We start from the raw sequence: 72089 nt of genomic DNA, 5'->3' as shown, positions 1-72089 counted from the left end.
GGGACTTTCCTTAGATCCAACTCCAATGACCACACTCTTAACCATGCTACAATATTATTTAAAGCCAGGCACCTACTTAACCAGCTTCCTGTTCTTTTCCATCCCTATGTGCCCTGTGCACAGCACACCAAGTCTTCTCATTCCCTGACTCTGTGTCTGTATATATGTAATAATGCCCTATTTTGACTCTTTCCCTCTACTCTCCCTCTACTCTCTATTGTTTAATACCCAATAAAATACCACTTTCTTCTTTCAGACTTCCATGACTATTCAAAACCTCACTGAGTTCTCCTAATGTTATCTTTTATAAAGGATCATTGCATTTTGCTCTCAATCAATGTTGCCTTGTTGCTAATTGTGCCAGTCTTGACACTGCAACAGAACTGAACCACCAAACATTAATGTATCAACTATGTTTTTAGTCAGGGAAACATAAACACTTGAATGTTATGGGGAAAATTATTACAGAGACGTGGCCTTATGCAAATATAGGAAGAGCTCAGGAAGTGAAGGACTAAAAGAGTTGGGGAGGGGGGAGGAGGGCACAGAGTTAGGAAAACTGACAAGTCGTCAACTCGTCCTTCTGAAGCACTGGCTGGGGTGAAAAGACTGGGACATGATGGAAGCCAACTACATAGAGCTGTCAAAGTCAGACTGCAAAACGGGAGCTTGTGCAGTCTTGAATGGGAATATGTTGCTTCTGTACAGTCTGCCGATGGACGTGGGGCTGCTGTTGTACAGCAGAGATGACCTACAACCAGAAGAAAAGCTGGACGTGGAGCAGAAAAGCAAAAGGACAGGCTAGAGCCCATCCCCCTACCTGTCATTGCTATCTGACCGCAACAGAGATTTAAGGTCACTATTTTAGTTCACCTTCCAAATCTCATACAAATTATTTTCTGGCCATCTTTACTCTAGTATAATACAGGAAAGGAGATTCCTGGATTTACTAAATTGACAATAGAATTTAGCACAACAAATTAAATAGTTATATCTCTGAGTCCCCACTCCACCTAAGAGTAATAGACATTTGCATTCACTATTTATACCCTTATTGATTGCCCACATACTTATTTGTCCTATGAAATGGAACTAAGCAATATTTTGGAAAACATATTGTTGTGCAGCCTGTAATGTAAGTATACAGAAAAAAACAGTCCTTGATGCTTAACATATATAAGCTTAGGCAATGTGTATTTTTATGTCAAATATTCATAGAAAACTAAGTATCTAATAATAGTCTCCATTTAGTAGAAACAATGTTTTATTTATTTTCCTTTCTTTTTAAAATTAAGTCTGAGCACTAAAATAGTCATTTAAAACTGTGATGCAAATGTCAGTTGTGTTTCAGTACACGAACTGTCCCAAACAAATTGTTTATATAGGAAATAATTCTATTGTATTGAATCATCTCTCAATATTATGCTGTTGTCAAAAAGTGATGAAAAATATAAGCAATCAGACATGGTAAATTTGTTTTCATTAGAAAGGTTTTCAATTGTAATTCTGTTTTGCTTCCTAATCTTCTTACATGTAAGCTCTAGGAACTACGAGAAGATGAGAGACACACAGATTGCCTCTCTGCTTCTTATTTCCTTCCCCTGAGATTTTTCTGCTGCTTCCAAAGGCTTAAAATAATCTCTATGTAAACAAATCTATTCTTTTGTCTTTCTTAGCCTTATCTGTCAAGTCCATTTCAAGAGTATAGGTATGAAAAAATAATGATATGCCTTGAAAACTTCACTAAAACTTATACCAGACTTGAATATTAATGCAGTAAGTGCTCGGCTTTATAGAGACAAATCACAGGAGAGGGTCATACTGATATTTCTTATACATAAGATAATAGATCTATATTGGTTTCAGGAAAACAAACACATGAGACAAAACAGATTTTATGTAACATCTAATAAATTTATTCAGTGGTATAAAGTGCCTAATGGAATTTTTCTATATCTATTATGTTAAAAAGCTTAGCAATATATATTTCATGCCCACAAATTATACTGGGACAAAAGTAAGCAAGACATTCAGAAATACCTTGACAGTATACTCATCATATCATCAGAGTATATAAGGCCTGGAAACCTGAATTGGGCACTATCCAGAACATTCAACTAGATAAAAGAATAATCTTGCAGGTATAATTAACAGTTTCTAAAGTTTGTATACACACACACACACACACACATATATCTTATATACAGACATACAGACATACACACACTGCGCACACATACACACACATATATACATATACATAGATATAAAACATTAAAATTGAGAAGAAAAATGAGACCACAAAAATTAAATACCCTGTACATATAGGTGTTTACCAAAAAAAAAAAAAAGCTCCTAAATGTAAATACATGCATTTTTATTATAACATTAGGTGATGAATTCAGAGAAGGAAATTTAGATATTTAATCCATACAGATTCATAAACTCCTATTTTCTCCTTTGTTCTTTAGATTTTTTTTTGAATTTTGTTGTTTTTTTTATAGAGCAAGTTCTTATTAGTTATCTATTTTATGCATATTAGTGTATATATGTCAATCCCAGTCTCCCAAATCATCTCACCACCACCACCCCACTCCTGGCTTTCCCCCCTTGGTGTCCATATGTTTGTTCCTTACATCTGTGTCTCTATTTCTTCCTTGTAAACTGGTTGATCTGCACCATTTTTCTAGATTCCACCTATATGCGTTAATATACTATATTTGTTTTTCTCTTTCTGACTTACTTCACTCTGTATGACAGTCTGTAGGTCCATCCATGTCTCTACAAACGACCCAATTTCATTCCTTTTATGGCTGAGTAATATTCCGTTGCATATAAGTACCAGATATTCTTTATCCATTTGTCTGTCGATGAGCATTTAGGTTGCTTCCATGACCTGGCTATTGTAAATATTGTTGCAATGAATATTGGGGTGCATGTGTCTTTTTGAATTACGGCTTTCTCTGGGTATATGCCCAGTAGTGGGATTGCTGGATCATATGGTAGTTCTATTTTTAGTTTTTTAAGGAACCTCCATACTGTTCTCCATAGTGGCTGTATCAATTTACATTCCCACCAACAGTGCAAGAGGGGTCCCTTTTCTCTACTCCTTCTCCAGCATTTAGTGTTTGTAGATTTTTTTTTGATGGCCATTCTGACTGGTGTGAGGTGATACCTCACTGAAGTTTTGATTTTCATTTCTCTAATAGTTAGTGATGTGGAGCAGATTTTCATGTGCCTCTTGGCCATCTGTATATCTTCTTTGGAGAAATGTCTATTTTGGTTCTTCTGCCCATTTTTTTAAATTGGGTGGTTTGCTTTTTCAATATTGAGCTGAATAAGCTGTTAATATATTTTGGAGATTAATCCTTTGTCTGTTGATTCGTTTGCAAATATTTTATCCCATGCAAATATTTTATCCCATTCTGAGGGTTGTCTTTTCCTCTTGTTCATAGTTTCCTTTGCTGTGCAAAAGCTTTTAAGTTTCATTAGGTCCCATTTGTTTATTTTTGTTTTTATTTCCATTACTCTAGGAGTTGGGTCAAAAAAGATCTTGCTGTGATTTATGTCAAAAAGTGTTCGTCCTATGTTTTCCTCTAAGAGTTTTAGAGTGTCCAGTCTTACATTTAGGTCTCTAATCCATTTCAAGTTTATTTTTGTGTTTGGTGTTAGGGAATGTTCTAATTTCATTCTTTTACATGTAGCTGTCCAGTTTTCCCGGAACAACTTATTGAAGAGACTGTCTTTTCTCCAGTGTATATCCTTGCCTCCTTTGTCATGGATTAGTTGACCATAGACACGTGGGTTTATCTTTGGGCTTTCTATCCTGTTATATTGATCTATATTTCTGTTTTTGTGCCAGTACCATATTGTCTTGATTACTGTAGCTTTGTAGTGTAGTCTGAAGTCAGGGAGTCTGATTCCTCCAGCTCCGTTTTACTCCCTCAAGACTGCTTTGGCTATTCAGGGTCTCTTGTGTCTCCATACAAATTTTAAGACTTTTTGTTCTAGTTCTGTAAAAAATGCCACTGGTAATTTGATAGGGATTGCATTGAATCTGTAGATTGCTTTGGATAGTATAGTCATTTTCACAATATTGATTCTTCCCATCCAAGAACATGGTATATGTCTCCATCTTTTTGTGTCATCTTTGATTTCTTTCATCAGTGTCTTAGAGTTTTCTGAATACAGGTCTCACCTCCTTAGGTAGGTTTATTCCTAGGTATTTTATTCTTTTAGTTGCAATGCTGAATGGGATTGTTTCCTTAACTTCTCTTTCTGATCTTTCGTTGTTAGTGTATAGGGATGCAAGAGGTTTCCGTGTGTTGATATTGTATCCTGGTACTCTACCAAATTCACTGATTAGCTCTAGTAGTTTTCTGATAGCATCTTTAGGATTCTCTATGTATAGTATCATGTCATCTGCAAACAGTGACAGTTTTACTTCTTCTTTTCCAATTTTTATTCCTTTTACTTCTTTTTCTCCTCTGACTGCTGTGGCTAGGATTTCCAAAACTGTGTTGAATAGTAGTGGCGAGAGTGGACATCCTGTCTTATTCCTGATCTCAGAAGAAATGCTTTCAGTTTTCACCATTGAGAATGATGTTTGTTGTATATGGCCTTTATTATGTTGAGGTAGGTTGCCTCTATGCCTACTTTCTGAAGAGTTTTTATAATAAATGGGTGTTGAATTTTGTCAAAAGCTTTTTCTGCATCTACTGAAATGATCTTATGGTTTTTATTCTTCAATTCATTAATATGGTGTATCACATTGATTGATTTGTGTATATTGAAGAATCTTCGCATGCCTAGGATAAATACCACTTGATCATGGTGTATGATCCTTTTAATGTGTTGTTGGATTCTGTTTGCTAGTATTCTGTTGAGGATTTTTGCATTTATATTCTTCAGTGATATTGGTCTGTAATTTTCTTTTTTGGTAGTAGCTTTGTCTGGTTTTGGTATCAGGGTGATGGTGGCCTCGTAGAATGAGTTTGGGAGTGTTCACCCCTCTGCAATTTTTTGGAAGAATTTGGGAAGGATGGGTGTTAGCTCTTCTCTAAGTGTTTGATGGAATTCACCTGTGAAGCCATCTGCTCCTGGACTTTTGTTTGTTGGAAGATTTTTAATCATAGTTTCAATTTCATTACTTGTGATTGGTGTGTTCATATTTTTTGTTTCTTCCTGGTTCAGTCTTGGAAGGTTATACCTTTCTAAGAATTTGTCCATTTTTTCCAGGTTGTCCATTTTATTGGCATAGAGTTGCTTGTAGTAGTCTCTTAGGATGCTTTGTATTTCTGTGGTGTCCATTGTAACTTCTTTTTCATTTCTGATTTTGTTGATTTGAGTCCTCTCCCTCTTTTTCTTGATGAGTCTGGTTAATGGTTTATCAATTTTGTTTATGTTCTCAAAGAACCAGCTTTTAGTTTTGTTGATCTTTGCTATTGTTTTCTTTGTTTCTATTTCATTTATTTCTGCTCTGATCTTTATGATTTCTTTCCTTCTGCTAACTTTGGGTTTTGTTTGTTCTTTCTCTAGTTCCTTTAGGTGTAAGGTTAAGTTTTTTATTTGAGATGTTTCTTGTTTCTTGAGGTAGGATTGTATTGCTATAAACTTCCCTCTTAGAACTGCTTTTGCTGCATCCCATAGGTTTTGGATCATCTTGTTTTCATTGTCATTTGTCTCTAGGCATTTTTTGATTTCCTCTTTGATTTCTTCAGTGATCTCTTGGTTATTTAGTAATGTATTGTTTAGCCTCCAGTGTTTGTGTTTTTTATGCTTTTTTCCCTGTAATTTATTTCTAATCTCATAGTGCTGTAGTTGGATAAGATGCTTGGTATGATTTCAATTTTCTTAAATTTACTGAGGCTTGATTTGTGATCCAAGATGTGATCTATCCTGGAGAATGTTACATGTAATCTGCTGTTTTGGGATGGAATTTCCTATAAATATCAATTAAATCTATCTGGTCTACTGTGTCATTTAAACCTTGTGTTTCCTTGTTAATTTTCTGTCTGTATGATCTGCCCATTTGTGTAAGCGAGGTTTTAAAGTCCTCCACTATTATTGTGTTACTGTCGATTTCCTCTTTTATAACTGTTAGCATTTGCCTTATGTACTGATGTGCTCCTATGTTGGGTGCATATATATTTATAATTGTTATGTCTTCTTCCTGGATTGATCTGTTGATCATTATATAGTGTCCTTCCTTGTCTCTTGTAACATTCTTTATTTTAAAGTCTGTTTTATCTGATACGTGTATTGCTACTCCAGCTTTCTTTTGATTTCCATTTGCATGGAATATCTTTTTCCATCCCTTCACTTTCAGTCTGTATGTGTCCCTAGGTCTGAAGCAGACCTCTTACAGACAGCATATATATGTGTCTTGCTTTTGTATCCATTCAGTGAGCCTGTGTCTTTTGGTTGGAGCATTTAATCCATTCACACTTAAGGTAATTATTGATATGTATGTTCCTATTGCCATTTTCTTAATTGTTTGGGGTTTGTTTTTGTAGGTCCTTTTCTTCTCTTGTTTTTTTCTGCTTAGAGAAGTTTTTTTTAGCATTGGTTGTAAAGCTGGTTTGGTGGTGCTGAATTCTTTTAACTTTTGCTTGTCTGTAAAGCTTTTGATTTCTCCATCAAATCTAAATGAGATCCTTGCTGGGTAGAGTAATCTTGGTTGTAGGTTCTTCCCTTTCATCACTTTAAATATATCATGCTACTCCATTCTGGCATGTAGAGTTTCTGCTGCAAAATTAGCTGTTAACCTTATGGGAGTTCCCTTGTATGTTATTTGTCGTTTTTCCCTTGTTGCTTTTAATAATTTTTCTTTGCCTTTAATTTTTGTCAAGTCGATTACTATGTATCTCAGCATGTTTCTCCTTGGGTTTATCCTGCCTGCGACTCTCTGCACTTCCTGGATTTTGGTGGCTATTTCCTTTCCCTTGTCAGGGAAGTTTTTGACTATAATCTCTTCAAATATTTTCTCGGGTCCTTTCTCTCTCTCTTCTCCTTCTTGGAACCCTATAATGCAAATGTTGGTGCATTTAATGTTGTCCCAGAGGTGTCTTAGGCTGTCTTCATTTCTTTTCACTCTTTTTTCTTTATTCTGTTCCACACAGTGAATTCCACCATTCTGTCTTCCAGGTCACTTATCCGTTCGTCTGCCTCAGTTATTCTGCTATTGATTCCTTCTAGTGTATTTTTCATTTCACTTATTGCACTGTTCATCTCTGTTTGTTTGTCCTTTAATTCTTCTACGTCTTTGTGAAACATTTCTTGCATCTTCTTGATCTTTGCCTCCATTCTCTTTCTGAGGTCCTGGATCACCTTCACTATCATTATTCTGAATTCTTTTTCTAGAAGATTGCCTATCTCCACTTCATTTAATTGTTTTTCTGGGGTTTTATCTTGTTCCCTCATCTGGTACATAGCCCTCTGCCTTTTCATGTTGTTTATCTTTCTGTGAATGTGGTTTTCATTTCACAGGCTGCAGGATTGTAGTTCTTCATGCTTCTGCTATCTGCCCTCTGGTGGATGAGGCTATCTAAGAGGCTTGTGCAAGCTTCCTGATGGGAGGGACTGGTGGTGGGTAGAGCCAGGTGTTGTTCTGCTGGGCAGAGCTCAGTAAAATTTTAATCTGCATGTCTACTGATGGGTGGGGCTGAGTTCCCTCTATGTTGGTTATTTGGCCTGAGATGACCCATCACTGGAGGCTACAGGCTCTTTGGTGCGGTTAATGGCAGACTCCGGGAGGGCTCATGCCAAGGAGTACTTCCCAGAACTTCTTCTGCCAGTGTCGTCCTTGTCCCCGCAGTGAGCCATAGCCACCCCTGCTTCTACAGGAGACCCTCCAACAGTAGCAGATAGGTCTGGCTCAGTCTCCTATGGGGTCACTGTTCCTTCCGCTGGGTCCTGATGCACACACTACTTTGTGTGTGCCCCCCAAGAGTGGAGTCCCTGTTTCCCCCAATCCTGCTAAAGTTCTGCCATCAAATCCTGCTAGCCTTCAAAGTCTGATTCTCTAGGAATTCCTCCTCCCATTGCTGGACCCCCAGGTTGGGAAGCCTATTGTGGGGCTCAGAACCTTCACTGAAGTGGATGGACTTCTGTGGTATAATTGTTCTCCAGTTTGTAAGTCACCCACCCAGCAGTTATGGGATTTGATTTTATTGTGATTGCGCCCCTACTACTGTCTCATTGCAGCTTCTCCTTTGTCTTTGGATGTAGGGTATCTTTTTTGGTGAGTTCCAGTGTCTTCCTGTCAATGACTGTTCAGCAGTTAGTTGTGATTATGGTGCTCTCCCTAGAGGGAGTATTGAAGGACATCTTATTTGCTTCCAAGTTTTGGTGATAGTGTTCTTAAGATTTTATACATTGCTATAGTATTCTAAGGGAATTTCTAACCAAGAATTTCAGAAATTTATAACTGCAATCAATGCAGGTGTAATTACAATTATGAATGTAAATGATTAGTCATTTAATGAGTGGAAAATAGTCCAATTTTTTCCTTCATTTCTTTAAACTTAGGAGTGAATATATAGATTTTAGAATGAATGAATGAATGAACAGAAAAAGCCTGGATATAACTAACATTCTATGTGAGAAATCTATTTCCAAGTTCCATGCTAAAGGAAGCAAACAGAAATATGAAAAATGTGAATACCTCTTCTCTTTAATTATTCCTATATTTTATTTATAAAATCAGCAGATTTTTATTTGTGAGCATGTTTTTCTTCATGAGTATACAGCAAATGAATCCATGTAAAAAATTCACAGTGTTTGGGTGATAGAAATAATCATACTTTTAGTATTATATAAATAAAACACTCATGTGGCTTTTCTTTTTTTTTTTTTAGTATTTATAGTGCAACCTGAGTTTCTCTATAGTCAACTATTCTTCCCCTCTTTAAATAAAGAATGGTTATATAGATATACATGTATATGTACATATGTGTGTGTGTATACACACATACATATATATATATATATATATATATATATATATAAAGCATATTTTATCCATTCACCTGTCAGTGGATATTTAGGCTGCTTGCTGAAATGGAACATTATTTACCCTTAAAACCAGAAGAGAATTCTGCCATTTGTGACAATATGAATGAACCTGAAGTGAAACAAGCCAGACTAAGAAAGATAAATATTACATGATCTCACATATATGTCGAATCTAAAAAACAAAACACACACACAAAAACACTAAACTCATAGTAACAGAAATGGCGGTTACCAGGGGCTGGGTCATGGGAGGATTAAAAAAAGAAAGAAAGAATAAAAGTAAAAAGATGGTTGCCAGGTCCTAGGGATAGGGAGTCATGGGGAGTTATTGTTCCATGGATACAGAGCTTCAGTTTTGCAAGATGAAAAGAGTTCTGGAGATGAATGGTAGTGATGTTTGCACAATTTAACTACACTTAATACCACTGATTTGTACACCTAAAAATGGTTAATATAGTACATTTTATGTTATGTACATTTTACCACAATAAAAAAAAAGGAATGGATGTTCTCCTGCCATCTATGAAATGTTCCCAAACTACAAGGAATCATTAATCTTAAAAAATTTATACCTTCATGTTTGTCTCACTATCATTATGCATTTTAATTGTTTTTGCCTCCACGAGGCCAAAGGAAAAGAATTGAAAAAAATATTGAATATTCTTTATAACTGCAGACATTTTTGTAGTATTTATTTGTGTTTGTGTTTAATAAAAAGAAATCCAAATTACAGGGATCAAATATAAGAAACACAAATTTTGTGTTAATATTTCAGTTTTCCCAAAATAAACTTAATGGAGTCCATATCAAAATCTTTTGATATTTTAGTTCAACTTATTAAAATACATGAATTATATAATTAAGTCTTATATAGTTAGATAGTCATATTTATTTCTCTCTCAACTTAACTCCAGGAGACTTTAGTGATTAAGAAAGAAATTGCCTGGCCTTCCTAGGTATAGGCAGAGGGCTTTCTACAAATAGTATCTTTACACATGTCAGTGCACTGCAGTTAGGGTTTCCAGATGTAGAAGACAAAAATATAGGGCATCCGGCTAAATTTTAATCTCATATAAAGTATAAATATTTTTTAGTATAGGTATGTTCCAAATATATGAATGGGGCATATTTATTTTAAAAAAATCATTGTTTAATTGAAAGTAACATTTAATTGGGCATCCTACATTTAATCTGGCAACACTGGCCCCAGTCCTAACTTAAAACACTCTATTTTAATAGCTATTACTTTCATGGTCAGGCAGAATTGTAAGTGGTTCTCAGATGTGGAAAACTACTGAAAGCTTCAAATAAGACCACCAGGCTGCTTTTGTTTTCCATTTAAAATATGCCAAGCAAAATACCTTTATAGGTGGCAATATATTACAGGAGCTCACAAATCTTCAAATATAATGTTTGAAATATGAGCACATCCTTTTATTGCACATTCTGATTTATTTGGCAAGTTTACTGATTACTAAATACAATTATGCACATCTGCTGGAAATTCAGCTAGTAAAAAGAGTTAAAACAAAACAAAGCACAGAAATTAATTTGTCCCTTTGTATTCTGGAAAGAATCAAATTGGACCCACTCCTGCTTTTTCTCCTCAAACAAGTTAATTAAGTTCAATGTCTTTGTCTCCCAAGATATAAAATGGGAACGTCTTATGCATTTCTATTCCTAGGTATTTGGAAGTGAAATTATGATGATAAATGTGGGAGCTAAATTTGAATTAAAAACAGTGTCATGCGTATAAGAAAAAATATCCAAATATGTCATGGATTTTGGTCACTGAAATGAAATAGTCTGAATATTAATTGTTTAGTAAAGGAAAAATATCTTACTCCTCACTGTACATGTGAGGAATCTTTTCTCAAAGGTAAAGCACAGTGAGACATATAATTTGATTATTCCAGTTTTGCCTAACATTGTTTTTCTTGGAGGAATTTAAAAATGTTTATGGACATAATGATAATGTCACCATAACTGAGTTTGTGCTTCACATTAAACATTTAAAACAATATTATGGTAAGATTTTTTTTCCTGCTAAAATATGATACACAGACATTAATGTGAATCAACAATTATCATATTGATACAATTTACATTTTTATAGATATAACTAGCTTAGTTTTAAAATGATACATATGACATTATGACAATAATTTTTGAAGCAATTTAAAATCTCATTTTGAGTTCACTGAAGTTATTGCATTCTCAGTCATTCACTGTTAATAGCTGTTAATAGTGTTTTACATTTATTTGGTTTTATATGCAGAGAAACAGAATGTGTGTATAAGACTGTGTCAAAGAGAAAGAGAGAGAATAAGAGTGATATTTTTAAGGAGTTAATAGAAATAAATAAAACCAGAAGAAAATGACTATGGTAATGAACTTGAATCAGTAAAACTCTGAATAAAGATAATTTAGTGGCCTCTTAAGGAACAATGGTGATAGAAATTAAAATTTAGCTGGTCCCACTAAAACATTATAGTTATACCAGATTATCAGTCATAATCAGCAGATGCCAACTACATTCTAGAGTAAACAGGACTAGTGTTATCATGAGACGAAACCAGATAACATAAAGGTCAAAGAGGTAGAGCTTCTTGAAAAATAAAGAGAAAAAAGTGACAACACCAGAGGAAAGACAGTGTTAGAATGTGCAGAATCTTTTTATTTTTCCAATTTTGGTTACAGCCTCTCACATAGGAATAAGTAGAATTTTTTAAATGACAGACGACAGATAGATGGTAGAGATAGATAGATCGATAGATAGATATGTGTGTGAGTGTGTAGTGAAGTCAATAAATATAGACCACAAGTAAATGATAATTACTACACACTAGAAAAATAACATTTTAGTCACTTTAAGAAAGCCATTTTTATTATAAAAAATCAAAGTATTCAGTTTAACTATTCCTCTTTCCATTGTTTAAGGTGAAAACTGATGTGTTCATTATTATTATTACTTATTTTATTTATTTATTTTTTTTGCGGTATGCAGGCCTGCTCCCGTTGCAGAGCACAGGCTCCGGATGTGCAGGCTCAGCGGCCATGGCTCACGGGCCCAGCCGCTCTGCGGCATGTGGGATCCTCCTGGACTGGGGCACGAACCCATGTCCCCTGAATCGGCAGGTGGACTCTCAACCACTGCGCCACCATGGAAGCCCCTTTTTAAAAAATTTTTTTTGATACTAAAACTACCTATGTATGGATCATACAAATTTTCCAATGTTTTAATAAATTTCTATGTAATTAATAGGAGCATCATTTCTCATGACAGTAGGAATCAGTAAGACTCTGTTACTTTCAAATAAACTATTTTAAGTCACATAAGTATTTTTTCCCATAAGAAATTTGAACAATCTGGAACTGTTACACTGTTGAATTCTTAAGCAATACTTTGATGTAGACTGAAGAAAGGCAAACTTCTGCTCTTGAACTACCACCAACTCCTAATTTATGGGTTTTAGCATGGAATTATGGTAGATGCTTCTACCTCTCTGATTTTGGGTGTTCTTAATATATTATAAATTTTTTTTTTAAATGGTTTATACATTTTACTCCCTTATTTTAGTTTTTATTTTTGCTTATCTGTCTCTTCCTGGGGATAAGTAAAAATATATGAAAAACTGCACCAAATTTACTATAATGATTGATTTTCTAATTTCCTGATGTGATCTTTTGACAGATATAGAGAACACTCTAATAATTTGGTTTTAACAGAACATATACATAAGAGGTGTTATTTTTTTTACGTAAAGTGGGCTCTAGAGAGTAAGGAAGAACACTATTAATTTTCTGTCTCTTTAGAAGCTTTCCTCTATGACTCACATTGAAATATCCTCTAATGTGTATAGAAAACTGTTTTACAATTTACAACATGTTCAGAAATTCCGCTAAATATGAATAGCTAACAGCCACTGGGCCATGATCAATTTGAAGCCAAAAAAGGAGATGATGAAAACTATATAAAACCTTAACTTTTTGCCTCACTTCTACCTCTGGAGGTGGTAGAATAAGAACATCAACTGTTGCATAAAGTATATAAACCAACTGCTTGAAGACACTGAGAACAACCATGACCAATGACATCAAGACCTTTGACGTCCAGAGAGAAGGGTGGCACACTGAGGTGAGGCCTAAATAAACTTCTAATTTTCCACCAGTTTATGTGAATAAAGGATTTCAAGATCTCTTTCTCCTTCTCTGTAGGAGACTGAGTTTTGGTTAAACTTCTACATTTTACTACAAATTTGACAAAAATGGAATATCACCTTGTTACTAGGCAAACTGCTTACGGTAAAAATGACTTCCAATTGGAAATTGCATCTTGACTTGGGATAGTCGAACCAATTATAAATAACTACTGGGAAGTCACACATTTGGGCTTCCAAAAGTGGAGTGTAACTTATAACTAGGTTTTCCCCTTGCTGGGTGCATAAAGCTTTGCCCATGGAACTATTATAAGAGAGAATAGTCCCTAAAAGGGTGTCTCATGTAGTACCCACTCAAGAGGTCTCATTCTCTCACACCTGAGTCTTTATTTGGAATCCACCTTAAAAGGTATGTTTGATGCAACTTCCCTGGTATTCTGGGTCTCCTGCACTGTATATAAAATAAAACCAGTACCAGGAGTGGTCTATTATAATGGTTTGAGTTTAATTGTCCACTTTAGCCTAGGACCACTCAAACTAAGTGACAATTGCAGGACATTTGCCAATACCCACATCTGCTGATAGAGATCAAGTATAAAGTAGCACTGTGGGACATCTGAAAGTATCACTGGGTAGGGGAGACAGAGGTTGGATTTTGGAAATGGCGAAAGAGGCTTGAATTGAAGAACCAAGGAGAAATGAAACCTCAGAGAAGTGAGCCAAAATTTCTGTCTACAGTTTCCTCCCAATAATGTGTCGGCTCTTAAGCCTCCTGTACACTGGTAGAGAGACAAAGAAACTAAGCAGAAAACAAATGGGGTGGTCTCATGTCACCTGAATTATTAAGTTGGAGAAGACTGAATCAAATCTTCTATAATATATCTTGCTGCCAGAAAGAAAACACTCACTGGAGAAAAATATCATCTAGAGCTTTCACAGATTTTTCATATGCATTGTCTGTAATTCAATAAAAAATCAGCAAGTATGCCAACAATTGGTATTCCATGACTTAAAACTAGGGAAAGAAATAAAGAGCAAATAACGAAACACAAAAAAAGTGTGGCTACACACATTTTCCAGAAATTGCAGTTATGAACAGACACTTAAAATAACTATGATTGGGCTTCCCTGGTGGTGCAGTGGTTGGGAGTCCGCCTGCCGATGCAGGGGATGCGGGTTCGTGTCCCGGTCCGGGAGGATCCCACGTGCCGCGGAGTGGCTGGGCCCGTGAGCCGTGGCCGCTGAGCCTGCGCGTCCGGAGCCTGTGCTCCGCAACGGGAGAGGCCACAGCGGTGAGAGGCCCGCGTACCGCAAAACAAACAAACAAACAAACAAAAAAGCTATGATTAATAATGTCTATAAATTACAGTATGGGAAATTGAAGATTAATAATTTTACTTAATCTACCAAGACACAGATTACCCCCTGAATCTTTTCAAGGGAGAATTAAATAGAAATTCTAAAACTACAAGTATTTAAAACTTAATTACATATTCAGCAGACAGGTTTGCAGCAAATTAATAACAGAAGAGAAGACTTAGACAACTGTCATATCCATCAGTTTAAAAATATCCAAATTGAAGGACACAAATAAAGAAAAATATGAAAAAGCAAAAGTGAAATATTGTCACAATGAAATATTTACATATTTTTGTGATCTCAGAAGCAAAAGGCACAGAGGTGATATGTGAAGAAATACTGACTTAGATTTCTCTGCATCTGATGAGAGACACCAGGTCCTGGATTCAAGTTCGGTGGACCCCCAAAGCAGCATAAAATGAAAGAAAACTACAAAATAGTCATACTATAATAAAATTCTTGAAACTTGAAAACAAAGTGAAAACCTTAAAAGCAGTGATTAAACACACACACATACAGTATTTCTAATGAAATAATCTTGTGACTGATGGTAGATTTTTCAACAGAAACAGTGTTAGAAATATAAAAGTCAAATTAGATCTTTGAAAGAAATAACTGCTGACTTGGAATTCTATACCCAGTGAAAAATGCCTTAAAAATAGGAGAGAAAAATGGAATTTCAACCAAAAAAAAATGAGAGAATATAAATTATCACCAGACCAGAAAAACTATAGTAAAAGGAACACTAATGGATGCTCTCCAGACAAAGAGAAAATTAATCCATGTGCAAGGAAGGAAATGTAGGAATAAATGAAAACTATTGGAAAATGTAGCTATGTGTGAAAATCTAAATGTATACTGCTAAAAAACAATAATAAGAAGGCTACATTGTGGTTTTAAATCTATGTAGAATTAAAATATTTGAAAATAATAACAGAAAGGGTAAAAGGGAGGAAAATAAAAATGATTTTAGCCCTCACCTTGTTAATCTAGCTGTACACTTAAAATGTCTGAACTTTATTTTATACTTACCTTTTAAATATGTAAAACACGAATTTCCAAATAGATTTTGAATATCAACTATTTTAAGTGTGTCACATTCTCAGAGAGATGACATGAAAGTTCCTGTCATAAATGGAGCTCATATTTGGGAGAGGGAGTCAGATTTTTTTTTTAAAATACATAAACAACAAACTATTAGTTCCATATATACAGAAGCAAGGACTTTTATTGAAATAAAAAATAACATTTTATGGGAATACAGAGGAAAGATCAATTAATTCCAAAGGAGGATCAAGAAAAGTTCCAAGGGATATAATTTAAAGTTGTAAATGAAAGGATGGTTAGAATTTCAGTAAGTAGAAGGCATTGGTATGATTTGCTTAACAGAACATATTAAACTTAACAAATCATGTTAAACTATAAAACTGTTGGCTGCTTAAGCGAAGCAAAGTATGCCTAATTCTGTAACAAATACTGTTATCGTATAATCAATAACATTTCATTCAACAGTGGCAACTCTGACATTTCTAAAAGTGGAATTTTTTGTTTTCCAACTAAAATATAACCAGTTCTTGGATAACCTTTCCAACCCACAGCAGAACTTGGAGAAAAGAAAATCATTAGAGCAGTGCCACAGAGAATACAGAGGGAAAAGTTATTTCTGAAATAATAGGGGCAGGCATTTTTGAAAATCATTAGAAAGATAGCAGCTTTGCTCACGTACTGCATAGGGATTCAGTCTCTGTTAGCAAAAATAGTTTTATGTATAAAAATACCTTGAAAGAGAAGATAGTGGAAGTGCGAATACTGAGTATTTGCAGCTATAGAAGCTGAGAAGTCTCTGCAATCATTACAGAATCTCTGATATGTGTAAAGTGACAATTCTGCCACACAGCAGGGTGTGATACAGACAGCATTAGGCCTAAACACAGGTGGTAATGCAGCACCATGACTGAGGGGACAGAGCCATTTTTCCTAACCATGTTTGTTAAGCGTCTTATTATGAGGATAGCATAATATTTTAATTAGATTTTTTAATGCAAGAAAATTGCAGTTTATTCCAATGTGTAGGTTAAGAAAGTCTCAACAAATATTTGGCACAGTAAAAATTATTGATCTTGAAAAAAGGAGAAAGGTCCATGTGTGAGATGATAAAGCTGGATGGAGACTGCAGTCAATGAGACCCAAGACCGGGTCCCATCCACAGGAAAACACTGTCCTGAATGCTTACAACAAGAAACCAGAAGCAACAGTGCAGCCAAGATACAACCAGATGCCTAAAGCTCAGTATTTAGTCGAGGGATAGCCAGTTACCAAAGGCGGGCTGATCCTATCTGTGGATCCTATGTAGTCTGGATAAAACACACTGGAGTTTAGTTATCATAGGATTGCACCGACACAGAAAGTGATAAATCATTAGCCATCATGGAGGGATAAAAGGACGCCGCTCTTTGGGTGTTGTGCAAAATAAACGAAAAAGAGAAGATGACTGTCCTTGAATAACTGCTGGCTCTAGAGCAAGACTTTTGCTGAAAGAAAACTCCTATGGAGGGATATTCTAGGTTATTGAATGCCTGATAATAAGAGGATTAAGGTAAGTCCATTTTTGTTTTAGGACTAGAATGTTTACATGGAGAGAGACTGAGAATCAAGTGTTGAGAGTTGAGGCTTGGGCAGAGCTCCTGCCTCTGAGGAATGGAATAAGACCAATGAAGTTAGGAACAAGATGGAATTCATTCTTTTTGAGGCTTGACTGCAGCAATTGTAGGTCTTGGGGGTGGTGTAATAATTAAAATAAATACAGAAAACTACCAACAGTCAATATATACACATATTTCAATAGAATAAACAACTTAATATTTATTTCCAGTCTATCTTTACCATACATACATTTTAAATGTTCTAATATATGCATACTTTCTCCTTTACAGTTGTATAGAACAGATATAGCGAGTCCCCTTGGAACATTTCCCTCACAGCTGACAAGTACCCTTTCACTTCTTCAGCTTCAGAAGAAATCACTGTCACATGCTTAGAGTCTATCTTGCCAGATAGTTCTTTTTCCTCAATAATACCAGTTGTTCTCCAAATTGACTATACTAATTCACTCTGCCATCAGGTTGCTACAGAAATTATTTCTCCATATACTTACAACATTTGATATTGTCAAATTTTAAATATTTTTCCAAATAGAAGAAATGCAAATAAAAATGTAATCCCAATCATTTTATATGTGGATTGCTTTGGTGCTTCTGATAAAACTCAAACAACTATGTAAATGCTGATCTATTTATGGCCTCTCTAATTTATTCCATTGATACATTTGTCATTCCTTATGCCAAAATCATGTTTTGTTGACTATAGCTTTATGGTAAGTGTTGAAATCAGGCAGTAAACTCATCCAACTTTGTTTCTTTTAAAATACTGTTTATCCCTTCTATTTCCTTTACATTCCACATAAAATTTAGGTTTAGCATATCAGTTCCTTAAAAAAGCCCCTTGAAATTTTGATTCAGAATACAATGAATCTGTAAACCAATTTCAGGAAAACTGACATCTTAACAATATTGAGCCTTCTGGTCTGTGATCATGATATTTCTTTCCATTTATTTATTTAGATTTTATCCAGCTTTTCTCAGCAAAAATGTTTTGTACCTTTCAGTGTAGAAACTGCGAACATCCCGCTAAATTTATTTTTGGGTTAGATGGTATTATAATATAATAATTCTACGTTCAATTGTTTATGAGAGTAAATATAAATTTATAGCTTTAAATGTTTCCCTCCATCATAAAATATTGCTAAATTTACATATTAATTCTAATAATTATATAGGTTATTTAGGATTTTTGATATATATCATCATGTTACCTCTAAAACTAAGATAGTTTTTCTTCTTCACTTTCAATCTTTAACCAAAGCCCTATTTTCCTCCACAGAACGCAACGTCCATATATGAAATAACTTGTGACCAACAATAAGAAGCTAGGAATAAATGAGAAATGGGATACTCCATGATCTCCACATTTGGAGGAAGATCCCAATGTAACACAGGACATTGCCATGGTCAGAGAGAGCTGTGCCAGCTAGACTGTGCAATGGCAGTTGAACAGAAAAAAAATTGCCAAAGAAATATTAAGGCTCCACTTCGAGAAGAAAAAGATATCAAATAAAAAATGACGCCTCCCTTAAAAAGGGAACCAGCACTAATTAATACAAATTTCATGAAACAAAACACTTGAAAATCAAATGCTTTGTTTATTTAAGTGATATGCTGAAAATTGCCATACATATGCTGATAAGGGCATTGTATTTAAAACCTAGTTAACCAAATGAGGTTATAGTTAATCTTGACAGGGAGGTTTTACATTAGAGGAAATGTAAATAAAGTCTGTTTTATATCATAAGTAATACACTTTTTGTGCAGTTTCCTCCTATTCAAAGTAAAAAGATGTGTTCTTTTATTATAACATTGTACTGCAAGGCTGGGTCCCAGGAACAAATGAAAAGGTGTTCAGAGCTAGGGTCCAAAAGGCAGAGAGAGAACTGCAGTGAAACTGAGGTTCATGAAGAAGATGTAATAACAAGTATCTGGTTTGAGAAAAGCAAGACTGAAGGGGTACAGTAATTTGAATACAACTCAATGTCTGTATGGGTTCCAGGTATCAATGCCTTCAGTAGTACAGAGTTCAAGGATCAGTCAAGGAGTTTGGCCAAAGGTCAACATTTGACATAGCTCTATATTTTTAACTATGAGATCAAATCATTGATGACATGACAGCAGAAAAGTGGACACTCTGGTCTCCACAAAATATATCAGTATCTGTATTTATATGTAGCTGCCATAGTTTCACTAGGATTCAGGCACAGTATTCAGGAAATATCTACACATAATCAGCATCAAGCTCATCATTATTCCTCACCCTCTTAACAAAACTGTAGCAGAAGCAAGGCCTTTATCCTGGTGTGTTCCTGTTCTGCCAGGCTTGCAATGGAGCTTTCACATTTACTCAGCTATAATTCAGGATATTGATGACCTGACATGGAATGTTCTTATCTGTCATGTTGAAACACTTGCTGATTTGATGTATCAGTCAACATCAAGTTTGCAAAATGACTGTCCACAACTGATCACATGGAAAGCCAGAATCTCAATGCGTTCTTCACAGCTGGAATCAATAAACACACAGGTGTTCTGAAGTATAGTGTGTGGTTCTATGTCAAAGCTTTGACAATATATATGCCTGATAGAAAGTAGACCTGGGTTATTACACATTGTATTCAGCTACACTTCTTCAAAGATACATTGCTGAACTCTGGAAGCATATGAAAAGTTTGTAGAAATACTTTGGAGAGTCTATCAGTCAGGATCCAACTATTAAAACATAAACCACCTTGAGAGTTTATAATAGAGGGAATTTAATATAGGAAATGGTTACACAGGTGATGGGAAAGACTAAGAAACCAATCAGGAATAGGTAGCTGGAAAGGAAACACAAAGGTATGTTTACACAAACCACTTTACAGTAGAAAAGAGCTATTATAGATCATATCCTTCCCAAGGTCACTTACTAACATTGACCTAGGGTAACCTAACAGCTTTGCTCCTCCCATGAATCCACGTAAACACAGTCATCCCCCACATACATACACAAGTGCATTCATTCAATCACATAAGCAAACCTATGTATTAAGACCTGGAGTAACAGCTGAAGACATAAAGATTCCATCTCTTACTAGTCCTTCCTATGTAAACTTTAAGGCCTTGGAACTTGGTTGACTATTCCTTTCCTGGCCTGGATCTCCCTGACCCCATTCAATGTGTACAGCTCATTCATTTGCTTCCACAAATACAGAGAATTGCACTGACTACACAGAATGCAACTGTTAGTTCACTTTTCTTTTCTACTGATGGACTGTCCCCAGTACAGTGTTTGAGTCAGGTTGGACACTCAGTAAAACTTTGTTAAAGAAAAATGATTAAATGAATGACTAAAATGTCCTATATCCTTGGGGGCATTTCTAAGATATATAGAGAGCTTTCAGCAGGGATTTATTAGGAGGCTGCAAGCTTCACAGAGGAAGAGAAGCTCAAGAATATTTCAAAAGATGTTTAGGAATTTTTAGATAGTAAAATAATGACAAAGGCATAATTCCTTGGATACATCTGAATATGCAAAAAAATGCAATTTTTCATGCAGAAAAGTAATCACTTGCCCTTTTTCTAGATCCAATAAGGAGGAATTGTCTTAACATGTTTGCCAGATTCTCACAGGCCTGGTCTTTATTTAAGAGCCTTGTGCATAGCCAAGCATCATTATTTTTACTATAATACCCCATAATATGTATTATCCACCAATATATCATCGATATCCATCTATATCTATATAATTTAAATTGACTCAACTTCCATTCCTCTCTTTTCAGCAGGAGAAGTTGTAAAGCTAAAACATTACACTTACAGAGTTCTTTGCTGCTGGGATTATCAATATCATTTAGGTTAAGTCAGTTAATTTCACTCACAAGAGATTTGATGAGCAGAAGAGAGGCAGAGGTGATTCTCCATGAGCTACTGGCTGATAACTGCAGTAAGCAAGGTTATAGTTTTGCTTCAACAGAATTCACTGGCCATTGTACAGCTTCATGATGGGAGCGTATGCATTGCAACCAAAAATACAAAACTGGAGCAAACATGCTAAGATATAAGAAAAAAAGTCATGCAGAAAGAAGAGGACATACAAGTGCTATTAAATAAGGGCAGACAGAGGCCAAAGTTGATGTGCTTCGTGAACAGGGAAGAAGATGGAAGATGGGACGGGATCCATTTCATGTACAGCCTTGCAGTCCATGGTAACAAGAAAAATTGCTACTTAATTTGTAATGAAAAGCCATTGATAAATTCAAAGAAAGAAAGAATGTGATTTGATGTACATATTACAAAACTGGCTGCTGAGGAAAGACTATCTGTAGGGGGCCGAGATGGGATACAAGATAGACAGTAAAGCCATGGAAATGAACAAGGATGATGATTCACATTAAGGTTGTAGTGAGGGAAATGCCAAGATATCACTAAGTCAGAATGCACTTTTATTTATATCTTTACATTTTCTAGTTTGGGGCATGATTGCTGTCTGCATCTCAGTTTCTTCAAACTTTGGTCGTAAATATCTTAGGACTTCCTCATAGTTGCATCCATTTAACTAAGAGATAAATAATTTAAAGTAGTTTGATTTATAACACATTTCTCTAATGGAAATCCAAAACCCGTTACCTGTGGTCAACCCAGACTTAGAAGCAATAGAATTTAGGCTCCGTTTCAACTTTGCATCATCACACACTCACAGTCAAACAGAAACAGCCCCAGAACACACTATAATCAGTGTAAATTTTTACACACCAACTCACCCTTCAGAAATACTTTGGATTATTTTTACCCACTGACTATTTTGGATCATTGATTTTACATTGATTTGTGACATCACTTGGGCGAAAAGGAAAAAAAAAATGATATTAAGCCTAGGTTTAAATTTGTATTTACATTAGAAAGAAAGTTAACTGAAAAGATAGGAAAAATTGGTAAAAATTAAGAAGTGGTAGTTTTCTCACTGTCGGGGCAGGATTAGACCCACTGATTTCTTCTTGGGCTGTCTTCTAAAGATACATAAATTAAAAGGAGGAGGGTTTTATAAACCCGTGTTGTTTTCTTCTGCTATCAAAATCCTGGGAAAAAAAAAAGGTTTATCTGGTTTTTAAAATATGGACTTTCGTATGTTGAGTGCTGAGATCAGGGTTAGAGTTGGAGCAAACAAAGCAAAATGGTACAACAACTCACCCACTGCAGTATAACAATATGTGAAAGATGAAAAGGGTTTTTCCTAACAACACTATGACTTGAATGAAGGTTGAAAATAATAAATATTATGACCTCATATTTGGCAATTATGGGCAGATACTTTTTGGACTCTGGGAATTATTAATTATGTTGAAAATGTGTAATATCCTCCCTCCCTCTTTTAAAGTAGAAAGGAAAACACATCTTAAAATCTTAAATAGGTTACACGGTATTAGGATGACATATTGTAACAAGATTTACAGGCTCTCAAAAAAACAAAAGTATCAAAAGGAAATAGGAAGCTAATTAGGAAGCACTGTTCTGTGGCATTTTCTGCACTGTGTCATATGAAAAAAGCTTGGAAGATGAAGTTAAATGATGTAGTGTGGCAAAGCAAGCAGTTAAATATCCTCACTCTCTCTCTGGGAGTTGCCCGCCAGTCAAGTTATTGACTGCAAATGAGAATAATGCATATTGCTAGCAAACATGACAGAAACATCCTGGTATATCATTCAGTAATGAGTATCATGAACTTGTCAAAACAGGAAAATGTTTTCTAGAGTCCAATAGGTCTTAATGACTGTAATCTATACAGTGAATTTCATACAATGTGGCTTTTGAAAATATAACATACTTGAATGATCTTTCTCCAGCTGTGTGGTATAAGGGTATGGATTAAATCAGTGTTGTAAAATCTTTAATAATATAATTATTCATGTCATCAGGATATATGTAGGAGTATAATTGTTATATAAGTACACTTTTCAAATAAGGATGTCTTCTTTGTTGTTTCAGTGTTTTTTTTTTTTTGAGGTGTTTTTCAACATCTGATGATTCTCAGTGATTGTTTTCTCGTAAATTAGGCATTAAAGGTGACAGAAAGTTCAGATGTGTGAAAAATTTATAAACGGATGGACCTTTAAGTCCACTGTGCAGCATGAGACCAGGATGCTTTATGTGGAGCGCCCATCCCCAAATCCATCTTCACCAAAATCTGTATCTGTGGACTTTTTCTCTTGGACTGTTCAGTTTCCTAAAAAGGACTCTAAGTTTGGCCAGGTACGGTTAGAGGGTTTCAGGTATAGATTAGAAGGTTCATGAAGTAAGGCACTGCTTCTCACCTTCACCAGTGTTCAGTGGGCCCAGGGCAGATTTCCTCTTATTCATTTTTCCAAAGAAGTAAATTTCCTTTTTCAACAGGAGTGGAGGAAGGCAGTCCTTTAGCTAGCTAGTGACAGGGTTGTCAATTCTTTTCATACATTTTCACACAGCCCTCCTCTCAGCATCTCTGCCTTGCGCACATACTTTCAGAGAGATGTGTTGGTCCAAAATCACTGAGCATTTGGGGGGAATTTTGTGGTAAGAGTCTATAGGATTCCTGGAGTATTCTTCACCCTCTCCTGGCCACTCATTTAGGTGCTTCAGACGGAGATATAGGTAAACCCTATAGGTAAACCCTCATTATTTGTACATCTACTTTCTTTTGCAAACTTGGTTGGCATTTCTCATCTGTGGTCATCTCTGTTTCTTATATCTATCTTTATGGGTTTATTCTTTTTTATGTATATTCACTTTGTTATATTCGAATTGTGAAAGAAGAAAGAGTAGAGATAAACATATGTATCCTATCAAAAAGTTTACTAAAATTCTCAGTTATAATATTTATTTTATTAAAAAATCCTCTAGACACTTTTTCTTTTTTTATAACTTATTATGTTAAAATATCAACTAACCATTTACATTTTCACACATATTAGTGCACAAAAGTTCATCCAAAATGTATATGTTCGGTTTCTTCCTGAAATTTTGAAATATTTCTTCAGTGTGATGTTTTGAACTTGAATGTTCACAACTCTAATATCTTTATTGAGATTTTATCTTATAACAACACAAATTGTCTAATGACTTCTAACCAATATTCACGTGAATTTTATTACTTCATTCTGCCCAGCAATTATGCCTTTTTTACCAGTTGATTTTACTGCAAGTTTATCTTTTATAAGTATTCTGTGGTAGTATGTGTTATTAAGAAAAATTGAAGGTATTTCACTTTTAATTCATAAGTTTAAATCTTTTATATATATTTTTATAACAGATATACTTATTTCTAAGTTCAATGTCTAATGTTTCTTATTTTTTATATTTCCTTGATATTTTTTTCTATTCTCATCTCTTCTGTTTTGTTGGTTTTCATGTCTTAAATGATCTGGTGGGTAAATATCCTTCTTTAAAAATTCTAGATAAAGTGCATTTATCAAGGAAATGACTATATTACAGTGATTAAATAATTACATTAGGAGTCAGGTGAATGTTCCAGTATTTATATATTATTATCTCTGCAATCTTAATTAAGTCACTTGTCTTTTTCTGATCCTTATTTCCCACTTCTATAAAGTGAATATACTAACAGTTGGCTTAGGAGTGTCAAAGGATGAGACTACCACTTAACGTCTGAAATAAGAAGACAAAACTAAATTTATTGCTTATTAAGTGAGAGCTATGCCATTTAGGTATAATCTCTCTGAATCTAAGCAGAACAGAATACTTTTTAAATATAAATTTTAGGAACTGTAGGGTTTAGGGACTGATGGGCTGTCACAGATATGGGTGAGAAGATATCATCTGTAGAAGCATGATCAAGTAAGACTACTGTTAATTGGTTGGCACTCAGAGGTGAATCTGTGATTGGCTAACTGTGATAAGCAAGGAGCTGTAATTCAATCCCTTAGTGTGCAAAATCATGCTCAGTGAGGAAAGCTTTTGCTTATTAGATAAACAGGCTTAAAACTGGTTTGGATTGCTACTTACATCATGGTTACAAGGCAATCAATCTTTTTCTATAATCATAGGAAATTTTCTTTTTCAGGAATATGTGAACAAACTAAATCAAAGACTGAATTATAGAGGATTAAGTACAATGTACAGTTCATTTTAGTATTGAATACACTGTAGTTACTATTATCATTAATGTTATGGTTACTTTTCAATAAAAATATAGAAACTTAGCACAGCTTTCCCTATTATGTCTCTATATTGTGAAATTATCCTATCAAAGAAGTATTCAACTACAATGAACCTCCTCAAAACTCCAAAGTTTATATCTGTGTTATCCGCTACTAATAGAAAACATAAAGTATTAACATTCCTGTACTTTCTGTCTATAGTGAGTGCTCTTTATTTTTAGTTTATCCACTCAACAGACATTTATTAAGTGCCAACAATATGACCATGTCTCTCTCTCTCTCTCTCTCTCACACACACACACACACACACACACACACACACACACACACAGAAGGGTCGGGAGGGAGAGGGACAGAGAGAGAATGTGGGGCCCAAAATGGAAAACATATTTTAAGTGAAAATATTGCACAAGTAACTCATTTTTAATATTGTGATAAGTGCTAAAATGGAATATATGGTATTGTGAGTTTGGGGGAACAGGGTCATTGAGAAATGCCATTACGACTTGGACATAAAGTATGAGTAGGAGTTAACCAAGGAAGGGGTAGATTATTGGGAGAGAAGCAATCATTTCAGTAAGGGGAATGATGTGTGCAAAGTCAAGTTGCTGAAAGCCAGCCACTGTGAGTACACAGTGAGAGGGAGAAAAACTGATAGAAAACAATTCTGGAATAAAAAAAGTCTTGGATTATACCCTAAGAACATTGGTCTGACACTAAAATTAGCAGTGTGAGAAATGACTCAATGAAACTTAGACTCTTCAAACATGAGTAGGCACACACTTTTTCTGGTGGTTTCATGGAGATGGTGAGGTGCATAGCATTTAAGATCTATTCTGAAAGCAGATTTATAGGATTTAGCGATCAACTTGATTTGGGAAATTTTTCTTAGAGAAAGTCCAGACTTCTGAGCAGAAATTTGGAAGAGCCTGCCTTATCTAGTAGTTACAGCTGCTTGCAAGATGTGGTAGTCATTTCCAGTAAGACGTTTTCTGCATAAGAATAATCAAGCTTATCTACTGAAAAACTTTCACTAATTTTCTTCCCATTTTTAACGGTAAATCACGATAATGGTTTTAACTGTTTCTTTAAAATGTCTTTTTGAGCCATCTGGGTTTGCTGTTGAGAAACCAATAATATCACTTGAAATATTTTAATCTATTTGTTTTTGTCTCCCTCCCTTCTTAAAAACATGTTGCCCTTGCATCAAAATAGAACCTCAAAAAACAGAAATAAGCTTTCAGCCAGTCTTTTGCTCATTTAAAAATTGATTATCATTAAAAAAAAGAAAAGGATGTAGGAATCAAATAATGTTGAAGTCACCAAACCAGACCATAAGGTAACACACACTATAAATTATTTTTTTTCAAAATCTCAGTGTGTGATCAATAGAACACAAAGTATGTTACTAATTTATAGAATTAGAATTTAATCAGAAAAGCATTAAATTATCATTTACACTTGGAGTTATCACAGCTAGAATTGATTTAAAGTACTAGTTTTGACTTATTCAGGATGACCCCTTATATATTTATATACAAACATATATACACTTTATTTTTGATTGTTATTTATATATATTAACATAGGACATCTATAGGACATCTATATATCTCTAGCTTTCACTGGTTCTTTCAATAATGAATGTGAAATTAGCCTTTGTGAAGCCTACAATAATCAGTCTGTTTGTTATGGGCATCAAGGAGATTTTTAATAGTATAAGTATCCATTCCTGGAAATGGAACTGCTAACAGAATCAGGTTTATTCAGGATTTTCATCCAAGGTTTTTATCCTGACAATCATTCTTCTGTTTTCTTCAAATACCTTAAAAATCCCAACATATCCCTGGCTATAGTTTATTCAAGCAACCATTCTACAAACAAGGGACATGCCTCTCCAGCTGCAATACTGTTTATATTGCCCTTAATGATATCAAATTATTCCATTTTATTAATTGCATGCTAATATTTATTGTCTATTTCCTCAAAGGCAACTTGAGCCTTGGGAAAATTGACCCTTTTAAAATAAAAACCTGCATTAGGTCTTTATTTTGTTTTCTTTGTGCTCAAATGTTGTCTGCAACTGTGAGTAAAACTACTTCACTAGGACATAAAATAAATAAAAGAAAGAGAAGCCACAAAGGAATAAACAGTACATGTTGCAGAATGTAGTCAAATTATAACAGCACCATAGAATATGATTGCTGATTGGCTTGTTTACAGTGTGGTTTACTAGTGCCCTTTGATCCAGAGAGTACAGTACAATCTGCAGCTGTAGCTCTCCTACATGCAGACCTTTCCATGGCCTTCTGAGAATCGAAAATGAACATACAATACCCTTAGCAGTTTACTGTTTTTCAGTATACTGGTACTGCTTTGTTTGTTTTTGAAGCAAAACATTTTAAAACAAATTGTGTTATAATGAAACAAAATAGAGGGAGAAAACAATACTTAATAGGATATATTAGAAATGTATTGAGAGACAGAGTAAATAGATTATTCAAGAAAGAATAAAATTAATAAGTGTCAGTAAACTTTATCATTTTATTTGTCCCACTAATGCATAGAAAAGCATGAGTTTTTTGATGCACATAAAAACAATTTGATATTAAAGATTCACGTGTAGTGGGAGATATCTAATTGTAAAGACAATTTATGGAACTAGCTTCTTTCTAAGTTATTGTTGAACTATACAGAATTAATGTCTCAGATGCTGAACTTCTTGCGAGGTATATCTATATCATGAAATATTCCATGTGGGATCACTGTGAGCCATCCATGTTAGCAAAACTAAGAATTTTAGTTATAATGGACAGCATTCCTGGCCTACCTACAGTAGTCCCCCTTATCCATGGGTTTGCTTTCTGTGGTTTCAGTTACCTGTGGTCAATCAGGTCTGAAAATATTATATGGAAAATTCCAGAAATAAACAATTTATAAGTTTTAAATCACAGGCCATTCTGAGCAACATGATGAATCTCGCACCATCCCACTCTGTCCCTCCCAGGATGTGAAGCATCACTTTGTGCAGAGTATCCATGCTGTATATGCTACCCACCCCTTAGTCACTTAGTGGTTGTCTCAGTTATCAGAGCAACTTCGAGGTATCACAGTGCTTATATTCAAGTAACCCTTATTTTACTTAAAATGCCCCAAAGCAAATGAGTGGTGATGTTGGGAATTCAGATATCCTCTTACTGTGCTTAATTCATAAAATAAACTGTATCATAGGTATGTATGTATAGGAAAAAACATAGTATATATAGGATTCGGTACTATCCTCAGTTTCAGGCATCCACTGTGGGTATTGGAATGTATTCCCTGCAGATAAAGGGGGGCTACTGTATTTTATGTGAGTGCAGATTGCTCTCTGCAGCTAAATGTTTGACCTCATAGAGAGATAATTAGATGATAAATAGGTAGGTAAATAATTAGAAGATGTTTGTAAGAGAGCAAATCATAAAAAGGAAATGAAATGATAACAATGCAATAGTTATAATACTAAAATTACTTTTGCATACTTTTTGTGTTCAGATATGTATGTATCTGATTTATATCCACTATAGCTAAGACGCTATATAAAAAGCATGGAATTTGGATAGATGGTAATTTACTCCCTCTCTTTATCTTCTTAACACATTTTTTTTTTTTTTTTTTTTTGGCCACACAGTGGGGCAATGCAGGATCTTAGTAGCAGGATCTTAGTTTCCTAACCAGGGATTGAACCCATGCCCCCTGCATTGGGAGTGCAGAGATTTTTTTTTTTTTTTTTTGGCTGCATTGGGTCCTTGTTGCTGCTTGTGGGCTTTCTCTAGCTGTGGCGAGTGGGTGTTACTCTTCGTTGCGGTGCGCGGGTCTCTCGTTGCAATGCCTTCTCTTGTTGTGGAACACGGACTCTAGGCGCACGGGCTTCAGTAGTTGCGGCATGCAAGCTCAGTAGTTGCAGCATGCAGGCCCTAGAGCACACGGGCTTCAATAGGTGTGGCACGCAGGCTCAGTAGTTGTGGCTTGTGGGATCTAGAGCACAGGCTCAGTAGTTGTGGCGCACGGGTTTAGTTGTTCCGCAGTATGTGGGATCTTCCTGGACCAGGGATGGAACCTGTGTCCCCGGCATTGGCAGGCAGATTCTCAACCACTGTGCCACGAGGGAAGTCCCAGGAGTGCAGTCTTAACCACTGGACCGCCAGGGAAGCCCCTCCTTAACATCTTTAATATCATTAACGTACACTGTAATCAACCTATCCCATGCCAGAGGTAGTCTTTCTTTGAGCAACTAATAGCCTCATGATTTTGCTCCTGAAGGTTCTCCTTTTGCTCCCATCCAATCATTTAGGAACACTATGATAGACAAAGCATAAAGAAAGTTTAAGAATACCTACTAATACAAAATTCTAAAATGAACCAATACCTAAATAGTGCTACTCATATTCCCAACCACCTCTTCCTAAATTAATGTGGAGTGAAATGTGTTGAAAGTCTCTACATATATTCCATGTAATTATAAATTTACTTATATGTTAAGAAAAATCTAGATTTTTTTAAAGCAGGAAAATGAGAAGGATCACACAATGTATTATAGAATCTGTCTAATTGCAATTAAATGAAGAATCAATAAGAAATAAAACCATGTTCTTAGTTTACTATTAATGCATTTTTTTTTCTATAGTGAATTCTTCTAATGGAATTATAAAGGTTTTTTTTTCCCCATGTTGTTTCAAATTAATAGGTCATTAACTCAGGGCCTTATAAAAGAAAATTCACCTGACTTTACCACATAGCTTATTAAAAGATAGGCAACTTAAAAAAAATTAGCACGGAGTATATTCTGGGTAAAGTTAAGGGTATGGATTGAAAAATCTCAGCCGATGCTGTAGAAATGCACTGTGCTGCCATCATATGTTAGACATTATTACTTCTCATTTGATGTAGCCACACAAAAGGCATAAAGAAGACAAGTCCTCCTGGAGGCCTACAATCTTAGGAAGTAAGTTTAGCAAGTAAAGTAGTTGAAAAAGGAATTACTTCACATGAAACTTTTATTCCCATTCTCCCTTTATCTTAACCATCTGTTAAAACAGCAACTTGAATGTAGCTCTGCTTTAGAGGAATGACCAGTTAGCTAGAGACCTTGATACTATAGGTATTGGAAGTTTTGTATTTAGTGAAAAGGGTACCCTTGGGCTGCAGAAAAGCACTGGTGAGCTATTCTTCAGAAGGCAAGATTTTATGGTATTAAATTATTTTCTGTAACATTGAATGACTCAGAAATACACAATTGATCACTGTTGATATAACATTTCAGTTCCAGTGGAGACATTTGCTCCACATATGAAAACTGAATACAATTGCATACATTACACCTAGAGAAAAGAATATTGAAAATTGTTAGTGAGACCGGGAGTCAGTAAGAAATGAAAAACAAAGCAAAACAAAAAATTTCAAGGAGAAAGTGACACTTGAAGAAGAGAAACCGGGACAGAAATTACCATAGTGTGTTTGTGGAAAAGTGAACAGACTGACCTGAGTGTGATGAAAGGGTAATTTTGAGAAGTGGGAAATAAACTTGGAATGCCAAACAGAGTAATAGTTTGGGGGATCTTAGAACCAGGACAATGAGATTATGGGCAACTCCTGTCACCCCTCTCATTGTCAGGAGAAAGGATAAGTAATATATTTAAGGTAGCAATTCTTAGAGTCAGTCTCATATTAAAATAAACAGGTATTCCTTGAGGGTAAGATTCCTTGGTTTAATACCATTGGATATTCTTTTAGGTGAACTTGATTTGAGTTAGATGAATCATATTTTAGCACAATTTTAACTGATAAGACAGGAAAATATTCTGTGGCTAAAACAGAACAGTAGAAGTTGTGCTCAAATAGAGATACAGAATTTATTCAATCCACTCAGAAACACACAGAAGCATGTATACACACACAAAGGGACTTAGATATACAGGATGCTTTATATTAAAAGGGCTAACCAATTGCCAAATTGTATAATAAAAAATAGCTTTATATTATTTTCTTTCAGTATATATAATTGGTATAATGATATAAACTGAATTGAATCAATATGTGAAAGTATAATATATAAAAATATATTATTGAAATAGATTATTATTTGCACAGCCTGTTCCTATAATGAGTCTGCGTACTATATTAGTAAGACTTTTCTGAGACAAGTAATCCTAATTGCACAGCTCATTTACTACCTTTGTGTATTTATTTTTGTCATTACTTAATATGGGAATTGCACTAGATAATATTGTATCATTCCAGTATCAATATATTCAGGTATATAAATTTACCTGATTAAATATCATCTTGCATTATTTCCTTGTTTTGTATTTGTGAATTTTGCCTTCCGGATCGATTGTTTAGGTTTTTAGTATTCATGAACTATAACTTCTGGTCACTTTTCTTTGCCTAGAATATAGATGCGCATGAGTTTCACACTTTTCTCCCCGAAGGTTAATTATAGGCATCAATATTCTATCATCAATTAATTCAAAACTACCTACTGAGTCTCTCCTAGTTGCCTGACACTGTATCAAGTTCTGGAGCTCTGAAGAAATTGGCAAAGCCTATACTCTTGCGGAACATATTTTGTAGAAGGAGAAACAGACAAAAAACAGATGTGTACATATTTTTACATAAGTCTGATATAAAGCTAATTTAGAAACCTGCAAATTGTGATATATGGTTTACAGGGAACAACAGAAGAATCTGATAAAAATTAAGGTGGTGGAGGAGCATCAAGATGGCGGAAGAGTAAGATGCGGAGATCATCTTCCTCCCCACAAATACAACACAAATACATCTACATGTGGAGCAACTCCTACAGAACCTACTGAACGCTGGCAGAAGGCCTCAGACCTCCCAAAAGGCAAGAAACTCTCCAGGTACCTGGGTAGGGCAAAAGAAAAAAGAATAAACAGAGACAAAAAAATAGGGACGGGCCCTGCACCAGTGGGAGGGAGCTGTGAAGGAGGAAATGTTTCCACACACTAGGAAGCCCCTTCGCGGACGGAGACTGTGGCTGGCGGAGGCAGGAAGCTTCGAAGCCGCGGAAGCTTCGGGGCCGCGGAAGCTTCGGGGCCGCGGAAGCTTTGGTGCCGCGGAGGAGAGCACAGCAACAGGGGTGCAGAGGGCAAAGCGGAGAGATTCCCGCACAGAGGATCTGTGCCGCCCGGCACTCACCAGACCGAGAGGCTTGTCTGCTCACCCGCCGGGGTGGGCAGGGCTGGGAGCTGAGGCTCCGGCTTCGGTAGGAGCGCAGCGAGAGGACTGGGGTTGGCGGCATGAACACAGCCTGCAGGGGGTTACTGCGCCACAGCTAACCGGGAGGGAGTCCGGGAAAAAGTCTGGAGCTGCCGAAGAGGTAAGAGACTTTTTCTTGCCTCTTTGTTTCCTGGTGCGGGAGGAGAAGGGATTAAGAACGCCGCTTTAATGAGCTCCAGAGACAGGCGCGAGCCACGGCTAAAAGCACGGGCCGCAGAGACGGGCATGAGACGCTAAGGCTGCTGCTGCCGCCACCAAGAAGCCTGTGTGCAAGCACAGGTCACTATCCACACCCCCCTTCCCGGGACCCTGTGCAGCCCGCCACTGCCAGGGACAACTTACCCGGGAGTACACACAGCGCGCCTCAGGCTGGTGCAATGTCATGCAGGCCTCTGCTGCCACAGGCTTGCCCCGCATCCGTACCCATCCCTCCCCCCGGCCTGAGTGAGCCAGAGCCCCCGCCTCAGCTGCTCCTTTAACCCCATCCTGTCTGAGGGAAGAACAGACGCCCTCAGGCGACCTACACGCAGAGGCGGGTCCAAATCCAAAGCTGAACCTCAGGAGCTGTGGGAACAATGAAGAGAAAGGGAAATCCCTCCCAGCAGCCTCAGGAGCAGCGGATTAAAGCTCCACAATCAACTTGATGTACCCTGCACCTGTGGAATATCTGAATAGGCAACGAATCATCCCAAATTGAGGAGGTGGACTTTGGGAGCAACGATATGTATATATTTTTACCCTTTTTCTCTTTTTGTGAATGTGTATGCTTCTGTGTGTGATTTTGTCTGTATAGCTTTGCTTTTACCATTTGTCCTAGGGTTCTGTCTGTCCATTTTTTTTTTTAATTACTTAAAAAACTTTTTTCTTAATAATTTTTTATTTTAATAACTTTATTTTATTTAACTTTTATTTTATTTTATCTTTTTCTTTCTTTCTTTCTTTTCTCTCTCCCTTTTATTCTGAGCTGTGTGGAGGACAGGATCTTGGTGCTCCAGCCAGGCATCAGGGCTGTGCCACTGAGGTGGGAGAGCCAAGTTCAGGACACTGGTCCACAAGAGACTTCCCAGCTCCACGTAATATCAAACGCTGAAAATCTCCCAGAGATCTCCATCTCAACGCCAAGACCCAGCTCTACTCAATGACCAGCAAGCTACAGTGCAGGACACCCTATGCCAAACAACTAGCAAGACAGGAACACAACCCCAAACATTAGCAGAGAGGCTGCTTAAAATCATAACAAGGCCACAGACACCCCAAAACACACCACCAGACGTGGACCTGCCCACCAGAAAGACAAGATCCAGCCTCATCCACCAGAACACAGGCACTAGTTCCCTCCACCACGAAGCCTACACTACCCACTGAACCAACCTTACCCACTGGAGACAGACACCAAAAACAATGGAAACTACGAACCTGCAGTCTGTGAAAAGGAGACGCCAAACACAATATGTTAAGCAAAATGGGAAGACAGAGAAACAACAGCAGGTGAAGGAGCAAGGCAAAAACCCACCAGACCTAACAAATGAAGAGGAAATAGGCAGTCTACCTGAAAAAGAATTCAGAATAATGATAGTAAAGATGATCCAAAATCTTGGAAATAATATGGAAGAAATACAAGAAACATTTAGCAAGGATCTAGAAGAACTAAAGAGCAAACAACAGAGATGAACAACACCATAAATGAAATTAAAAATTCTCTACAAGGGATCAATACAAGAATAACTGAGGCAGAAGAATGGATAAGTGACCTGGAAGATAAAATAGTGGAAATAACAATTGCAGAGCAGAATAAAGAAAAAAGAATGAAAAGAATTGAGGACAGTCTCAGAGACCTCTGGGACAACATTAAACACACCAACATTCGAATAATAGGGGTCCCAGAAGAAGAAGAGAAAAAGAAAGGGACTGAGAAAATATTTGAAGAGATTATAGGTGAAAACTTCCCTAATATGGGAAAGAAATAGTTAATCAAGTCCAGGAAGCACAGAGTCCCATACAGGATAAATCCAAGGAGAAGCATGCCAAGACACATATTAAACTATCAAAAATTAAATACAAGGAAAAAATATTACAAGCAGCAAGGGAAAAACAACAAGTAACACATAAGGGAATCCCCATAAGGTTAAGAGCTGATCTTTCAGCAGAAACTCTGCAAGCCAGAAGGGAGTGGCAGGACATATTTAAAGTGATGAAAGAGAAAAACCTACAACCAAGATTACTCTGCCCAGCAAGGATCTCATTCAGATTTGATGGAGAAATTAAAAGCTTTATAGACAAGCAAAAGCTAAGAGAATTCAGCACCACCAAACCAGCTTTACAACAAATGCTAAAGGAACTTCTCTAGGCATCAAACACAAGAGAAGGAAAAGACCTACAATAATAAACCCCAAACAATTAAGAAAATGGGAATAGGAACATACATATCGATAATTACCTAAAGTGTAAATGGATTAAGTGCTCCAACCAAAAGACATAGACTGGCTGAATGGATACAAAAACAAGACCTGTATATATGCTGTCTACAAGAGACCCACTTCAGACCTAGGGACACTTACAGACTGAAAGTGAGGGCATGGAAAAAAGATATTCCATGCAAATGGAAATCAAAAGAAAGCTGGAGTAGCAAAGACAAATAGACTTTAAAACAAAGACTATTACAAGAGACAAAGAGGGACACTACATAATGATCAAGGGATCGATCCAAGAAGAAGATATAACAATTGTAAATATATATGCACCCAACATCGGAGCACCTGAATACATAAGGCAAATTCTAACAGCCATAAAAGGGGAAATCGACAGTAACACAATCAGAGTAGGGGACTTTAACACCCCACTTTCACCAATGGACAAATCATCCAAAATGAAAATAAATAAGGAAAAACAAGCTTTAAATGATACATTAAACAAGATGGACTTAATTGATATTTATAGGGCATTCCATCCAAAAACAACAGAATACAAATTCTTATCAAGTGCTCATGGAACACTCTCCATGATAGATCATATCTTAGGTCACAAATCAATCCTTCGTAAATTTAAGAAATTGAAATCATATCAAGTATCTTTTCCAACCACAACGCTATGAGCCTAGATATCAACTACAGGAAAAAATCTGTAAGAAATGCAAACACATGGAGGCTAAACAACATACCACTTAATAACCAAGAGATCACTGAAGAAATCAAAAAGGAAATCAAAAAATACCTAGAAACAAATGACAATGAAAAAACAATAACCCAAAACCTATGGGATGCAGCAAAAGCAGTTGTAAGAGGGAAGTTTATAGCATACAAGCCTACCTTAAGAAACAAGAAACATCTCAAATAACCAACCTAGCCTTACACCTAAAGCAATTAGAGGAAGAAGAACAAAAAGCCCCCAAAGTTAGCAGAAGGAAAGAGATTATAAAGATCAGATCAGAAATAAAGGAAAAAGAAATGAAGGAAACGTTAGCAAAGATCAGTAAAACTAAAATCTGGTTCTTTGAGAAGATAAACGAAATTGATAAATCATTAGCTGGACTTATCAAGAAAAAAGGGAGAAGACTCAAATCAAGAGAATTATAAATGAAAAAGGAGAAGTAACAACTGACACTACAGAAGTACAAAGGATCATGAGAGATTTTTACAAGCAACTCTATGCCAATAAAATGGACAATCTGGAAGAAATGGACAAATTCTTAGAAATGCACAACCTTCCGAGACTGAACCAGGAAGAAATAGAAAATATGAACAGCCCAATCACAAGCACTGAAATTGAAACTGTGATTAAAAATCTTCCAACAAACAAAAGTCCAGGACCAAATGGCTTCACAGGCGAATTCTATCAAACATTTAGAGAAGAGCTAACACCTATCCTTCTCAAACTCTTCCAAAATATAGCAGAGGGAGGAACACTCCCAAATTCCTTCTACGAGGCCACCATCACCTTGATACCAAAACCAGACAAGGATGTCACAAAGAAAGAAAACTACAGACCAATATCACTGATGAACATAGATGCAAAAATCCTCAACAAAATACTAGCAAACAGAATCCAACAGCACATTAAAAGGATCATACACTATGATGAAGTAGGGTTTATCCCTGGAATGCAAGGATTCTTCAATATATGCAAATCAATCAACGTGATACACCATATTAACAAATTGAAGGAGAAAAACCATATGATCATCTCAATAGATGCAGAGAAAGCTTTTGACAAAATTCAACACGAATTTATGATAAAATCCTTCCAGAAAGTAGGCATAGAGGGAACTTTCCTCAACATAATAAAGGCCATATATGACAAACCCACAGCCAACATGGTCCTCAATGGTGAAAAACTGAAAGCATTTCTACTAAGATCAGGAACAAGACAAGGTTGCCGACTCACACCACTCTTATTCAACATAGTTTTGGAAGTTTTAGCTGCAGCAATCAGAGAAGAAAAAGAAATAAAAAGAATCCAAATCGGAAAAGAAGAAGTAAATCTGTCACTGTTTGCAGATGACAGGATAATACACATAGAGATTCCTAAAGATGCTACCAGAAAACTACTAGAGCTGATCAATGAATTTGGGAAAGTAGCAGGATACAAAATTAATGCACAGAAATCTGCATTCCTGTACACTAATGATGAAAAATCTGAAAGTGAAATTAAGAAAACACTCCCATTTACAATTGCAAGAAAAAGAATAAAATACCTAGGAATAAACCTACCTAGGGAGACCAAAGACCTGTATGCAGAAAATTATAAGACACTGATGAAAGAAATTAAAGATGATACAAATAGATGGAGAGATACACCATGTTCTTGGATTAGAAAAATCAACATTGTGAAAATGACTCTACTACCCCAAGCAATCTACAGATTTAATGCAATCCCTATCAAACTACCACTGGCATTTTTCACAGAACTAGAACAAAAATTTCACATTTGTATGGAAACACAAGAGACCCCGAATAGCCAAAAGAATCTTGAGAAAGAAAAACGGAGCTGGAGGAATCAGGCTCCCTGACTTCAGACTATACTACAAAGCTACAGTAATCAAGACAGTATAGTACTGGCACAAAAAGAGAAATATAGATCAATGGAACAGGATAGAAACCCAGAGTAAAACCCACGCACCTATGGTTACCTTATTTTTGATAAAGGAGGCAAGAATATACAATGGAGAAAAGACAGCCTCTTCAATAAGTGGTGCTATGAAAACTGGACAGTGACATGTAAAAAGAATGAAATTAGAACACTCCCTAACACAATACACAAAAATAAACTCAAAATGGATTAAAGACCTAAATGTAAGGCCAGACACCTTCAAATTCTTAGAGGAAAACATAGGCAGAACACTGTATGACACAAGTCACAGCAAGATCCTGTTTGACCCACCTCCTAGAGAAATGGAAATAAAAACAAAAATAAACAAATGGGACCTAATGAAACTTAAAAGCTTTTGCACAGCAAAGGAAACCATAAACAAGATGAAAAGACAACCCTCAGAATGCGAGAAAATATTTGCAAATGAAGCAACTGACAAAGGATTAATCTCCAAATCATACAAGGAACTCATGCAGGCCAATATCAAAAAAACAACCCAATCCAAAAATGGGCAGAAAACCTAAATAGACATTTCTCCAAAGAATATATACAGATTGGCAACAAACACATGAAGGAATGCTCAACATCATTAATCATTAGAGAAATGCAAATCAAAACTACAATGAGATATCTTATACTGGTCAGAATGGCTATCATCAAAAAATCTAGAAACAATAAATGCTGGAGAGGGTGTGGAGAAAAGGGAACCCTCTTGCACTGTTGGTGGGAATGTAAATTGATACAGCCACTATGGAGAACAGTATGGAGGTTCCTTAAAAAACTACAAATAGAACTACCATATGACCCAGCAATCCCACTACTGGCCAGATACCCTGAGAAAACCAGTATTCAAAAAAAGTCATGTACCAAAATGTTCATTTAGCTCTATTTACAATACCCAGGACATGGAAGAAACCTGAGTGTCCATCGACAGATGAATGGATAAAGAAGATGTGGCACATATATACAATGAAATATTACTCAGCCATAAAAAGGAACGAAACTGAGTTATTTGTAGTGAGGTGGATGGACCTAGAGACTGTCATACAGAGTGAAGTAAGTCATATAGAGAAAAACAAATACCGTATGCTAACACGTATATATGGAATCTAAAAAAAAAAAAGAAAATGGTCAGAAGAACCTAGGGGCAATACTGGAATAAAGATGCAGAACTACTAGAGTATGGACTTGCGGATACGGGGAGGGGGAAGGGTAAGCTGGGACAAAGTGAGAGAGTGGCATGGACATATATATCCTACCAAGTGTAAAATAGATAGCTAGTGGGAAGCAGCCCCATAGCACAGGGAGATCAGCTCAGTGCTTTGTGACCACCTAGAGGGGTGGGATAGGGAGGGTGGGAGGGAGGGAGTTGCAAGAGGGAAGAGATATGGGGCCATATGTATATGCATAACTGATTCACTTTGTTATAAAGCGGAAACTGACACACCATTATAAAGCAATTATACTCTAATAAAGATGTTAAAAAGAATTAATTATGGTGGTGTGTGAGGGAAGTCTACACACATAGGACAATTATGGAAGGTCTCTCTGAAGTGTGACAAGTAATAGGTGAGTAGCATCAATCATGCTTGAAATGGAGAAAGAACATTGGTATTATAAAGAAACTGAGGAGTTACAGATTTGAGAGTCAAGGAGACTTGTATATGATGAGCTTAGAAAGAGTATGATGAAAGTGTCTCAGTGTCCTCCATAGCTTTCATTTCTGTATTTTTCCAAAGATACCTTCATTTTCCATTTTCAAATTCATCCCTCTTCAAACTCCCCATGAAGGTTGAAAAGGTTTACCCCACCTTGACCTCTGAGGTAGGCCAAGAGTATCTTCAACCAAACATTAAACTGAATTATGTTGTTCACAGTGATTGGGTCAGGAAGTTTATGACCCAGTTCTGGCCAATGAGAGAGAAAGCATCACACAGTATCGTATCATGGGAAAAGAGAAAGAGACTCCCTTTTCCTTGCATGATGTTTGCTGTTTGTGGCAAATAATATAGTATCAGATGGAGAGGGAGTGGGAGGAAACCTATTTTGAAGAACCATGCTACCTTTGAGGAAAAAAATTATTTTTAAAATAAATATAATATAGCTTGGTATATTTTAAAGCTCCCAATTAACACTGATTAACTTTAAATCTTCTTATTTATACTGACCATATGAGAATTAATAAGTAGCATAATAGAATAATCATTCTGGTAAATATTCATATAGTTAGTCAATTGCTTAGTCTGTCTTTAATACTGAGTCTGATATTTTTCTGAGGATGATGTAATTTTTAACCTGGAATCGTGTTTAAAATTTTCATAAAATATTTTCGTCCTCATATTTTTTCTTTTAAATTGTCTTGTCATTTAAAATTGTGTATATAATGTATTTCCAATACACAAAAAGCAGAGAAAATAATATGACACAAATGGAGGACTGATTATAGGTCATATGCTGATTTTCAGCTGTGCTGAGGGTTGGTGCCCCTAACTCCCGCATTGTTCAAGGTCTAATGGTATTTTGGATATTAATCCCTTGTCAGATAGATGGTTTGCAAATATTTCGTCCCATTCTTTAGACTGCCTTTTCATTATGTTTGTTTCCTTTGCTGTGCAGAAGGTTTTAGTTTGATGTAGTCTCACTTGTTATTTTTGCTTTGTTGACTGTGCTTTCAGTGTCATATCCAAAAACGTCACTGACAAGACCAATGTCAATTTTTTTTTCTTCCTTTCTTGGAAGGGAGTTTTACAGTTTCAGGTCCTGTGTTGAAGTTTTTAACTCACTTTGCATTTATTTCTGTGTATTGTGTAACAGTTCAATTTCATTCTTCTGCATGTAGCTGTCCAGTTTTCCCAACACGATTTATTGAAGAGATTTCCCTTTTCCGTTTGTATATTCTTGGCTTCTTTGTTATAAATTAATTGACCAGACACATGTGGGTTTATTTCTGGGCTCTGCATTTTGCTCTGTTGGTCTATGAATCTATTTTTATGCCAGTGCCATATAGTTTTGATTGTTATACCTTTGCAGTATAGTTTGAAATCAAGAAGTGTGATGCCTCCAGCTTTGTTCTTCCTCAAGAAAGGCTGTTCAACATCTTTTGTGATTTTTTTTTCTGTTTCTGTGAAAAATACCATCAGAATTTTGAAAGGGATTCCATTGACTCTGTAGATCACTTTGGTAGTATGGGCGTTTTAACAATATTAATTCTTCCTATGAGCTCAGAATATCTTTTGATTTATTTCTTTTTATTTCAATTATTTTTAAAATAATAATTTCAATTATTTTTTAAAAGTGTCTTACAGTTTTCAGGGTACAGATCTTTCACCTCCTTAGTTAAATTTATTCCTAAGTATTTATTTTATCTTATTTTATTTTTGATGCTATTGTAAATGGGATTGTTTTCTTAATATCTTTTTCAGACAGTTGTTGTTAGTGTATAGAAATGCAACTAATTTTTGTATGTTAATTTTGTATCCTATAACTTTAATAAATTTGTTTATTAGTTCTAATACCTTTTGGTAGAGTCTTTAGGGTTTTCTCTACATAAGATTATGTCTTCTGAAATCAGAGACAATTTATATTCTTCCTTTACAATCTGGATGTCTTTTATTTTTCATGCCTAATTGCTCTGTCTAGGACTCTAAGTACTATGTTGAATAGAAGTGGTGAGACTGGGTGCCCTTGTCTTGTTCCTAATCTTACAGATAAAGCTTTCAGATTTTCATGTTTGAGTATGATATTAGTTGTGGGCTTGACGTATATGGCCTTTTTTATGAGGAGGTATACTCCTATACCTCATTTGTTGAGAGTTTCTATCATGAAAAGATGTTGAATTTTGTCAGATATTTTCTCTGTATCGAGATGAGCATATAATTTTCATCATTCTGTTAATGTGGTATATCACTTATATTGATTTGCATATGTTGAACCATCCTTGTACCCCAGGGATTAATCCCACTAGATTATTCTCTATGATCTTTTAAATGTACTATTGAACTTGGTTTGCTATATTTTGTTGAGAATTTTTGCATATATGTTTATCAGGGGTATTCTTTTCTTGTAGTGCCCCATCTAGTTTGATATCAGAGTATTCTGGCCTCATAAAATAAGTTTGAGTGTTTCCTGTGGCATAGGCATGCATGACTCCTCCAGGGTCCCTCTGTGGGTGGAACTAGAGACACAGTCAAGGCCAAACAGGGATGTAGCTGAGTCCATAGGGAAATGAGGCTATTTCTGGGTCTGTAGCCAGGATCATAGTCATTAAGTTTGCCACCAGAGCATGGACCCATCTTCTCAAAGTATCTCTCTTCAGTCTTGGGCTTTGTCAGGTTTCATAACCTCTTACCTGGATCCCAGTGCTCACACAAAGGCACTTTTGTCCATGGATAGCTGCTAAATTATTATTGCTCTGGGGAGACACAAGTGGGGAACCTCCTATTCTATCATCTTTCTGACATCCCCCCTCCTTTATTAACATTTTTCAATAACTTCATCGAGTGTATAATTTGTAGTCAGGGCTATGTTATTGCAGTAATGTGCCTATGTGCCTGTACCTATCTTGGTGGATATCATTTTATATATGATTCTAAAAGTTAGTATGCATTATGTACTGTAAACACAAAGCAATTTCATCAATTTATCAGAAGAAAAAAATTGCTTACCCTATTAAAAGCTATTTACTTGAAATTTATAGCACACATGATACTCAAAGTTGAAAAAGTATATGCATTCACAATTACAAACAAGGGTGGCATTTATCACTGTTACGGTTTAAGATTGAAGTACGGGTTCTGGGGCAATGAGACAAAAGAAATATACCAGTAAATACAAAAAAAAAAAAGCCATAAAGCAAGAAACTAAAGAAAATCAACTCAACTACCAATCTTATTCATAAATGCAACTGTAAAAATAAAAATAGCATATGATCCAATGAATCTAAACAGTGCTTTGAAAGAACATGTCATTGTAAATAGAGCTGCAGTGAACATTTTGGTACATGACTCTTTTTGAATTATGGTTTTCTCAGGGTATATGCCCAGTAGTGGGATTGCTGGGTCATATGGTAGTTCTATTTGTAGTTTTTTAAGGAACCTCCATACTATTCTCCACAGTGGCTGTATCAATTCACATTCCCACCAACAGTGCAAGAGTGTTCCATTTTCTCCACACCCTCTCCAGCATTTATTGCTTCTAGATTTTTTGATGATGGCCATTCTGATTGGTGTGAGATGATATCTCATTGTAGTTTTGATTTGCATTTCTCTAATGATTAATGAAGTTGAGCATTCCTTCATGTGTTTGTTGGCAGTCTGTATATCTTCTTTGCAGAAATGTCTATTTAGGTTTTCTGCCCATTTTTGGATTGGGTTGTTTGTTTTTTTGTTATTGAGCTGCATGAGCTGCTTATAAATTTTGGAGATTAATCCTTTGTCAGTTGCTTCATTTGCAAATATTTTCTCCCATTCTGAGGGTTGTCTTTTGGTCTTGTTTATTTACAATAGCCCAGAGATGGAAACAACCTAAGTGTCCATCATCGGATGAATGAATAAAGAAGATGTGGCACATATATACAATGGAATATTACTCAGCCATAAAAAGAAACAAAATTGAGCTATTTGTAATGAGGTGGATAGACCTTGAGTCTGTCATACAGAGTGAAGTCAGAAAGAGAAAGACAAATACTGTATGCTAACACATATATATGGAATTTAAGAAAAAAATAATGTCATGAAGAACCTAGGGGTAAGACAGGAATAAAGACACAGACCTACTAGAGAATGGACGTGAGGATATGGGGAGGGGGAAGGGTAAGCTGTGACAAAGCGAGAGAGAGGCATGGACATATATACACTACCAAACGTAAGATAGATAGCTAGTGGGAAGCAGCCGCATAGCACAGGGAGATCAGCTGGGTGTTTTGTGACCGCCTGGAGAGGTGGGATAGGGAGGGTTGGAGAGAGGGAGACGCAAGAGGGAAAAGATATGGAAACATATGTATATGTATAACTGATTCACTTTGTTATAAAGCAGAAACTAACACACCATTGTAAAGCAATTATACTCCAATAAAGATGTAAAAAAAAAAAAAGGAACATGTCATATCCAAAGTTTATCCTACCAATATTCAAGATTGATTGGACTACTTTTTGTGCAATTGAAGAACATGTTCTCCATTTGCTGCTTCAGAGACTTCTCTGCCCTTCCGTTCCCTATTCTAGGCTTAGGGAGGCTGACATCTCTTGATTGCATGACTTTTTTCCGGACACTCTGGCTGCTCTTTGTGTTTGGCTAATGGAAGAGGCTGACAAGAGAATCAAGTGTACTTATTTCCTTGATTCTTCTTTCTAGGGCTGCAATTTTAGCAGGATCCATTCCTCTTCCAGTGGCTGCAACTCCTGGTAAGGGATTTATTTTTCAGACTTGAATTTTTCTCAGGATCCAATAATACAATTCTTTTTACCTTTCACTTATGAGAGGTAATGGAGTTCTTCAGGTTTTAGTTCCTAGGGGCCTCACGAACCGTGGTTTGTTCCTTTAATCCTAACCACAAATCTAAGTATTGAATTTTTGTTTAATTTATTTTCAATGATCTTACAAAACTATTAATATATGCATGTATTCTACTTATTCTTCAGGAATTTTTTAATTTATATTTTTCACTAAATTAAGTCCTTTCATCTCTATTTTAAGATTATTAATGTAAACATTTTATAATTTTTTATTTAAAATCTCATTGTCTTACATTTATCCGCTTTCCTTTTTGAAATATTTATTTTTTTCACCCTTTTCTTAGTTCATAAATATCTATGCAGCTGCTTAATTTATACAGGTTTTCTGATAAAATATTTTGGTTTTGTTGATGAGTTATACCCTGTGATTTTCCTTCGTGTCAATATATGTTCATATTTCTTTAATTTTAAGGTTTATCTTGTCATATTTTTTAACTCCTTGAGTTAATGCGTTTGTGAGTTATTTTAGTTATTTTTCAATAAAGATATTTAAGTCTAAATTTCCACATAAGCTCTGCAATAAAGTTTTATTTATTTCAAAAACTTTAAACTCTATTTTGATTTCATTTTTATATAAAATACATATTTAGCTTTTGCCTGATACTTGCATTAAATACCTGAGTTGGAAGATTTTGTTGTTTGGCTTTCCCTTTGTTGTTAATCCTAATGTAATACTAGTGAATTCTAGTCAGTGAATATGTGTTGTAAGATTTTTCTTGTTTGTAGGTTAATGGTTTATCTTCATGATCAAATGTATGGTTTTTGTTGGGATTTCTTGTGTATTTGCAAGTCCAAGCTTTGCATTTGTCCTCTATATCTTATTTATTTTAGGTCGGCTTGAAGATTTTTTAAGGTTTAAAGTTATCTCCTTTTTTAGTTTATTTTTACTTTCATACGTTTTGTTCAAGCAATCAAGTTTTCATTAACATTTTCTTCCTCAGTTTATACATTTCATGAGTTTTTTTATTTATTGAAAGGAATTTTTCATATTGCACTTCAAAATCTTTTCATGGGTCGATTATGCTAGTAGTAAAATGGCCTAAATTAAATATTGCCGTTCTTCCAAAAATAGTACTACTAAACAAGAAATTATGAGAAAATGAAAATTGCAACTAAGAAAACTTAAGAAAATTGAGAAACTCGTTTGTAATACAGTAAAATGCTAAATAAAAACTCAATTTGACATTCTAACACAGTGTGTGCAGTCCTCTGTAAATGACCAATGATGTTATTCTGTCATCATTAATTGACTGTGATATTTGAACCTGTTTCCTAATAGTTAAAATGATTTTGTGTTGACCTGAACACAGGGTCTTATTCAAGCTCTCCTGCAGTGTATGACTCTCCTTTTAGGGTTAGACAAGGTTGTGTCATCTATGGCCATGGCTTAATTTGTCATGGCACTGCAGTACATATGGTACCAGTACTTTTCTTTAAATCTATTTTCTGCATGATTCACACTAGTACATGAAAGTGTTATAGAATGTCATAACAGAAATGCAGGAATTTTTTTTTAATAGATCTTTATTGGAATATAATTGCTTCGCAATACTGTGTTAGTTTCTGTTGCACAACAAAGTGAAACAGCCATATGCATACACGTCCCCATATCCCCTCATCCCCTCCCTCTTGAGCCTCCCTCCCATCCTCCCTATCCCACCCCTCTAGGTCATCGCAAAGCACCGAGCCAAGTTCCCTGTGCTATGCTGCTGCTTCCCACCAGCCAACTATTTTACATTCCGTGGTGTATATATGTCGATGTTACTCTCACTTCGCCTCAGCTTCGCCCTCCCACCCCATGTCCTCAAGTCCATTTTCTATGTCTCCCTCTTTATTCCTGCCCTGCAACTAGGTTCATCAGTACCATTTTTTTTTTTTTAGATTCCATATATATGTGTTAGCATACGGTATTTGTTTTTCTCTTTCTGACTTACTTCACTCTGCCTGACAGACCCTAGGTCCATCCACCTCACTACAAATAACTTAATTTTGTTTCTTTTTATGGCTGAGTAATATTCTATTGTATATATATGCCACATCTTCTTTATCCAGTCAAATGTAGATGGGCATTTACGTTGGTTCCATGTCCTGGCTATTGTAAATAGTGCTGCAATGAACATTGTGGTACGTAACTCATTTTGAATTATGGTTTTCTCAGGGTATATGCCCAGTGTGGGATTGCTGGGTCATATGGTAGTTCTATTTTTAGTTTTTTAAGGGAACTCCATACTGTTTTCCATAGTGGTTGTATCAATTTACATTCCCACCAACAGAGCAGGAGGGGTCTCTTTTCACCACACCCTTTCCAGTATTTATTGTTTCTAGATTTTTTAATCATGGCCCTTCTAACTGGCGTGAGGTGATACCTCGTTGTAGTTTTGATTTGCATTTCTCTAATAATTAGTGATGTTGAGAATCTTTTCATGTGCCTCTTGGCCATCTGTATATCTTCCTTGGTGAAATGTCTATTTAGGTCTTCCACCCATTTTTTAACTGGATTGTTTGTTTTTTTGATATTGAGCTCCATGGGCTGTTTGTATATATTGCAGATTAATCCTTTGCCTGTATTTTCATTTGCAAATATTTTCTCCCATTCTGAAGGTTGTCTTTTTGTCTTGTTTATGGTTTCCTTTGCTGTGCAAAAGCTTTTAAGTAAGTCCCATTCCTTTATTTTTGTTTTTATTTCCGTTACTCTAGGAAGTGGGTGAAGAAAAGATCTTGCTGTGGTTTATGTCAAAGAGTGTTTTTCCTATGTTTTCCTCTAAGAGTTTTTATAGTGTCTGGTCTTACATTTAAGACTTTAATCCATTTGGAGTTTATTTTTGTGTATGGTGTTAGGTAGTGTTCTAATTTCTTTCTTTTACATGTAGCTGTCCGATTTTCCCAGCAACACTTATTGAAGAGGCTGTCTTTTCTCCGTTGTATGTTCTTCCCTCCTTTGTCGTAAATTAGCTGCCCATATGTGCGTGGCTTTATCTCTGGACATTCTATCTTGTACCATTGATCTATATTTTTGTTTTTGTGCCAGTACCATACTGTCTTGATTACTGTAGATTTGTGGTATAGTTTGAAGTCAGAGAGCCTGATTCCTCCAACTCCATTTTTCTTTCTCAAGATTGCTTTGGCTACTCAGGGTCTTTTGTGTTTCCATATGAACTGTAAAATTTTTGTTCTAATTCTGTGAAGAATGCCATTGGTATTTTGATAGGGGTTGCATTGAATCTGTAGATTGCTTTGGGTAGTATAGTCATTTCGACAATATTGATTCTTCCAATCCAAGAACATAGTATATTTCTCCATCTGTTTATGTCATCTTTGATTTCTTTCATCAGTGTTTTACAGTTTTATGAGTACAATTATTTCACCTCCTTACGTAGGTTTATTCCTAGGTATTTTATTCTTTTTGTTGCAATGGTAAATGGGATTGCTTCCTTCATTTCTTTTTCTGATTTTCGTTTCTGGTGTATAGGAATGCCAGAGATTTCTGTGCATTGATTTTGTATCTTGCAACCTTACCAAATTCAATGCTTAGTTATAGTAGTTTTCTGGTGGCATCTTTAGGATTTTCCATGTATAGTATCATGTCATCGGCAAATAGTGACAGTTCTGCTTCTTCTTTTCCAATTTGTATTTCTTTAATTTCTTTTTCTTCTCTGATTACTGGGGCTAGGACTTCCAAAACTATGTTGAATAAGAGTGGTGAGAGTGGAGATCCTTGACTTGTTCCTGATCTTAGTGGAAATGCTTTCAGTTTTTCACCATTGAGCATGATGCTTGCTGTGGGTTTGTCATATATGGGCTTTATTATGTTGAGGTAGGTTTCTTCTATGCCCCTTTTCTGGAGAGTTTTTATCATAATTGGGTGTTAAATTTTAGCAAAAGCTTTTTCTGCATCTATTGAGATGATCATATGGTTTTTATTCCTTAATTTGTTAATGTGGTATATCACACTGATTGATTTGCGTATATTGAAGAATCATTGCATCCTCGGGATAAATCCCACTTGATCATGGTGTATGATCCTTTTAATGTGCTGTTGGATTCTGTTTGCTAGCATTTTGTTCAGGATTTTTGCAACTATTTTCATCAGTGATATTGGTTTATAATTTTCTTTTTTTGCAATATCTCTTTCTGGTTTTGGTATCAGTGTGATCATGGCTTTGTAGAATGAATTTGGGAGTGTTTCTCCCTCTGCAATATTTTGGAAGAATTTTAGAAGGATTGGTGTTAGCTCTTCTCTAAATGTTTGATAGAATTCGCCTGTGAAGCCATCTGGTCCTGGACTTTTGTTTGTTGGAATATTTTTAATTATGGTTTCAATTTCATTACTTGTGATAGGTCTGTTTATATTTTCTAATTCTTCCTGGTTCAGTCTTGGAAAGTTGTACCTTTCCAAGAATTTGTCCATTTCTTCACGGTTGTCTATATTATTGGCATGTAGTTGTTTGTAGTAGTCTCTTATAGTCCTGTGTATTTCTGTATTGTCAGTTGTGATTTCTCCTTTTTCATTTCTAATTTTATTTATTTGCATCCTCTCCCATTTTTTCTTGATGAGTCTGGCTAAGGGTTTATCAATTTTGTTTATCTTCTCAAAGAACCAGACTTTTAGTTTTATTGAGCTTTGCTGTTGTTTTCTTTCTTTCTATTTCATTTATTTCTGCTCTGATCTTTATGATTTATTTCCTTCTACTGTCTTTGGGTTTTCTTTGTTCTTCTTTCTCTAGGTTAGATTGTTTATTTGAGATTTTTCTTGTTTCTTGAGGTGAGATTGTATTGCTATGAACTTCCCTTTTACAATGCTTTTCCTGTGTGCCTTAGGTTTTGGGTTGTTGTGTTTTCATTGTCATTTGTTTCAATGTATTTTTTTATTTCTTCTTTGATTCCTTCAGTGATCTCTTAGTTACTTAGTAGCTCACTGTTTAGCCTCCATATATTTTTGTTTTTTCTGGTTTTTTCATGTAATTGATTTCCAATCTCATAGTGTTGTGGTCAGAAAAGGTGCTTGATATGATTTCAATTTTCTTAAAATTACTGAGGCTTGATTTGTGACCCAAGATGTGCTCTATCCTGGAGAATGTTCCATGTGAACTTGAGAAGAAAGTGTATTCTGCCACTTTTGGGTGGAATGTTCTATAGGTATCAATTACATCTATCTGCTCTATTGTGTCATTTAAAGCTTGTGTTTCCTTATTTATTTTCTGTTTGGATGATCTGTTCATTGGTGTAAGTGGGGTGTTAAAGTCCCCTCCTATTATTGTGTTACTGTCAATTTCTCCTTTCACGGTTGTTAGCATTTGCCTTATGTACTGAGGTGCTCCTATGTTGGGAGCATAAACATTTATAATTGTTATATCTTCTTCTTAGATTGATCCTTTGATCATTATGTACTGTCCCTCCTTATCTTCTGTAACAGTCTTTATTTTATAGTCTATTTTATCTGATACGAGTATTGCTACTCCAGCTTTCTTTTGATTTCCATTTGCATGGAATATCTTTTTCCATCCCATCACTTTCAGTCTGTATGTGTCCCTAGGTCTGAAGTGGGTCTCTTGTAGACAGCATATATGTGGGTCTTGTTTTTGTATCCATTCAGTGAGCTTGTGTCTTTTGGTTGGGGCATTTAATCCATTTACATTCAAGGTTATCGATATGTATGTTCCTACTACCATTTTATTAATTGTTTTGGGTTTGTTTTTGTGGATCTTTTTCTCCTCTTGTGTTTCCCACTTAGAGAAGTTTCTTTAGCATTGGTTGTAAAGCTGGTTTGGTGGTGCTGAATTGTCTTAGCTTTTGCTTGTCTGAAAAGCTTTTGACTTCTCCATTGAATCTGAATGAGATCCTTGATGGATAGAGTAATCTTGGTTGTAGGTTTTTCCCTTTCATCATTTTAAGTATATCCTGCCACTCCCTTCTGGCCTGCAGAGTTTCCGCAGAAAAATCAGCTGATAATCTTATGGGGATTCCTTTGTATATTATTTTTTGTTTTTCCCTTTTTGCTTTTAATATTTTTTCTTTGAACTTAATTTTTGTTAGATTGATTAGTATGTGTCTTGGTGTGTTTTTCCTAGGTTTTATCCTGTATAGGACTCTCTCTGCTTCCTGGACTTGGGTGTCTACTCCTTTTCTTATGTTAGGGAAATTTTCAATTATAATCTCTTCAAATATTTTCTCAGACCCTTTCTTTTTCTCTTCTTCTTCTGGGACCCCTATAATTCAAATGTTGGTGCGTTTAGTGTTGTCCCAGAGGAATTTTTGAAAATCAGTCCTTTAGATTACTTGCAATGACAATATAAAATAAACAGTTACAGAGGAAAGACTTCAATATTAAAGAAACAAGGTTCCTAACTCAAAACCATATAAAAATAGAAATTTATCTCACATGTGCATGTATCTATGTATGTATGTGTGTGTGTGTATATATATATATGTGTGTGTGTGTGTGTGTGTGTGTGTGTTATTTATTTTTTTCAATCTGAAAGAAATGTGTCCAGAGCACTTGATATTATCTACTGAAAATAATATCAGAAGAAGAAATAACAATTGTTTATAAACTAAAAAAACTAGCAGTTTTACTCAGCTTTCTATCTCTTTCAAACTTATAAATCTGGGGATCTGCTGGTACAAGTGAAGAGTACAGATAAAAACAAGAATGCCCTGTGTAAGAGAGGTTAATGAGTCACATAATTTTCTAGCAGTCTTGAGTAAAGGCATAGGAGTATGGAGCCTCGTTATGAATTTCATTTATCTATCATTTCTCCCAAGCCATGACCTTCCTTGCCTTCAGAGAAATTTGGAAAATTTGGAGAATGGCCTTTTGTGGAGAGGGACACACACAGTGCCCATTTGGAATAACAGTTTTGCCTCTTTTAAAGCCATTTTGCTTGATTTTAGAGAAAAAGAATCCTTAGTAGATTTTAATGAAAGTATCAGTAAAGGGCCCATCATCTTCTGATGATAAATTATCACAAATTTTCTGATGTAGAAAGGAATCTTAGCAAAGAAGAGTAGATACACTTTATGTCTACTCCACTCTGTGGGATCTCTTCTGGTGTTAATCATAGATTGAGCCAATAATAAAATGTTTAGTTACATAGTGCAATGAACTATTTCTTGATGTAAAAGTCTGGTTTAGAACTTTCTATTGTTCGTGTATTAATTTATGCAAAGTCAGGACTAGTACAATAATTTTTGATGAGCCTAGGAAGCTTTCACTATAACATCACTCCTCTACCTCTACCCAAAACCCTGCACTTTAGGAATCTCATTGACTTTTTGTCAGTTAACTTGGAAATAAAGAATTTTTACTGCCAACATCTAAATTTTTAGGCAATGAACAAGTCAACAAAATATATATTTCTCCAAAATTGTGACATTACCTATGAGACTATCAGAAAATTTTCTTACATGAACCCTCCTCACACAAAACTGGTATCCAAAGAATTCTTCTTGAATAAAGTAATTAGAAATATGTAGCACTGTATCTTTACAAAATATTTTATGGAGGATGTGAGTAATAAGGAAGGATTTCTAAAATGAGGCAGCAGGAGAAAGAATATTTCAGTCAATGTAGCAGGAAATGAAAATATCTGCAAAGTTTAGTTTAATATGATCATAAATGAGTTATTTTATATTGCTTTATATATTGTTTCTCAATATAAAAGTGCTCCTTAACAGCAGAGGGACATCTGTGCCTGGAGTTTGTCGCCCAGCCCCCAGCCCAGCCCAGGGATAGGAAGTGTGGATGCACAGAGGTCACAGGAACCTCTTCCTGGGAAGGATGGGCCAAGACTAAGGGGGTGGGTAGGGATGGCAAAGCACCCAGGCCTTGCCCCTACCGTGATGATGCATGCAGTCACTGTCCATCACCCTGGTGGTCTCCAGGAAGTCCTCCAAGTACTAGCTGTCCTTTTGAGGGATGAGGGGCCTCGGCCCCAGCAGCAGGAACTTGTGGTTGTCTGCATTGAGCTGCCGCTTGTGGATGGCAAACTCTGGACTGGGGCCCCAGGGCGGCCAACTGCTGGGTCTCCTGGGAGGAAAGCCGGGTGTACTGTGTCAGTGCAGAGGCCGTCAGCAGCTAGGGGTCCAGCGCTCTGAGCGCTCTCGTTGGTGGTCAGGGCACTTGGCGATGTCCATACGCAGGAGGCCAGGCATGGTGCCACCTGTGCGTGCACTTACCTAGGAAGGTGCCCGCCTCAGCCTCATGGGATCCTCTAATGTTCACTTTTGTGGGAGAACCAGTCATTTTTGTGATGGGACAGAAGTGGTGGTAGGTTTTGAGACACCTTCCAATATTGCTCTGCCCTGAAAGTCCATGGTGGACTCCACATAAAGTATGTGGAAGACTTGGCAGAACAGGAACCAGGATCACCAGGCAGCTGGCCTCCACAGGCCCCACTCCGCTCTTGGACACGAAGCCTTTCCTGAGGCCTCTGGAACTTTCCACAGACAGACTCGGGCTGAAGAAATGCCGGGGTCCTGGGCTCTTCAGTCCCACCAGGTGCAAGGCATCATACTGGAGGTGGGAGACAGAGACAGTGTCATGGATGGGACCTGAGATGGTGTTCTCCTTGTCTCTCCGGGCCAGCTGGACATTGTAGGTGGACAGGCTGGTCACAGCATCGTGCTTGGAGAGCTGGTGGGCTCTTTGCACTGTCAGTGAAGTTCAGGATTTCCTTACTACTTGAGGCAGTCAGGTGTCCTGGTACATATTGTACGTTAACTGACCTCAGCGCTTCACTTCCTTCTCTGGGTACTGGCTCAGCAGTACGTGGGGCTTGGTGCGCTTGGCAGGGACAGCACCACTGTGTCCAGGTCTTTCTGTCACATTCAGCTAGGCTTTCTTTTCTCCACTTTTTCACCTTTTAGGAATACTCATTTAAATGGCAAAACAATTCCAGGTTTCTTGATTTTGCCCCTCTTCCATGTCCCCGCAAGTAGCCGCAGGTCAAAATTGAGTGAGATTAGCATAAATTCTATTCATCAAATTAATACATTAACCATGTCTCAATTCAGTGTTTTATCCTAGTCATAGAGAGGAGGATTTGGGGCTTTATTATAAGGAGTGCAGTTTTTACAGATCTTATATACAAAAGGCAGTTGATAGCAGTTTGTATGTTTGGTAGTTTATAAAGTTAAAAACTCCACAGTTCAGGAGTTCTGTACCATTTTGTCTTTAATTTTATTTTAAGTATACAGATTTAATCTATTCATGGGCATAATAAAACTAACACACTGAGGCACACAAAAGATTTTTGGTAACAAATTTAAAAGACATTCTTAGATATCAATATTTACTATGATAGATTTTAAATTTTTTCCAGATGTTAAGGAATAATATGTAGGAAAGTTAAAAAAAAACTGATGAATTAATATGTTGCTACTAAACCTGAACTACCAACTGTCTAAAATCCATTGACAGAAATAGTATTATGTTATACATTTTTATTTTACTTAACAGGATAATATGCATAATTTCCTCTTCCATTGAAGTCCCCCAACAATCAAGTCTAGAAAACTGAGAAAGGATGAGGCACTATTTAAATAAAATAACTCAGATAATTCAAAATTATATCAACATATTATAGTTCCTATTTAAGTTTTTTCCAACATTAATAGAAATACTTTTATCTCATGAAAAAAATTAATTATATTTCCAATTTTTTTCTCTGCTATGTAATTTAGATTCAAATTTTTAATGAAAATTATAAAACTTAAAGATTTTTTCATCTTTAAATAAGACATTACCCAATATTGACAATGAGGTTTAAAATAAAATGGTAAAAAATTTAAATTAAAACTATAATAAATGATTAACAAGCAGTACATATTTAGTGTTTGAATAGTTCTAAGAGTAGTTCATTATTACACATTTGTGAGTCATTTCAAATCCTCCGGATTCCAAAACATTTTTGTGGTTTTATTGACATCATTCACCAGGAATTTATAATATAATTTACTGTTTTTGTGTATTTCTGTAGTTTTTTCATTATACTCTGATTTTATAATATCAATGAAATTTTCCATCATGTTATATATACCTATGTCTATGTAGTATTTTTTTTAAATGAACAAAATAATTATCATTTTAATGTTGAAGAACTACTTCAATTACTTTAAATAATTTTATAGAAATATGTAATTTCAAAACATTTTTCCAAGTCTGCATTTTTGCTTTAGTAACCTCACTATAATTTAAATAATAAATGTGTACTTTGATACTATATACATTTATGTGATAAAACTTTTCCTGACAGAAAATTTTTTTTACTCTATGAATATGTTAATAAAAAGTAAAAATATATCTGAACAGATGCTTATAAAAATAATTCTTAAGGCAGTCTATGAATAAAATATAAATTCAGAGTAGTTTCAATCATACTGTTATACTTTACTTTCAAAATTGGAATGTGGTATCTTCATTAATTTGTCTTAGTGATGTAGAGAAGAACATAAAAATACTTTTCAGAGCATGTTTACATATATCATATTGGAAATCAGGGATCATAAACAATATGGAAATTCTCATGGCATTCTGTTTTTGCATTTAAACTCTCCACATGTGTTATTACCTTACAAACAGTGCTATTTCATTTAAATGTTTCACCCTATTTGTTTACTAACCATTTTAAATTGGTTATGGTTAATTTCTTTATTTTCATTTTACCTACTAAAACAAATAAATACATACAAGAGTTCAAAGATAATATATGATTTTGGAAACATTTTCCAAAGAAACCTGTTCTAAGGATCAAACCACTGAATGCTCAACATTGAACATAATGCAGATGGCTAAGCATAATGCAGCTTTTCAAATTTGGAATTCTTCAGTAGTACATGTAAAAGGTATGAAGAAGTGACCAAAAGTAATGAAAAGGCAAAATTTGATAACTGTCCAGAGAATTCAAATTCCTGTAGTCAGTTATTATTACTTTAATTTATTCCTGATATAAGCCTTGGGCCACATCTAGGACTATCAAGATCTCACATGCATGCTTAAGATTGGTTTAAAACCAATTTGCAATCCTGCTGGCATCTGTTAAAATGTTTCTGCATAGAAGCCCTAAGGTCGGGGGAGTCATACTGGAGTATGTGTAGGATAGAGCTGATTTTCAGCTGGTCTGGGAAAATTCTATCCTTATCTCTGGGGATACTGGAGGTTGGCTTTGACCAAGGTAAGCTCTGTGGGATTTATCATGTGTAGTTTAAAGTCTAAAGATCTCCTAGACACTCCTAGGGCTTGGTTTACTGATGGTTTTTACCTGGTGTAGCCTATGAGATATGGCAATGTTTAACTACATTGCCAGACATGTGTAATCCCCCTTCCTTACTTCTGCCTTGAGTGCTCATGAGACCCAGATTCCTTGCACAGATCTTGATGCCTCAACTGATGTTGAAGCCTGGCCCATGTGCATTAAGGATTCTGGGGAGATTGTACCTGAATATATTTCAGACCTCCAAAACTTGCCTGTACTCTCTTTCTATTGCTGTGTCTTATTGATACTTTCACTTTAAATAAAGAGCATTATGTGAGTATGCTTTGGGAAGCCTCGTGAGTCCTTTGAAATATCCAAACTTGGGAAATCTGTGTAGTATTTAATTCAACTTTTCTTGCTCAGGACTAGGGTGAGGCAAGGCAAGAGCCTAGGACCCAAAATTTAAGGAGGCACTCACTTTCAAGAATCTGAGAATACCTCCTTTAATTCTGTACCTCATTTCTTATCCTCGTCCAAGACCTTCTATCTTTATAGTCTCAAGTATCTTTCCAATTAAATATTTAGGATAACTCAGATTTAGACTTCTAGCAATGTGTCTTTATTGTCTTTCCTGCCTTTGTGTTATTACCAAGGTAATCTTTATGAATTTTCAACCACTTCTTCATTTAAATCTATTGATATCATATCTATTGATTCTCTCAACACCACTGCCATTAAAACAATTTTAAACACTCTGTTGAAATAAATAATGCTAAAATTTTAATGAGAAAAAAATTGTTTAGAACCTGCCTCAATGATTTTGTTAATTCTAGAATCCTTTATTTAATGGCTGAATCTAGGTACTATTCAGCCATTAAATAAAGGAAATCCTGCCATTTGCAACAACATAGATGAACAACATAGGGCTTGTGGTTTTTGTTTCTGATCCAGAAGTTTGATGCTAATGATGGCAATATCTTGCAAAGTCAAAGGCTTCGGAACACTTGGGCAAACTATTCAGTGTAGAATTCTACATACTAGAGAGTAGTTTAAAGCCTTGAACTACAAATAATCCTCTTCAAGGTAAGAGCATTAACATTAGGTCTATAGCACTTGTTAAAATATGCATGTAATATTTAGTTGATGATTACTGCGTATTAAAATAGAAAATATAGTAAACTGTAAGAGTTTATAAAAATGTCACATATGCAGAGTATTACAGACAATTTCAAGTTTGAAATATTCTTTGTAACCTCTGTTGATATCCTTCTTGAGTTAGTCTCTACAAGGATTTATAAACCTAAGAGATTCATTTTAATTGTGATGGCATTTTCCCACCATGAGCTAGTCCATTAAAATCACATTGAATGAGATTGCAGGTAAAGTGTTCAGCTGTTGGTTAATTCTCAAGCCAAGATAAAATCATTTAACTCCACGTGTCCTGCTATGATTTAAAGTAACTATCTCAAACACTAGTCAGTGAAATGTGAAACTGTTAAGTGCTTTCCTTGGAAGCTTGATATCTAGCATAGTAATATATTTTCAATTTAGAAGAACATTCAGAATAAAATTCTAGGAAAGTATTTCCATTTTTTATTTTTAGTAATCTATTTAATTAATTCTTAAAATAATTTAATATTACGGTTTACTTCAACCTTTTTTTCCCTAGTAAGAAAGCAAGGATTTTTTAAATTATATCTTTATTTCCTAAATACTAATTTCCTATATAGCCCATCATTTGTCAATGACAAAGAATTTCGCATTGATAGAGATTCATTTAAATATATCATGCTTGATACCAATATTCATGATACATAGAATGATATTCTGATATTGAGATTAGATTATTCTTATCCATGAAGAGTTTTATATCCCCAAAGCACTCATAACACAGATATAAAGTCTAATTGCTAATTAATTGTATATTAATTTTATAAACATGTTGTTATATATTCAATCTTCATTTTTATTGTAATGTTTACAATGCACTGTTACATAAAACACAGAATAAGTATGGAACAATGACATGGGTTTTGGAAGCACTAGCTAATTTTCAAACTTCAATGTATGTTTTCTTGGTAAACTTTGTCAAAAATTTTTCCTCCTTGAGCATCAGTTTCTTCATCTAAAATGGGAATACTCCTACCATACAGGAATATTTTAAGATTAGGCTTCCTACTTTGCAAACCATAAGATATTACAGCAACATAAGTGAAACTCATGGAATAAATTACATATAAAAGTAAACAAAAGGAAAAATTATCCTAATAGACAAAATTTATTGAATCCAGTTATATGTGGCTGATGAGCTACATTAATGTTTCAATCTTGATTCATAAACTAAATAAAATGTATATATGAATTTCCATCTTCCACCATGATTTTAGAGATCTGGAAGAAGTGTTGCTAGCACTCGTCCATAAAAAAAGAATAGAACAAACAACTTCATCAACAGATGAATATATATATAGATCTAGATACTATACAGCCATTAAATAAAGGAACTCCTGCCATTTGCAACAACATAGATGAACCTTGAGGATATTATGCTGAATGGAATAAGTCAGAGAAAGACAAACACTGCATAATCTCACTTATATATGGAATCTGAAAAAACAAATTCATAAAAACAGAGATCAAGATGGTGGCTGCCAGAGGTATGGCTTAGGGTAGGATAATGGATGAAAGTGGTCAAAAGGTACAATGTCCAGGTATAAGATAAATAAGTTTGGGGGATGTAGTGTACAACATGATGACTGTAGGTAACAATACTGTACTGTATCTTTGAAAATTGCTAAGAGACTAGACTTTAAAAGTTCTCATCACAGGAATGAACCATTTTAAGTATGTGAAGTGATTTATGGTAACTAAACTTATTGTGGTAATCATTTCACTACATACGCATATATCAAACCATCTTGTTGTACCCCTTAAACTTATACAATGTTATAAGTCGACTGTACTTCAGTAAAACAGGATAAAGAAAATTCCAAATACTGATGAAAGAAAAAAATATTCCTAGTTAAATGGAGAAAAAAAAACCCTTATTTATGGATTTAAAGATTCAATATCACTAATATACTAGTCTTCCCCATTTGATGTATAGAGCCAATGGAATTCCAGTCAAATTCCCACTATATTTTTGGACCTTGAATAGCCTTAACAACTTTTCAAAAAGAAAAATAGGGCTTCCCTGGTGGCCCAGTGGTTAAGAATCCACCTGCCAACGCTGGGGACACGGGTTTGAGCCCTGGTCCGGGAAGATCCCACATGCCACAGAGCAACTAAGCCCACGTGCCACAACTACTGAGCCTGCACTCTAAAGCCTGTGAGCCACAACTACTGAGCCTGCCTGCTGTGACTACCGAAGCCCATGTGCCTAGAGCCCGTGCTCTGCAACAAGAGAAGCCACTGCAATGAGAGGCCCGCACACCGCAACAAAGAATAGGCCCTGCTCGCCACAACTAGAGAAAGCCCATGCACACCAACAAAGACCCAATGCAGCCAAAAATGAATAAGTAAATTTATTAAAAAAAAAAAGAAAAAGGAAAGAAAAATAAATATGAAAGACTCAGAGTACCCACTTTCAAATCTTATTATAAAGTTATGGTAATCAAGACTATACACAGGAAGAACTAAGGGATTTTTTTTCCTTTCTTTTTTTTCACAGTGAGAAGCTGGTGGGGATCCTGAAGGTAAAACTCATGGAATTTTGGTGGCCTGCCTAACACTGGGATCCCCAGAGGTCATAACTTTCAAGATACTCCACACTGAGCTGCCAGCAGTTCTTCAATTACAGTTTAAGTCTGCCTACTTGTACTGGTGCCAGCAGTGGCTTCTGCTCCAAGTAAGTTGTGATTTTCTGTGATTCTCCATATCTGAGTCTATCTGAGGTTTGTGGGCAGCAGCTTGCCCTTTGACCTCAATTCTCTGAGTTGTTTTTCAGCTTGTTTAGCATTTTTTATCATGAGGATGGAAGTGCTAACATCCACACTATTTACATGTCAGAGCAGAAATATAGGCATTTATTTTTTAGAAACAAAATAGTCAAAGAGACTTAAAATTTTCAAATGTTATTCTATGGAAAATATTTTTCAGTGTATCACAAAAGCTAATAATTGAATGAACACTTCTAACTGATTTGGTGTTATATGTATTAATCACATGTATACCTAAGAAAGCTACACAATGTGGAAAGTGCTGCTTTACTTTGTTGACTATCTGGAAAATTGAATCTAATTTGCGGATTCATTAAAAAAATTTTTTTAATTATCTATTCTATGCAAGTTCAAAGGGACTATTGCCATTGCACCAGATTTTTCTTATACATATATACATAATCCCGAATTTTAGAATCATCTTCAAATGCTTTACATTTTATCTCTGCCCAGACATCTTTTATTTACCCTCAAGGGATTTTATTTTAATTTTTAATGTGCAAAGATGGTGTTAAAATGAAATTCTTAGTTAGGAATGAAGTAGAATGTTCAATTCTTCATTGGTAACATATTTCCACCTACCCCAATTTAAAGAAAATCATAATCACATCAGGAGAAGAGAAAACAGTTCTGAGATCTTCACAGATACTGAGGGGATTGGCAGTTTTCTGCTAAAGCAGGGGCACCCATACTATTCTGGATATCAGAACTATCAATAGCCATAGCAAGACTGTAGTCTTTGAGCCATAGAATATATTTGGAGAGCTGGCCATTATGAGCTTTAGAGAAAAAGCCAAATAGTCAATAATGGTTACATTTAAAATTTTATACACACACACACACACACACACACACACACACATATTGGTTTAGGAAAATTGAAACAGAGTATTTTGCCTTCTTAAAATAATATTTCTATTATCAGCTTCTCTTATTAGTATTGATAAAATCTCTTTTTAGTATCTATACCAATAATAATTATGTAATTGTCACATAGAACTTGTTTTACCTACTGTAGCTTCTTGATATTCCAAATTAGACTATGTAATGCCAAACCTTTCTAAAATTCAGAAATGATAAAACCGACTCCCAAGATGCCAAACTAAAATCCAAAATTCTTGGCCAGTCATTCAAGTCTTAATAATCAGATTTCTGGTAACCTTAAGTTTTATTATATAGTGAAACTACGATTCACATACACCATGTACACCCATTCTGAAATATAGGTTCTTCCTTATACCTAACTCAAATTTATTAGACTTTTTTTGTAATAATAAAATTGTGCTGCTTTCTTTATACAGATCTTAAACAATGTTCTTTACTGTTATTTCTAGGTATTTTATAGTTGGTGTTGCTGTTGAAATGGGGAATCATTTTCCATTAAATTTTCTGTTTAATGCATAAAGATATTTGCATATATTTATCTAATCTCTGGACACTTTAATAACATTATTTTGGAAGGTTAGGTTGATTTCCTTTTGTTTCACAGGTCAAAAATTATTATATCTCTATCCCTCTGTAGATAGAGTTTCAGTTTCAAGTCAAGGGAATTTAATCTAATCCAATCTAATAAAAAATTTCAAGAAAAGGAGTTCAACTCTCTCAGTTTTCTAGGTAGATTATGCTCCCTATAGCAATTATATCTACCGAAGAATTTTTTAGAGAGACATTTTCACTTGATGGTTTTCTAAGCCTATTAGTCCAAAATGACATGTATAGAGCAAATAATTTATTTAGAAATCATCTCAGGAGCACAGTGAGGGACTAGGGGAGCGATATAGTCATTCAAGGTTATGATAGTAATTAAGTTAACACATTGGAAAAATAGGGTTTTATCCCACTAGTGACCCTTGGAGAGACTTATAAAATTCACCTCAGAATTATCCCACCTAAAGTCAAAAAAGTTGTGGTATTTACCCATCACCTCCTTCCTTCATTATTTGAGGGCTTCTCCTGGGATTGTCAGCTCTCAGGCACTTATAGACCATAAATTGTCACTGTCAGTTATGCTTTTAGTTGGATACATACCAGTACTTGGAATAGGAAACCATCAGTAATTATGTTTTGCTACATTTCACTGCTTGCAAAATTCAGATCCACTCTCTTTACTTACTGATTCACTGATACTTGTAGCCAGTTGCAGTTTAAAAAAGAGGATAATTGAAGAAACCGTTGAGAAGTTAGTTTCCTGTATGCAGTTCATCCTGTGGCCATAGTTTATATATATCATCTCTCTCTTCTACCTCTCATTCTAGATTTCCTACAACCTCAGTCAGTACTTCTGCTAATAAGTAGTTTGCCCAGTAAGATGACCCTGACTTCTTTCTCCAAGGTAACTGTGCTGTTGCCAGTTCCTGGTGCTTATAATTTTCTCTTTATGGTTATCTCCATAAATGGAACCATGCACAAGCACACCAGTAAATCTCCAGAGATGCAGCCATATTCTTCCTTCTCCTGATTTAATAGCAACAGCTCTATTTCATCATGAAAATCAGAGTCAATTACCTCTATCAAAGTAGGAATAACTTGTCTGCCTTCAGATTTTTGATGCAAACTGTCCAAAGTAACCAGGTGTAGGTTAGTTGAACCTTTACTGTATTCCCAAGTAGAAAAGCCTGTCTCCAACAAATCAAAGCCCCAAGAAATTAAAACCTAGGAATTAAGTCAAAAATAAAATTTTAACACAGTCTAAAATAGTGGGGATAAATTCCCCAATGTGTCACTGAGAGGGGCTGTTATAATTTCCATTCCTAGGTTCCAGACCAATAATGTTGAAAAAGTATATTTAGTTCACACCAATATGTTGAACTAACTTAGCCATTAAATGGACCTAGAATTTTTCCTTCTTTGATATCTGGTCTTAGGGAACTACCTGTAAAGTGTGAGGGATAAATATCAATGCAACAGATTTAGATGACATGTGAGTCTAGGACACCTATTTATGTAATATACTTTGTCCTTTCTAATTGCCTGAGCTATACCTCAAACACTCTCTTTCCATTGTATGATGAATTGGTATTAAGTCTACTCAAACTTATTATTTGGTATTTCAGAAAATATGCATTTCATTGTGGGCATCTTCATGTCCTCTAGTCACCAAAAGATTCAAGGCTAATGTCAAGGGCTTATGAGTCTATGATAGATCCAAGAACTGAATTGAAGAATAATGCTCAGTTGCACAAATCATGACACTGCTTGAGAATCCCAGAAGTCTGTGCTATAAATATCCACATGGTACCCTGATTTCTGTAGATGTTTTTCTAGCATGATGGCATCTACAAAGCCATATGGTTCAAGTGACAGTACTACTTAGTACCATAATTTGAAATGGATACAGTTTCCTCTCTTGCTATTGACCTACTCAAAGCCCCAAAATTGATTCAGTTTTTGTCAGTATGGATGACATACATGATGTTCTGCACATTGACTACAGGATCTAGCCTTCTTCATACTTTACTGTGACAGAGAAGGAAAAATTAATATAGCTCTAAGGCTAGTAAATGTGTGCTGCTGTCTGTCCTAAAGGATTGTAAATGGCTCCTGATGCCCATTCTGGGTAGGGGTTGATAACAACACACCAATAGCCATTTGCCAAGGTTCAGGGTTGTGTGATATGTTTCAGTAAGATACTACATTCGTTAGGGCAGCTATGATTGTGGCTACCACATAGTTAAAGTTAGAATAGACCACTGTCATCTGCTTTGATCTATTTGCTTTTTCAGGGGACAAAGTATTGAATTAAGTGGGGATATGTCAGGGACTATCATCCTTGCATCCTTTAGGTTTGTGACGTTGGCACTGTACTGTGCACTTTCACTGAGTGTTGCTGTTGGTACTCTATTTTGAGAGGGGTAAGAGGTATCATGGATTTCTGTTGAGCCTTTTCTACAATAATGGCTCTGAAATCCACAAGTCAAGAAAACAAAATCAGATTCTGAGAGCACTTAACTATATTCATCTTGATCATGCATTCAGAGACCATAGAAATAGCCTAGCTCAACAGACCTACTGGAAAAATTATGAGATGGAGTTGGACTGGAATTTGAATTATCACTCTAAACAGGGGGTGAAGTGATGAGGAGGGCTCATGACTTTTGGATTTCCTGGTATCAGTTCAGTGTCGGCTTAAAATCTGCATCCAGTAGCCCTGTGAAGATCTGAGTATTCAATTTTCCTAGTGTTTAGTTACTATAAGAAACAGCTGTCAGCTCCTTTGGAGAAAAATTATTGACCAGTATGGTATATGCTTCCTGTGCGATTATAGGGCCTTTCTTCAAGGTGACCAAGCCTCCCATTAAACCAATGAGCTCTAGGTCTCAGAAGTTGTTTACATCTGGAAACTGGCACAGCCAGAGATCTTTCTGGTATTATATGTCAGGAAATATTTGTATGGGGTCCACATCTGTCTTGCATCCTGAAGCATCATGTTTTCTTCAAATTACCACAGATCCCTGTAGGTCAGGTTGCTGTGGATTATATTCTGTCCTTTCTATCCATCACATTCATTGTACGTACCTCTTACAGTTAAGTGTTGCCAGTTAGTCTGAGCTATTCTGAAATGCTCTCATTCCCACTGATAACAGGGAGCTTAATTTCAGAGCAGCATAAGATACATCAACCCTGGTCTACAGTGATGCTGAGGAAAAAGAGATAAAGACAAAGAGAGACACAGAGACCCAGAGAGAGAGGGAAGGAAGGGAGAGATTGCGATTTTAAGGAATTGTCCCACACATTTATAGAGGCTTGGAAAGTTCAAAATCTGCATGGTGGGTTGGTGAGTTGTAGACCCAGAGAAGAGCTGCAGTTCGAGTCCAAAGGCAGTCTTCCAGCAAAATTCCCTCTTTTTCCAGAAACGGCATCTTTTTCTATTAAGGCCTTTGACTGAGTGGACAAGGCCATCTTGATTTGAGTGTTCATTTCATCTAAAAATTACCTTCACAGAAACATCTAGAATAATGTTTGACCACATATCTGGGTGTCATAACATAGCCAAGTTAACACATGGAATGAGATGAACAATCACAGGTGATAAAAGCATGAATTCCGAAGCCATATTTTTTCTGGGTTCATAATCCATTTAGTTTTTGCACTATATGACTATAGACAACCTACTTCATTTTCCTGTAATTCAAATGCTATCATATAGCTGTCACACTGTGATCTCACTACAAAGAGAGGGAGAAGTGTTTGTTATTATTGACAGTTAATTAACGGCCTTAGGAATGAAGTGGTTTGGAAATATTTAAAAACACAAGGAAAACAAGCATGAGGAAAATTGTTTTTAAAGGAAATCACAGAAAAGTCTTCACTATAATTCAAATATTTCTACAGATAATCTTTTATATGATTGTGAAGTCAAACAGTGGTTCTATTTGCTGTACTATCACTGTTCATGATGTAATGTTGTTTATTCTAACTTCTGAAAACTGCAAACTGCGTAGTCATGATACCTGATAAGACATGATCGATACATGATAAGATATGATCTAATCTTGCTTTTGTGTATATGAAAGTCAGTAGTAGAGTTTATTTCTTTTCAAAACATATTCAAAGTTGTTTCATAAAAAATTATGATAATGATGCAAGAAAAAGATAATTCATAAAATGATTCTGAATTAGTGACTATTTAAATAAGATAGTTTTAAAAAGTCTATCAAAACTTTAGATCTTCTTTGGAAGATTCTCAACAACCTCAAAGTCTGAGATATCATTTATGCAATCAAAGCTTATAAGAACTGAATATTATTTTCCTAATAATAAATTAGGGAAAAAACATCAGTTGGACCCTATCAATTGAATTTCATTCACAATTGGTTGTGACTACATTCTCTATTTTTAATTGATCAAATTTCATTTTCATATTGAATGCTTTATTGACATTTAGAATAAATTTTAATTTTTTAACTGTTAGAGATATATATGAAATTATTTTAAATCTACCTTTCATTTAGGGAAATCTAGCCTACTATGTGTTTGTAACCCTACAAACCTATGAGCTAGATTCAATGTGAACAAAAAAGCAGACAAAACCCAAAGCTGGCTACAATAGGTATTCATCTTTTTACTGTGGGTTCTACTAAAAACTGGGCATTAATCTATCTTTCCACAGTTTGGTTCTTGTCAACTTGGTGTATGATTGGTTTTATATGGAAAAAACTATACCACAATGATAATGGGATCAGCCTCTCTCTTTTTGCTCTTATGTTCACCATCTTTCTCACCATGGGTGAAAAACTTTCTTTCATACTATGTCATCCTGTGCCATCTTTCATACTTGGTGCAACTTATATTTCAGTTGGTTTATCTTCTCTTTCACTCTCACAATTCAGACAAAAATTACAAAGAGGTCATATTAACAAGATGACAGACTTTTTTTTACACATGTCTATTCTTAAAGGCCTATTCTAAAATTCTCCCATGATTTGGTCACCACTTCTATTATAGTACCATTGTTGCAGTCTTCAAATTTAAACTGTGTCCCCTCTCTGAAAGAAAACTCTAATTTCTCCTATTGGAGAACACCATCACAGATTGCTCAAGACTGTTCACCCCATGTCTTAACCTGGACGTTTAAAACATCAAATGTGTACTGGCCTGGATGCAGCATCTATTTGAGAAATTCCATCCTCATAATGAATTTCATCCCATGCTATTTTTGTTAGGCTCCATCTCAGGACTGCTGGTGTCTCCTTTAGAGAGGTTGGATGGTCCGTGTTATCAGGGAATGTGAGGAGGTCACTCACTCCCTGTTTATGAGTGTAATTGTAAACATATTCGTGTTGCATTCTCCAGGCTCTGCCTCCAAGCTATGTTGACATCATACAAAGCTGATAGAGCAATAGAGCTGGAAATAGTTTGCTAATTATCTACACTATGAAAAAATAATTTAATAATGTAAGTTTTATCTTAATTAAGATGCCATTTAAAATAACACTTCTGAACAATGGTATCAATCTTTCTCTGTTAATAAGTGGATAATATAATGAAAGATTTCTTGCTATAAGGAAATCAAATCATCAAGTACATCTTAAATCTGGATATATTTGTTTTTAATTTTAATTTTTTCCTTGATTACCATTTTAGTAAATGTAAATTTTCCCTTCAATATGATCATATTTTCTATTATATGACCTCACACAATTTGTACATAAAGACTTTTGTTTGTGAAGATTTTTCTACCTACCAGTGCTTACATATTGGACCAATACTGAAACTGAGAGCTAAGACAAATATTTCAGCTACTGGCAATGAATATTTAGATGTTTTATTTCTAAGACATTTAAAAAAATAATTAACCTTTATGTCTTTACTTGAAACATCTAAAAAAAGAAATATATAAGATGTTGTTAGAGTTTTATTTCACAAGACAAATATTATTTTCTTTAGAAAGGGATGGCCATATATTTTAAATTGTTACACTCTAACAATTTTATTTTGAAGTTTACACATACTTGCACACACACAGACATATATACTCATATAAAGAATATAAAAATATGTGTGTGTATATATATATATATATATATATATACATATATACGTGAGCTAATCAATGACAACCCAAGTCAATAACAGCATAAGTCAATGGCAGTCAGTATATAAAGTAAGACTAATTATTTACTTCCCGAGCCACAAATCTGTTCATATTTAAGAAAATAAAGCATACTTTTCATGTTGTTACCCTTTAAATATTCACTATAATGAATTCATTTTATTACTCATATTTTCTTACTTTCATGAAAGTTTATCATATTTGTTATTCACATAGAAACAAGGATGACTTCTAATGAGACTTATAAGTAATTCTGGAATAGTACAATGAGATTTCACTGCAGGTTGTATTAGGATTGTAAATTTTTTCTATTCTAAGAAAGATCATACCCAAAAAGGAGATTCCTCAGAAATGGCAGAAAAGCCTTCCATGACAGATTAGATATCACATGATGTTCAGCAGAATCTCTTTGTCTTGATACCTAGTTTTAGAAAAGCCAAATGTATCTAAAATGTTAAAAGAAAAACCTCTAAGAGGGTGCTTTAAAGAAACTTCAAGGCTTTTAAAGCTCTAACACTTAAAATGTTTATCACAAAAATTTGTCAGACACCCTATGATTTTTTCATTTTTCTGTACTCACAAAATTATAAGAAAGTATTGATGAACCAGATAAAGTTATGGATATAAATGTAGGAAGACATATTTAAAAGCCATAGTAAAATTAAAAAGAAAATAAGTGGAAACACAGCAAAGCTTACTTTTCAAATGAACATTTCCCAAACACAATAATATTCTCAGGTTCTGAAAACAAGTTCCAATCTAAAAGAAACCTTAATCTCAGTCATAAATGTTATGAATTTGTCTTAATTCAGACCCAGAGAAAAGGAAGATTCCCTAAAACTTTCATGACAATCTCTTTTAATTTTTAATAAAATGCTTTCTAACCCTGGATTTTATGATAACAGACTCTCTTCCCTTTTTACCTACATATCTGACCATTTTTTTCCCAGCATTCATCACTTTTGCCCAGCCCTTAAAAACCTGGCCATTTCTTCTGCCATTTCTTCTTGGGTCTCCTAATCTGCTTTATCTCTCTAATTTCCTAGAGTGTTCACCTCCACTGCCAGATCTTCAATTGCCATTTATAGAATGTGTAGATGAATAACTGTAAAGCCTAACTCCAAAGGAGATCCCAATTTCTGGTCTCCAGATCCAAATCCAGCTATTGTGTATCTCTACTAGGTAGCCTGGCAGTTATCCAGATAGAATTCATTTTCTTTTCCAAACCACTTTCCCTTTCAAAATTTCAATATCTAGAAAACTGGCAAGTACCCTCATGTTCTATCACTCCCCTTTTTCAGTTGATTCTGAAGAAATAAAATAGTAACAATAACGTGTATGGTGAATTAAAGATGGCCCAAAAAAATTCCTTGGCATGCTTCCCATAAAGAGTCAGAGACAGTGATCCTTCCTTTTGCATATGGGTAGGTTTGGTATCTGCTTTGATCAACCTATATGGAAAAAGTGATAATATGCCCATTTCCAGGCCCTGGAATTAAGGGCAGTGTCCACTTCTTATCTGTCAGAACAGTCTCTCTGAGGGAATCCAACTTCCAGGGAAGAAGTCTAGCTACCATGTTATGAGGAAGCTAAGATAGCACGTGGAGAGGACTTAAGGAGAGAGAGAGAGAGAGAAAGAGGGATGCCTTAAAAGTTCCTAGTTAGTTCTGTCATCACAGCCCTTGTGTCAGATATAAGCATAAACAACCAGATGATTTCAGCCATAGCTGCCATCTGTCTGTCACCAAGATCTTAAGTGTGAACTGCTCAGCTGAGCCCAGTCTAGCTCAAGAACCCTGAGAAATAATCATAAATTTTTGTTTTATGCCACTGTATTTTGAGATAATGTGTTCTCTAGCAAAAAGAACCTGAAATATGATTTTTAACACAGGTTGTACCAGATATAATGTGATTTCTCCTCCACGTTCCTTCAGTCACCAATTCTAGATTGTCCCTCAATAGATGTTTAATTCTTCAATCTATGTCTCCATTGTCAGTACCTCAGAATTAGACTACTGTTATTCTAATTATGTAGAATAAGTTCTGGATTGTTCTCATTCGAAACCATTCTCTATCTTAGACCTGGAGTGACCTCTTAAAAATATGTACAAACTATGCTTAAAACATGCCAATGACTCTCATTAAAAGGTTGAAAAAATTTTAAGTGACATAGAAAAGGCACTTTGTAACTGCCTCTATCTCTATTTTAGCTTCATCTTTCACTATTCTTTTCCTGTTTGTTTCAGTTTCTATTTACCCAGAATTTTAATTTCATTTCTTAATGTACTTCTCTCACATACTGTTTATTTTTTGAAATACAGTTTTCCTTTTTTTTGAGATTGGTGTTACTAAGAGACGCTTCCTCTAATAGGACTTTAAAGTCTCCACAAGGCTGAGGTGCTAATATAGGTCGCAGAACATCTTGTGAATAGAGCTGTCAAAGACTTCACCATCTGCATTGGATGTGTGTTAATCTGTTTATCTTCCCTACTATACTGTGAGCTTCTTGATCTCCCTTAGGGTAAGGTCTGTGAACTTCTTACTGTGACATGTTCAACATTCAGCAAGTACTTATCACACATTTTATATATGCTGCAAAAATAGGTGGGGAAGAAATAAGTAAATAAATGAATGGTGAGACTGAAAAATTCACAATGTAAACAGACATTAAAGTGTAATTTTATAAACAAAAACATTAAGAGAATTGAATTTTTTAAGAAAATCATTTGCATTAATTTTTCTAAAGTGCTTTCTAATATATATATTGTTCAGTATTAATACCTAACATGTACTGAGCGTTTACTACTGCTTAACCTGGGACCTGTGCTAACTAATTGAATCCTCACAACTCTATATTACAGGACTTTTCTGCCTCCATATTGTAGATGAGGAAACTGAAGTTCAGACAAGTTAAATAGGGTGCCTGAGGTCACATAGCTTCTCACTGGCAAATCTAGGAATTAACCTAGGTCGTCTTTCTCAAGACGACACCCTCTAAACTTGACTACCTTTGTTTTCAATACAAAAATATATAGATTTATTTTACATAAGGTGAGAAATATCCATCATAAAGAATTTTATTCTTTTGGCTTCTAGGAGTATAGTTCTCTCAAGCCATGCTCTTTATTATACAGAGGTTTGATTTTAAGGATATGAAAACATAAAATGTTCTATCCGTTATAATGAAGTGATACTGTAACTCTGAATAACAGATATTCAGAGTTCTCTGCACATACCATCAATAATTTTTATTTTATTTGTAATAGGTGATAGGCTTCAGATACATACAAATATCTGGCATGATCTAAGTAGTAGTGAATAGTTTCCCTGGATTCCTAAGAGATACTTTGATTTTGAAATAATTGGGAAAATTTATGTGCAAACTACTGGATCAGGTTTGAAGTCAACTACCCTGTTCCTGCCTGTATTCATCCTGTGCTGCTAGTCCTTCTTAACTTATTTCAGTCAGTTTTTCTCAATTATAGGTCTAAATTAATAGAAAATGTTCAAGATCACCTTTTCCAAGCTTTTATCAAACCATGTGTAGACCAGCTCTGTGCAGCATGGCAGTCTATTTAGAGGCATGCTGTTTTCCTGGTCCTTGTTTTTGTATTATACCTGAGACACTCTGACAGGTTCTACAAGAGGTATCTGATACTCTTCCTGGGATCAACTCATTGAGATTTATAGTGTCATATCTCCACTGCAGGAAAAGTAAAAGAGATTCTGCTTAATGGCTACCTGATACCAAGTCCTAGAGTCATTTGTCCCACAACTCTACAACTTGAAATTTTACAAATAATTATATTTTTTCTTAGGAGTTTCCACATGCATAATCACATTTGATTTTCATATAAATTTTGAAAAATTCTTAAAGTCATAGGAATTCAGGTTTATATTAGAAATCTGAGCCTGAAAGTAGAATGACTTATCCAATATCATATTACAGCCAAGAGTGGAACCCAGAACATCTGCCTGTTAACGTAGAATCCCAAAAGATAAAATAGAAGCTCAGACACATACCTGGTGCTTTGATTACCACAGTGACTCAAATCTTGGTATTCTTATAACCATCCATGGGTAGTACTGAGACTGAATACACACCTGGCAGTTTTTTAAAGGTCATCAAGGAAATAACAGATATCCTCGAAAACAACAGTGAAAAAATATTAAATTTTCCATGTATTTGATAACTTTGCATTTTCTAGGCCAGTCTATTTTGAGTTAAAGACCTGTGTTTTATTTTGTTATTATTTATAATCCAGGAAGCTAGAACACCTTGTTCACACACTTAAACAACAATCATGAAAAATGAAATTTCATTCTTAAGTTGACAGCATCACATAAATACACAAGTGGAATAAACTCCTATTATAATAAACGTGGTTACTTAGATGTTAATATATACACTGTATTTCACTGATTACATTTCAAAGTCAATCAATGTCATCTGGTACAGAAAACTATTGAATCACTAAGTATATCACAGAATTAATAATTTCCTGTCAGATAGCTGAAGTTACTTTTGTAAAATTTGGGGGGAAAGTGCATTAGTCTGACATACAAATTTGACTCCTTTAAACAATGTGAAAACCGCTTGCACTCAGACATTAGCAATAATTTTCCCTCCGTAGGCGAGATTACTTATATGAAAGACAACTTACCTATTGTCATTGGAATAAAATTTTTCTCTCCATGTAAAGTTATTTCACAAATCTGAAAATATGTGAATACTGTCATTCGCATTCAATGAGAATTTTACACATGACAAGAATCATTTAATGAGGAATAAAAACTCAGCAAATGGCTCATAATTTGCAAAATTTTTCCAAAATTAAAGATGATTTTTCACTGTACTCTTGTCAGTCCAGTAAGAAGATGTAAATTATTCATTATATGGAGATGACTCATTTTACTTAGAATTTCACGAAAACTGTTAAGTGATTGACAAAGGGGGAGGAATATACATCATACAGAGCTAAGCGTTGTATAATACTATTGCCTGCATCAAAATACTTGCCACTTCTGCCTTATTAGACTGATCTAATTAACTCCAAATTTAAAATGGTTAGATAAAATATATACTAATATAATTATTATTGGACTTATAGTAGTTTGAAATCAACTACTAAGCAATTTTAAATGGACTAATGATTTTAATCACTGTACAGCTTATTTGAAAAATCCTGTATCATATCAC

The 72089-nt window shown here is 35.3% G+C and overlaps 1 pseudogene; it reads right to left on the bottom strand.

Moving 5' to 3' along the window:
• Positions 1–52317: 52317 nt before the first annotated feature.
• LOC114895879 lies at positions 52318–53174 on the bottom strand (annotated as a pseudogene).
• Between the last annotated feature and the right edge of the window lie 18915 nt (positions 53175–72089).

This window comes from Monodon monoceros, unplaced genomic scaffold, assembly GCF_005190385.1.
Source record: "Monodon monoceros isolate NGI ecotype Baffin Bay Population unplaced genomic scaffold, NGI_Narwhal_1 Super_Scaffold_15, whole genome shotgun sequence".
NCBI lineage: Eukaryota > Metazoa > Chordata > Mammalia > Artiodactyla > Monodontidae > Monodon > Monodon monoceros.
Note: the sequence above shows the minus strand (reverse complement) of the source record. Positions and strands in the feature narration are given on the sequence as shown.